Source organism: Crocodylus porosus, unplaced genomic scaffold (genome assembly GCF_001723895.1).
Source record: "Crocodylus porosus isolate Cpor-Errol unplaced genomic scaffold, CroPor_comp1, whole genome shotgun sequence".
NCBI classification, from domain to species: domain Eukaryota; kingdom Metazoa; phylum Chordata; order Crocodylia; family Crocodylidae; genus Crocodylus; species Crocodylus porosus.
In genome coordinates this window covers 45,223,875-45,284,928 of record NW_017728909.1, presented here as the reverse complement: position 1 = coordinate 45,284,928, position 61,054 = coordinate 45,223,875, and the positions used below count along the sequence as shown (strand labels likewise).

The following is a 61,054-nucleotide window of genomic DNA, read 5'->3' as shown; positions in this document are numbered from 1 at the left end:
CCAGGAGGGCTGCTGTGCCTTCTTGCTGCCTTTCCTCCATGTTGGAATAGATTTAGCTTGTGCATTGAGGATCGCTTCCTTGAGAAGCAACCGCTCTTCTTGAACTCCCATCTCCCTGGGGTCATGGTCCCTGAGGGCCTGACCGACAAGCCTCTTGAGCTTGAGCTCAAGACTTCAAAAGGCAGAAACTAGGATTATTTAGTCTGAAGAAGAAAAGATTGAGGGTGCTTTGATAATAGCCTTCTAATACCTGAGGGGCGATTAAGAGGATGGAGATGGGGTTTTCTCTGTGGCTGTAGGGGACAGGATGAGGAACAATGGCCTCAAGATGCAGTAGAGGAAATTTAAGTTGGATAGTCAAAAGAACTTTCTGACTATGAGGATGGTCAGTCATTGGAATAGGCTACCTAGAGATGTTGTAGAGCATCCATATGTGGAAATTTTCCAGAGCAGGTTAGACAGACACTTGGCTGAGATGGTTTAGTCAGGGATGATTCTGCCTTGAGCAAGCAGCTGGAATAGATGACCTCATGACATCTCTTTCAGCCCTACTTTCCTATAAAAAGAAAGCCTTAATTCAAGAGTGCTAAGAAAGAAATGAGAATCCTAACTTTCACACACTATCCAAAAAAAGAGCATCTTCAAAAGCCCTCCTTTAGACATTATGGGGAAGGGTTGTGGAGCAGTTACTCAAAAGCAGGAAGATCCTAGAGGGTAATTTGATCATGTCTGATAGAGCCGCTGAGGTGGCATACCGTGATTGTAATTGCATTGACCATCACAAAATATGTTTGTTCATTCCAAAGGCAGAACTTAAGCCTACACAAAAAGAGGGATATGATTTTTTTCTGTATATGGACAAAGACAAGAAGAAATAACCAGTGAGACGCTTTACTGTGGAGCTAATTAGCTCTGCACTGAAGCATCACTGTCTACATGGGCAGTGCTATTAGGCCACAGTTAGCTAATTAACTCCGCTGTAGGATAGTATTGCCCAACATAAGTACTACCCTATACTGACCCAGGTGCCAGAGCAGGCACAGCATTTGAGACTAACTTGGCACGGCAGGGGGCGCTAGGGGAGATCACGGCTGCCCTGTGCCATGACAGCTATAATTTAAAAAAAAGCATTTTTATATGTTATGGTACAGACAGACAAACAGAAGTGTGTATTACTAACAAATGTAAAACCTCATATAACATTTAAAAAATCTACTTGTACACATACATCTCAATAGGGGACCAGAATATATATATTTTTAAATTCAGAAGTCAAGATGCACTACATGAGATTAATGAAAAATAAATTTATTTTTTTGCTGCATGGTATATACATATTACTTTCTGCCAAATGTACAAATTAAACCAGTTTCATCCTTGAAACTGCACCTAAAAACAGTGTTTCATTGCATCTACCTGCATAGATATCAGATTACTACAAGAACACCAAAATACTTATAAAATATAATTCAATGGACTTAACTTTTCAAGCTACAAATAATTGCCTTTTATGTAATGCTTGATCTCACAGTGAAATATGCATTCTTTCATAAAATATATGAATTTGTGAAATTGACAATATGGGTTCTGCTTAATACATCTCTGACTTTGATGCTATGGGCTAGCATAATTAAAACACACTTAGCTGAGAAACTCAGTGCTTGTTAAGACTCAGGCTAACAAACAAGTTAGCAGGCCTTGTTATAGGTGACAAGTCTGTGTTACTTGATTGATTAACATGCCTTCTGATATCCTAGCATGTTCTAGGATTTGTCCTGATCAGGGTTTAAGGCATGAAACATACATCCAGAACACCTTAATGAACTTTGAGAGTGATTTTTTTTTCAGTCGTGTTGGATTTAGTTGAACTTACTTGACTGAAAAAATGCACCATTGGGTAACTGTTTCCTGTGCTACAATCTTGATCATGCTGTGTAAAAGGGGCCTGATATATGTGGTTTGAAAGACAGCTTGAATAGTCTGAAAACACAATATTCCTCCTAAAGCTAGGTTTATACAAAAGTCATGATCACAATGCTATAGCTCCTTCAATTAGACCCTTCCAAAAACTGAACAAGGCATATATTTCTAATGGAAAAAAAGCAAACAGGAAAGTCCTGTCCCTTTTGCAGATAGGAGTAAGAAAACATCCAATACTATCGATATCATGTAAAACTGAAACAGCCATTTTGTTACTATACAACTAGGAAAAAAAAAAAATCCAGAATACATCCAGAACTGTATTGGGTCCCCAGTACTATCAGGATCAAGATCTTGTGTATATTCAGTCGCGTTAAATTTATCTACTGGAGTCAGGTAGCATAATTTAAAAGGTTTTTCTGATCACAAGCACACCATATAAAAGCAGTTCGAGCCTGCAAAACTTAGTCTACTTCAGCGCTATTGAGACAAAAAGAAATGCCATGGAAATGGCATGAAACCCTTTTTTTTTAAAAATACATAAAATGGAAATTAATACAGAAGGCATAGTAAGCTGATTGCAAGATATGACATTTACCAAATGGGACTTTAAATGCTCTTTCCTCAATCTGAAGTTGCTGCAGTGTCATTGTGTGCTAAATTCCTCTGATACAAATTAACGTCTGTTAAACTCCAGATACTTTTTCCTCTGTGTTTAGAGAAGCTGACAGGCCAAAGTAAAGATACTGAAAATAATGCAGAAGGAACAACTCAGGTATATTAACTACTAAGCAACTACCAAATTTGAAAGGTGAATGTTAAGTGTTTTTACATAAGAAAATGAAAAGTGTAAGTATGGGATTGCAAAATTAACAGCTTGAAGGATGCCCATTTCAATTGCACAGGACCCCCAATACAATAGCTTTGTCTTCTATACCATGTATATGCACTTAAATGGCATTCTTCCCTCTAGCCCATTTTTAAATTGGTAAATCTCAAAGCACTTTCAGTTTCAGTATCTTAGGAATCTGCAAATTCCCATAATGGCTGTATGGGCCAGAGCCCTATCTTTCTTAGTACTGTACAGTGGTATACCCACATTTTCTTAAGTGAGTTAACAGGGATATACTCTCAAACTGGATTAACATATCACTATGATACACTTTTTTTAAACAACTAGATGACAGCTGTAGGATAGCACCACCCATAATGGCAAGCCTTTTTTTGGCTTGAAAAAGTGACTCTTTACATTAATATAAAAAGAGTTTGAGTTGAGCTAGTATTGCTGGTCCTGAATAATGAACTACTTTATTCTCTGCATTTAGATCGTGTCTAAGAGAAGCAAGCAGTTTATAGATGGTGAGCACTTTACTGACAGCTTATTCTGCTGTTTCTCCCATGCACTTTTCTTACACGCTGATTTCAATTATGTAATGTACCTTGGCACAATACCAAGATACTTTATCTCTCTATTTAATGCTATAAAAACACATACAAAGCATATATATGAATTACAGGCTCTTCCCCTCCTTCATAGGGTGGCTACTTATCTAATAGATCAAGTGAAATATTCTGCTTTTTGGAGAAAAACATCACTGGGGGAAGAAGTGGTTAGGTTATTTTTCAATGATGAAAAACTTTACATTTGGAACAAGACTTCCACTTGCAATTGTTCATAAACAAGCATAAAATATTTATTTTACGTAGTGGTTCAATTTGACTTTTCAGTCTCCCCAATAAGCAAGAACACAAAGTAGTATGGGAGTACTGGGCTTATTCCTTATAAAAATCAGATACTTTGATGTAAATTTAAAATGGTAGCATTTATTTGCTTTGATGTAGTAAAATTATGTTTAGAAATTAGTTTTATATACAGAGACTGAATAAATATAAAATTGTATATTTCTATCTGTACCTAACAAACCCTGGAAAAAGTAAGACTCCATATTCAGTTTAATTTGTATTTTTCATAATAATGTATACACTTTCACATACAAGAAGAGTCTTCAAAGATGTTTTAGGGGAAAAAAGTGCAGTTTGGAGTTGATCTGGCTTCTACTGCAACCTACATGATTCTCATTTCCTGTGGATTTTGACCTGGAAAAAAGAGGTCTTTGTGTTCCACTTTAAGAACATGTATGCAATATATCTGTGTTCATCCACACACATGTAGTAAGATTTCTGTTTAATAAACACCACAAAGTATTTCAGATTTCCATTATTTCCACATATACAGGAAGTGTTCTAGTCCATCTTAATTCCTTTAAAAAGAGCATCTTGATCCAATTTTAAAGATATTAAACCTTTAAAAAAATCATATATATATAGTACATTTGTTTCTGTACATGTATGTGCAAATTCCCCTGACAAAATAATACAAATATTGAATCCTACAGTTTAAATTCTTTACATCCCGTTAGTGAACATGATGCCATATCACATGATATAAGTGCCATCTTTGTAGTATTTCATGGATTCCATTTGTTGCGTCATTGCAAGGACATCATGAAACCCTGTACTGAGGCCAGACATGTGTTGAAAATAAGCTTCCTTCTCCACCTGCACAGTTAGATTGTTCACTCCAGCATCTTTCAGAATTGCTGTTACCTGAGTATTTAAAAAAATATCAGTATTAAATCTCTTGTCATTGCAATTCATTATTTTACTCTGGTACTAGACAATGGTTACCAATAGGACAAAAGATCATATCAATTTCTGTACAAACTTTTAATGTTCATATGATCACAGACACTTTCCACCTAGACAGTCAGGAACAGGTTCAAAGTGAACACCTTTTTGCTTTCAAATAAAACCCACTGGGTGCATCTATACGTGAGTTAATTCAGTGCAATAAACTCTGGCACACTGTATTAGAGTATGTTGTTCCTGGGTGTGCTGTTTGAATATGCACCGGGGTGCTTCAGTGTGGGGCTACCTGGCAGGCAGTCCCTGCAATGAGGCACCCTCATGCCCCAGCCAGCCCCGTCAATGTCTATACATGCGTTGCTGCACATGAAAAATCTCTGCAGCAGGATAGTACTTGTAAATACAAGTACTATCCTACAGTGGAGTTTATTAGTTTACTGCAGCCTAATAGGGCCACATGTGTAAGCATAGAGAGCTTCACTGCAGAGCTAATTAGGCAGCACCTCAGTAAGCATCTTGTGTAGACACATGCACTAAGAGCTACTTATGGTGTGTTTAAAGGTGTTGTTTTTTGTTTTTACCACAGAGAGGTGAATATTATCTCCATTTTATGGATGGGCAAACCTTGATAGACACACCAAATGATTCCTCTAGTATAGAGATACAAGGTACTGGTAAAGCCAGGACTAGACGTGGATCTCCTGATCTGTAAGTTAGTCTTACTCGCAGTTCTTATTTACTTAATACTTATTTACTGCCCTATTCTCTTCTCAGAGCAAGACATTTATTACAACCTTTAGCAAAGCCAGTGATCAAGGATTTTCTCACTAGAATTTCTGCAGATTTCAGCCAGCTCCCTAGGTAAATCACTTCCAGAATAAGGGTAACTGCACATTCAGAAGTCATTGGGTTTAATAAAGGAATAGTACAGGAGAACCATGACCACACAGGTCACCTATAAAGCAAGATAAAAGAACTGGCTGATCTATATTCAACGTTAAAAACCTACTTACAGGATAAGAGCAGAAAGAGGTGGGACAGAGTAATATTGACAAAGGCTGTCCTGACATATCAGTTATTAACTGTAAATCCAACTGCAAAACAGCCTCAAACTTAGGTTTATGATGAAATAGGGTTACCCAGTAAAGGGTGAAACAGAAACAGATGACAACTGATGTTGTGTGGTTACCTGCTGTATAATCCTCTGTTCCATCACATCTGACATCACCTGTACATGTATAGTACCTGCCACAACACTAGCAGAGTGACACCAAAAATGAGGATCTCTGTAAGATATGACACCATCTATTTTTTGGATCTGTGAAAAAAAGATTAGCAGTGAGAATTTCTTCCCTCAGCCCTATATACTTTAACTTTATGACTTTCTGCCAATTCAAAGAGCTGCTGGTAGCAATTATTTCATGCAGTAGACAAAATTATTATACAACAAAATAAATTTATTCATTTTAACCTATTTAGAGATTTGGAAATTTGACCCATAACTGGAAAAAGTTTGAGGACCACTGTATGAGGGTTAAAATATTGCTGATCCAGCTTTTACAAGAACAGTTATGTCTAATAATTAATTGTGTTCAGTATTATTTAGCTCTCCTTCATTATGTTGGACAGGTCCAGAGTTACCAGAAGTATTCTAGGATTGAGATATGTGCAAAAGCAAAAGGCACCACCTGGCTGTCACTGCAATTCAAACAGTTTTCACAAAATTAAATTACTCCAAACTTCCATGCATCTAAGCCAGCTGAGTCCAGACAAGCAATGTAGGATACTCAAGTGTGCAAGGTAGTGATGGAGAAGGATTACTTGAACACAATTACTAAATAAGATTTTCAAAAAAAAAAAATCATACACCTAGGATGTTGATGTCCATGTATAAGCACACGCCAACGCATAAGAAAAAGTTCCAGTTCTGACCTTTTCTAAAGCAATATGCAGATCCTTCTCATGTTCTGGAGGTAGCCTCAATAATAGTACTTGACAGGCATCTTTTAACAGTGGGATAACACTGAGAAAAATTAACGTAGCAATAAAAAGGGAGCAGAGTGGATCGGCAATCAGCCACCCAAACTGCTGAATAAATATTGTGGATACAATCACGCCAACACTACCAAGGGTGTCTGCCAACACATGTAGAAACACACCTGAAATCAAAGCAATATGTTAAGTGACATACATCCAGATACTTATCAGCAACACTTGGACTGCACAGCATTTGCATCCAAGATTTCCCCGGGATTTATGGTAGGCAGTCAAAGTAGTCATACTGCTGGTAGATACTGATATATCAGACTTATTTTTTTATATTTGTGATGTGATTTTACAAGCAGATCCCAAACTAAAGCTACTGTCATTAATATTTTGTTTCCTTTTAATTCAAACCGAGATAAATATCTATACCAGGACAAAGTCCAGGCCACAGGCTGAAATCGGGCCCGTGCTGGACTCCATTTTCCAGAAGCCCCTGCCCATGTCCCCGTGGCTGGTTTCCATGGAGACCCCAGCAGCAGTGGAGCCCTGATGGCAGGGGGTCAGGGTTTGCATGGAGACTGGCCCCAGCAGGACTGGCAGGGCACGTGGCTGAGCAGGGAGCTGCTCCAGGGCCAGGATTTTGCAGTGGTGACAGCATGATCTGGAGCTAGGACAGAACTGTGATCCACTGCCTGCATGCCGGGTAGGGGCATGCAGGCATCAGATCGTGGCTCTGTCCCATGCTGTCACTGCTGAAGATCTTAGCCCTGGCTTTGGAGCAGCTCCCTGCCAAGCTGTGTGCCAAGCCAGCGCTGCTGGGGCTGGTCTCCATGGAAAGCCTGGCCCCGTGCTGTTATGGCTCTGCCACTGCTGGGGTGTTCATGTAGTATTCTCAAATAGCTGTGATATTAATGGCAACTGAGAAATCAGGATTACCAATTGTGGAAGTAGTGACAGGGTGAGCAAGTGTTACAGAAAATTCAAAATTTATAAATACATTTTGAATGCTGTCAAATAAAGCAACTGTCTGTATTTAAACTTGCCATTAATTAAAATAACCAACTAAAAAGAATAAAAGTATTCTGATGCTTACTCTTGGGCCAGGAAAAACATTTTACATGTTAAAAAAAATTTCCCGCAAGACTTTTATTTGCCAAACATTTATAAAATACATTTTATATTGGATCACTTTCCTCAATTAACTGGAAGCTCTTGGTTACAGTGAGAGGTGAAGATACAGTCATATAATGTTCTTATTTTGAGCTAGTTTGTTCTTTAGTAGAACTGAAAAAGAAAACACTGCTACTCTAAGATTTTTTTCCAGGCTATAATTTTGAATCGTAATGAACCAGGGGCACATCCGAGTAAGAGTTTAAAATCAAGACAGTTAAAACACTGTTCTTCTACTCTCCATCCGTTTCCCATTGTTCTTATGCTGTTATATGCCAAATGAAAGTTGACAACAAGCTCTTTGTAGTAAGAACCTTGGATTTTATTTCTTCTAGAGAATACCTAGAAGAATTGTGGACACTATAAACAAAATTATTCATCAAATAATTTAAACAAGGAAGTGCCTTCAATATTGATACTATTATGAGCCTGGGAATTTTAAGTGCAAGAGTTGTGAGACTAGTGTCCCAACATATGGTTTATTTTAAAATTATTTTTGGCTTGAAGAAACTGTTTAAAAAGCTCCCTTTATACTGCATAAATATATGCCTAAAGAGAGATGTTTGGGGAGAAAGCAAAAACCGTGCACAGAAAATAATTTGACATAAATTGAGCAGGTCAAGGAGATAATTGGACTTAAATTGTACTTACCTCTCATATTCGCATTCATGCCTCCTCCATGGGTATGTCCGTGACTGTGACTGTGCCCATGGTCATTATGGGAATGACCATGTCCATGACTGTGACCATGTCCATGGCCATGGTGTGAATGGCTGTGATCATGTGACTGACAGCCTCCTCGAGAAGCCCCATGGCTGTGGGCGTGGCTAAAGGCACAGATACCAACGAGGTTTACAATCAGCCCTCCAACTGAGACTGGCTAGGAGAGGGAGGAAGGAAAATAACTTTAACTTTACTGTTTCTTCTGAAGCTCAACTGGCTTGTTCGGAAACAGAAATAGTTAAACAGAAAAAAAAGCCATAATGGTTTTGTGGTATTTCTACTGCAGTTAACACCAACAAAAGGACTTCCAATACTGCTGACTGCTCAGAAGTAAAATTTCTAAGTTTTTTTAAATTACTTTTCCTCTCAAAAATCTAGTACCAGCAAATCGGGGAAATAGTAGCCTCTTTGTTTTCAGCAAAGTGGAACCAAATTTCTCCTTTAAGAAAAAATGCTCTGGGAATAAAGTGCAAGTTTCTCCTCAACGCTCCAGAGTGATTTTACCAAAAAGTATGCAACAGAAATGCTTAGGACCAGCACACTCATCTTCATACTTTGAGGTAGGGTCTTTTTTCTTCAATTAGGTGTAAGAGGTGCTTAGCAGACTGGAATACAGATCTCTCTCTGCTATCGAATGAAGAGACTGGGAAACCAAGGAGAGAAAAAAATAGCTAGGAAGCAGACAGCAGAACTGTACCCATCCACCTCCTAGCAGAGGTCAGAACATTAGGTAGGTCTCTTTTGGAGCTTACAAACACAAAAGATGATCTTGTGAAGGAAGCAGTAAGTGGCGATGATGTTTTTTAAGATAAACCTTAATCCAGCAGTGTTTGTCTTTTATACTGCTTACATTCCACTAGCTAGAAGCTGTGTCCACGTTGTAGCCAGGGACGAGGGGAGGGGAGTGCTGGCAGTGATGCGGGCCCAGCTTCTGACTGTCCAGCCTCAGCACAGATGTGGGCAGAGGCAAAGCCTACCAGCTACACAGGCCAGGTCAGCAGCTCTGCAGGCTTTATGTTGCTGACCCATAGTCTATAAAGTACTGTTCTATCCAGACTTCTACCTGATCTCTTGAAACACCTCATGTTATGGTGGACTAAGGAAAAAGAGACTAGAAGCTAAAATTGCAAATTAACTCAATGGCAATTACAGATGCATAGATACAGTTGCCAAATTGATTCTAAAATCCAAGTTAAATTAAAAACAAGTTGTATTCACAATCGCATGACATTTTTCAACTGAATATTAAAGACAGCACTGAATGTTTCTCTATTCAAAACATTTGTGGTAGAAGGCAGGGTAGAGGTGCACCGTACATCTTTAAATTTATTAATGGTGTGTTTAATTGTTATATGCAATTTGATAATTTGCTTCAAAATGGCAGCCCAGCCTGAAAGATGCTACTTGTAAAATGCAGAATCTCTGCAGCTCATTTGTATCTTGCTTTCAATTTGAATGTGTGGCATATTACATAAGGTGATAGTGCTTGGCCAGGTCCTCCAGCATCCTAGGATGCTGGACTGCTCTTTTCCCTCCCCCACTTCCTGCAAGAGAACTCTGAGACCCATGCTTGACCCTGCTGCCTATGGGCACAGCAGCAAATGTCATAACTCACCAACCCTCCTCCCTTTCTCCAACCAGTCTTTATTAAGGTTGCTTAAGAAGCTATTTAGCACCTCTCTGTGATAGCCAGAGAATAAAGGAACACTCCGGTGACCTAACACTGGAAAGAGATGTGGGAGAGCATTTATTCTGAAACCTGCAGGCAGGACATGTACATACATAAATGCATTTCATAAGGACCCTGGACAGTTCAAGCCCCCTCCCCCTCCAGCAAGTTCTAACTGGTCTCAGGGATGTGCGCAGGTGTGGGGGGAACAACTCCTTCACCCAAGGTGAACCCAGTTGACTTCTCATTCCCAGCACAGCTGAAGGCATACATTATGGTTCCTGCCAACAGCATTTCAGCTTTCCGTGCTGGTGAGCACTGGTGAAGCAAGTTCTCAAGGGTGCTTCTCACCCCCCCACTCCCACCCAGTAACTTGCCCTGTGAATGTGATGCAGGTCAAATAGAGTGAATGTATATGACCTGTTGCTTGATGGAAAAAACATCTGTTAGGGGCCTCAAAGGTGCACCTGTACCCCATCTCATTTCATATTAACACTACATCTCAAAACATTTAAGACCTGATGTAAGACCAGGTAAACCATATACTTCTTATCAGCTATATTTATTCCCTACCCCTCCACCCCTCATCCTTTGACTACAGATACATTAATTCCCCTTCCCCCCACCTGCTGCCATTTCCCACTGCTAACCCACTGCTGCTCCTTTCTTCTTCCACCACTCACCACTGCCCCCCACTCCCCACCCCCCACCTGTTGACCAACCCAGTTTACATTTTAACTGACTGGCTGAGTTGGTCTAATAAAAGTTATCAGATTTACCTAAAGAACTTTGTCTACCTATGTCCTTAGACCAACACAGCTACAACCTACACCTCTTAAGAGCCGATTTGCATTTTGGCAGTCAGCAGTTAGTAACTGTCTACTGGCCTGCTTCTACTCTGCAGCATGTCAAGTGAAGATGCCAAGTTTTGCTTTGCTTATTGTATGCTTAGAGGTGGAAGACTGACAGTTACTACAGATCAGCTGCTCTGTGACAAGTCCTCTTAAAACTCACTGTAGTTTACTCATGCATTCATACCATGCCCAAAGTAATTTACTAAGAACAGAATTTAAGATGTAAAATGCACAGGAGGCAAAATTACATTTTTATCTTTAGATTAGATAGGACTTAACCTTTTAATTCTGTTGTATCCCAGAAAGCAAAGAAACATTTTAAAGTCAATAAAAACAAAACCTTAATGTTATGTAACCTAGATTCTATTATTTACTTAAATTAATTTTCATTTCAGTTGAAATAGTATTTAACAGTAGTATTTAAAAAAAAACAAAAACAGAATGAAATGCAAAACTTACAGTTAACATGTTTGTATCTATGTCTGGAGGATCTAACAGTCTGGTCACAGACTCCATGAACACGAAGAAAGCTATTACCATTAGAAAAAGGCCATTAATAAATCCAGAGAGAATTTCTACCCGGCCATACCTGAAAGTGAACAAGTGTACATTTTAAACTGAACAACTAACTTTATAAGAGATCTGAAAGTGTTTTAATCTATTTAGTCCTTCATGCATGAAATATTTTAAGAACAGTTCGATTGTGCACAGTGTTATACAGTTATTTTCTCATCTGTCCCGTAATTAGTTTCTGGTAGCAGTTGCGTTAGGCATTTTCCTATTGCAGCAGGTTACTCAGTAGAAGTTTACAGTGGGCACCTGTCTACATATGAAATTAATTCAACTGAATAAACTCTGGTGCAATTTGCACTGGAGTTTACTGCTCCTGGGTACCACGTTTACATGTGCACCTGGGACTGCAGAATGTTGAGCTGAGTTGGCAGCTCAGGGGGGGCCCAGGAGGTAGGCCTGCCAGGAAGGGGCTGCTCCGACCCAGTTCAACATGCTGTAGAGGAGCTGGCTAGGGAACAAGGATGCTGTAGTCCATGGTGAGCCACCAGGCAGCCCCCACACTGAAGCACCCCCATGCCCCAGCCAACCCCAGTGTGTATACATGCACTGCGGTGGAGCAAATAACACCACCACTGGGTAATACTCATGCTGACAAGTACTATCCTACGGTGGCATTTATTAGTTTACTGCAACCTAATAGAGCTACATATGTAGATGCTGAGACTTTACTGCAGAGCTAATTAGGCAATTCTGCAGTAAACATCATATATAGACATGTCCAAAGTCAAAATAAAGAGATGGTAGGTAGATAAGAAAGGACAAAAAGGTGACCAAGGGTTGACTATTTTCAGGATGAGGTTTAACATTTAGTGATAATATATACTTTAAAAAGTAACTGGATGTCCTACAATTCATATTCTCTAAACCAACCAATTGCAACCTTTTCAGGCTGTAGACTGGAATGACCCAACTTAGGTGGGAGGCAAGCATGTGCTAGGACACACCCACTATAGCAACAGGACAAGCTCCTGCTGCCTAAGTTCCACATCTGCAGGCTGGATGCCATGGCTCTGTGGGCCAGATCCAGCCCAGAAGCCACAGTGTGCCAACCCCTGATCTAAACTGCCTGTGCTAGGGGTGTCAATCATAACAGCCAGTGGGCTGACTGGCCTGTGGAGCTTCTCACCACAGGGAGGTGCAAGACAGACAGTTCTGTCCTGGGACCTCTGTGTGATCAGAAATCAGAACGTAGGCGTGGAGGTCTTAGGAACTCAAATCAGTTGGCAGGCCATATTCCCAAGAAGGGTTATTACCACTGCTGCACATATATCCCCAAATGTGTTGTTTTTGACTGCTGCTGAAAACTGACAGCAGCTGGCAACGGGGGTAAAAGGTGAACAGTGACAGCTCTAACCTGGCTGCTGGCAAGTTATATGGACAACCAATTCATTTGACACCCAGATATAGGCAATTTAGCCACAAACTTCCATTGACTTCAGAGACAGCTAAAATTTACTTATCAGTGGGCACATCTAAAAGATGCTTAACTGTGCCATAAGCGCATGTCTACAAGCATTCGCAGGTAGCAAATTTAAATCACAATTAGTTACTGCAGTAGAAATGCCAACCGGGAGCAGAATGTTTTGCAGCATACAGGCTGTGATGATGATCAGGAGATGTTGTCTTTGGCGAACTTGAGGCGGGCAGTGAGGGTGTGCCAGCATCCCTTGAGATGACCAACGGCACACTCCACCAGGGTGCGGATTTAGCCCAGGCACTAATTAAAGTGGGCCTGGTAGGGGTCCAGTTGGCTGATATGGGGCCACATGAGCCAGGACAGGAGTGGGTAGGCAGGGTCCCTGATGAGGAGGGGCGGGATTACCATGACACCCATCTGCAGGTCCGGCACCTCTCAGTGCAAACTGTCCACTCTGCAGCAGGCCTGGCAGGGCGGAGTTCTGAAACACATGGGCATCATGGTCACTGCCTGCCCTGTCAGCATTCACATGTGCAAAGGCACAGCAGCGGTCCATGACGGCCTGCAGCACCATGGCATGAAAGTCTGGCTGGCTATAGTAAGGCTGGTTGCCATGGGGAGGGCAGGTGATGGGGATGTGGGTCTCATCCAGGGCCCTGATGCACTGGGGGAAACAGGGCACAGAACTCCACCACTACTGCCAGGGGGTCATGCACATGGAGCACCGCATGCCCCAGCACATCCTGGAGGGCACCGCACAGCACGTCCAGGATGGCCATCCTGGCAGTGACCTTGCATACCCCAAAGAGATGGCCCATATAGTGGAGGTGGGTGGGAATTGGTCAGTTTGAGCAGGGTGAGGGCCAGCTGGGTGTCCACCGGGAGGGGCAGCTGCATGGTAGCATCCTGCCGCTTCAGGTGTGGCAAGAACTGTTCCAGGAGGAGGTTGCCTGGATTATCTGGAATGCCTCCAGCCACTGCTCAATATTCCAGGTCTGCTAGTTGATGTGCAGCCACCAGTCCTTGCTGCCTCAGCAGGCCCAGAGGCAGCAGGGCTGGAGACCCAGAAGAGCAAGAGTGGCCCTGGCAGCGGCATTCACCAGCCTGTCATTAGCATCCCTGCCTGGGTCCAGCCAGCTGGATGGGGTCCAGGTGGCAGCTGCGTGTTGGTGGCAGCCCTGGGATGGTAAGCTGTGGCTGGGCATGTGGTCACTATGTGTTGGGGAGCCAGACAGGCCCAGAAGGCTATGGGCTAGCTGGCAGTCAGCATAGCAGGCCAGCAAGGCCAACATAGTGGCCAGCAGGAGTCTGGGGTGCTGGCCATTGCTGCCAGGGGCAGGGGCTAGAGGAGCCAGAGCATAGGGAGGCAGCAAGAAGACAGCTGCTGCATACCAATCCTGCACTTTGCATACTGCTGCTGGCCAGGGTAGTGACCGGCCAGGGAACAGAGAGCAGGGTTGCCTTTTCAAAAGCCTGCAGCCAGAGCCTTGGGCTCTCTCTGGTGGCATCAGGGGCTAATTGTAGGTCTGCAAGAAGTAGCACCAATTTGGTGCTAAGAGCAGCAAATCTGCTGCCATGTCCCTGCATGTGTAGACACCTGCCAAGGAGTGTTTACTCACAAGTAGTTTACTTGCAAATAAACTGATCAGCTCAAATGCATGTGTAGATGCGCCCAGTGTTGATGATTTCAATGTACATTATACACAAACACGAAAACTTCCCAGTCTCTCCCATAATTGCAGTTTTCATATTTATCTTGTATCTGTCATTTTTATGGATAAATCTGACTGATCACTATTAGCACAATGGGCTCATTTTTGGGAGGGGGAAAAGAAGAAGAAATAACAGAATGTTGAAATAAGTGCCAGGAAAACATTCTGGATTAGAAACATACCCTAAGATTTTGCCTTAAATCTGAGGACCTACAACCAGTGTCTAGCATCCCTTCAAAATAATCTATAAAGACTGTACATACCCATAAGAAAATATACGGGTTGCTTTCCATCTAGTCATCAGAGCTGCAAAAAGCCCCATCACTAAAGCAGAACAATCAAAAAGCATATGAAAGCCATCTGAGATCAGTCCAAGGCTATTGGTCCACACTCCATAGAATAGCTCCACAAAAGTAAAAGCCTAAAATGAAAAGAAAAAAAATAATTCTTGGAATGTACGCTTAAATGAAACCGTGACTATTTTGTGTACGCATTTGGCAAGAAGTCTTTCCACTAGAGTGCTACCAGTTCTTTTAGAAGGTTTCAGGTATCTCTATGCCATTTAACTCTATCCCCCACAAAACAAAATAATACAACATCCACACTAAGTTTTGAAAGGTCAATTTAAATATAATAGTAGCTTTATAAACCCTCCTAAGCACACTTCATGCCTATGAAAGTAGAAGTCAAGAAAAAAGTTCTTGTACAAAGTAATCAAGATCAACAGAATTGAGAAAGGAAAGCTTCAGGCATACTGCTGTGCCACTAACTCAGCTCTGATCTAATCTCTTGGTTTGAAAGGACAATGCAGCCTGCAAGTCCATTTAGTACATACAGGGTGTACCTACATGGGTGCTTTACTGGGGAGTTGACCAATTAGCTTCACAGTGAAGTGTCACAGTCTACATGTGTGCTGGTATTAGGGCACAGTAAGCCAACTCTGCTATAAGATGGACAGTGGAGTAGTTAAGCGCAATGAAAAGCACATATAGACAGTGACAGGCTGGTTGGGGCTGTCAGCAGCAATGATCCCTCATGGTTAAGGATGATCATTCCCACGGGTGAAATAAAGGGTTGTAAATGAGTCTGCTGATGGCTAAGAAGGCCAATCCTAGAGTTGTAGACTCTCTGGCAAATGCCACAGGTGGTGGATAAAGGGAGGGTCAGACCACAGATTTCTTGGCCTTGTTCGCTTTCCTTCCATTTCTGTAATTTTTCTGCCACCAGGATGAGATGTTTTCCTCAAAGAAAGAAGCACCTTCTTTCATGAAGTTTCATCATGTAGCCCTGCCTAGGGCTAAGTTTTTCCCAATTTGTGGTGTCAATGCCACAACAGTTATTAATGTTTGCCTTGAGGTTGTCCTTGAAGCTCTTCCTCTGGCCCACATGTATCCTTTGTCTTTGGCCGAGTTGGGAGTATAGCAGTTGTTTTGGTAAACGTACATCAGGCACGAGCACACAGTGCCCCGTCTATCACAGTTGATCTTGAAAAATCAATGCTTCCATACTGTTAGCATCAGTGAGGACCACTGGCATGTATGATGATCCTCCCACTTTATGCCAAGGATCTTTCGCAGGTAGCGCTGGTGATGACATTCCAGGTTTTTCAGGTGGTCCCTGTAGGTCACCCAAGTTTCACAGCTATAGAGAAGAGTTGGGATTACCACATCCTTATTTAATAGGAGCTTTGTTCAAGTCCTGATGTTATGATCATTGAACACACAATGATACAGTCTTCTGAAGGCTATACTGGATTTCCTTGATGCTAGCTTTCTTTGGGAGATGGCTGCTGAGGTATACAAAATGTTCAATATTTTCCACCTCGTGTCCATCCACAAAGAACTTTGCTGGGGGAGTTGATTGACCTGGAGTGGGCTGGTGAAGCATCTTTGTTTTTCCGATGTTAAGGGTCAGTCCCACGCACTGGTATGCTTGAGAGAAACAGTTAAAGGCCGTTTGTAGGTCCTCCTCTGCATATGCAATGACAGCACAATCGTCTGTAATTGAGGTTGAAGTAACTTTGGTTTTGGCACAGAGTTGGAAGAGATTGAAAAAAGGTTCCTGTCCATTCTGTACCTGATGCTGATGCCATGTGACAGACAGTCATGGATAAACACCTTGATGACTGCAAGAAAGACAGAAAACAGACTTGTTGATATCATGCAGCTCTGCTTGACGCCAGTTTGAATGGAGCCACTACATAAGATGGAAGCAGTCATTTGGTCATGAAGGACTCTCAGGATGGCAATAAATTTCCTTGGGTAACCACATTTGATAAGAATCTTCCATAGAGCCTCAAGGTTAACAGAGCTGAAGCTTTTGGTTAAATCTACAAAGGCCAGTTCTTGGTGTCATTCTTGGCATTTTTCCTGGATCTGCCAGGCCACAAAAATCACGTCCATGAAGCCATGTTGAGACTTTGGAAGGATTTCCTTGGCAAGAAGGCGTAGTGTTCACACGCGTTATGGGAGGAGCTGATGACTGCTGGAGCGATCATCGCTTAGTGAAATCAATCATGTCCATTAGTGTTGCATTGAAATATTGAAAGCAACCCAAATCAATCTGAAGGCAGTACATCATAGGAGAAAAATTAGTGCTAATTACGATTACAGTGATAGTCTTATGGCATCTATATACAAGTGTGGAGGCTGCTCTGACATGCTGGAATTCTGAGCCACTCCAATTAAAGTGCCACCCCCCCTTGCAACCCCCAGAGCATGTGGTAAAAGTGACCTTGGACACCTGGCAACCAGAGTTCTCCTACTCATTCTGCAAAGGCCAATTTACAAAGATGACAATTACTGAGGGGGTGGAGAGGGTTTGGTTTCACTGAACTAGATGGACATTTTTTCTTCTCCATGGGCGCGTCTATACATTCATTAATGCACTTTTGCTACTGTGCATTAAATTTTGTGCTTCTCACGTGAGGTACTAAATAAATGCCCTAATGCACTGTAGCAAAAGTGAACTTTTTTGTAGTGATGCTAATTTTAGTGTAGCCTATTTTACTGCTCATTAGCATAGTTTTTGATGTGACATTCTAATGTGCGGTAAAATATGCTACTGCACATTAAAGCGCACGTGTAGATGCGTCTCATGTCTCTAAAACAGTACAAGATCCTATATCTCACCTTTTTTTTACTTTGATTTTTAAAAATCAGATTTATCTACCTTGCCAAGGTATAAACGCATTAAAAATGAGGAGCTGCTCTTTCTAAATTAAAGTGGTATGAATTCAAACCCCCTTCCTAGAGTGAAAATTACAGATTGGTATTTGTAAATGTCTATTATTACAAGCCACCTCGATCACAAATTTCAGCAAAAAATGACTCTCCAAGAATTCTTTGGATACAGGTACCCCTTAGTAATAAATACTCCAGCATTTATGAATCCACAGACAGTCAAGCAATATTTCCTATCAAAAAACCCCCCAAAACGATGAAAAACGATGATCAATTCCACTATGGATTATCATATACGGAGCAGGCTTCAAAGAACCATAGTATTAAGGTGCATTTGAATGCAAGTGGTTTATGGAAACTGCACACACGCTTGCTTTTATCTTGTAACTGAAAGCCATCCTGTGGCAGCTCAATCCTGAGGGTTAGCTTTCATTTACTTCAAGGTAACTTTTGTACATACTCTTACCAGAGTCACTGATGTGCAGTAAATCCCTATTTTCTCATTAGCTTGCTGCAATTTGTCCATATAATCATGACCTCAGATCCAAATCTTTGAAGTTATGTTCAACACTTCATTTATTCTCTTGAGCTACTCAAGCTCTCTCCTGAAATGTTAGTAAGATTTGCTAAGATCTTCATTTGGTCATTAACTGTTTCTCACTCAGTTACCAGAAACCTTCTTTTGCCTGCAGCCTTATTTCTTACCCATTCCTCCTGCTTATTCCAAAAGAATATCGCTAAATTAATCCCACTCTCCAAGGTATCATTCATTTTAATGCACACAAATTTTACCTGCAGTCACTCAAAGTTATGGTTTTATGGTTTTAGGATCTAGAAATCTCCAGTTTTCACTGGGGGCATCTACATGTGCACTTCACTGTGCAGTTGACTAATTAGCTGTACCATAAAACATCACCATCAACATGTGCAGGGCTATTAGGCTGGAGTAAACCAATTAACTCTGCTGTAGGACAGTACTACCTGACACAAGCACTATCCTACAGTGGAGTTATTTACCTTGCTGCAACACACATGTAGATGGTAACCAGGGCTCACTGAGGCACAATGATACTAGTACAGGGGCTGCCTGCTGGCTAACCCCACACTGTAGCACCCTCATGCCCCAGCCAACCCCTCTGCAGCATGTTTAGTTGGGGTTGGGCAGCTCTGGGCTGGCAGGCTGACTCCCCCGGCCCTCTGCCACCTGGGGTCCTCCACAACATGCTGCAGTCCCAGGCACACGTGTAAATGCTGAACCCAGAAGCAATAAACTCTGGTGCTAACTGCACTGGAGTTTACTGAGTTGCATTAATAACACATACCGATGCACCCACTAGGCCCCACTGTGCTAGTTGCCATATAAGATGTATATAAAAATATACCCCAATGTTAGCTAGTATTAGTCCAATAGTGCAGCAGACCTAAGAACATTTAAATCACGGGAATTAAGTTAATTTAATCCATGTCAAAAATAAATTAAATCTCATTTTCAGACTTAGTTTAAGTACAGAAAACTGACATTTTTTCTACTGTGGCATGACATCTGGGATACGAGGGAACACACTTACCAGATTTAGGCACAAGAAGTAGAAGATCTGTCTAGAATCAGACTCCTCCAGGATTTGTTTCAGTGATTCTTTAATAAAGCGTGGTAAAGACTGAGAGCTATGTTGCAACGCATCACCCATAAAATTGTACAGAGGAGTGCCTTCTGGAGAATAGCCAATAAGAGTGCCTTTCTGCCCTTTCCTGGAGGGGGAGGACAGGATATTGGCAGCTGCAAAGAAAGATATTCAGGTTTTGTAGTGGTTTCCAAGCTGGTTTACAGCTCTTTTGGAATGCAAGCATCCTATCAGTAATTGAAGTTCCCATAACTGTAGGAATTAGGAAGGCTAATGCCGCAGGGTATGGGATGTTTTATCATGGAGCAAGAGTAATTCCAGGAATCTATACTCTCTTGCCTGTTTTCAGTATGTGCATGCAAGAGCAAGTACACAAGCACCAAATTTAACAGGCAATTGCAAATGACAATGCTATTTATGGATGTACTAATCTACAAGTCAGAGTAATCCTTGAAGCTGTGATGGTCCAGAAATTATGCAAGAGGCAAGGATTTCTTAGGGTGATCCTCTTTTATTGGACCAACTGCATAGTTGGGATATAGAGTCAGACAAACTTTCAAATGCAAGGCATTCTTTTTTGGGTCTTAAGAGAAAAAAAGCAAGCACAGCAATAGTAAAAAGACAGTTGGTACAGCTATGAAATGCAAGGGGGAGAGAAATTCCTACTGGTAGCAGAGGAATAGTTAGCAGAAGAAAAATAAACTGATTACTGGGAGAGCAAGGATTATCAAAAAGTAGGAGGATCATTACCACCTTTCCTGCGTGGGAAGAATTCAGAAATAAGGTAGGTTGTGTGCCATAGAACCAATATCAGTGTTAAGTTCTTGGTTCCTAGTGTCCAGCCAGCTTAAGAAATTTTCCCCCAAAGTTTACCCTTTACAGGTGCTGCATAGATTCCCCTTGGGGTTAGTAAGGTCAGAGAAGGAGTGTAGTTGTTTTGTGAGAAATGTGATCCTGATGTGTCTATGTCTTTGTCCTTTACATTTTTCTGCGAGAGTATATTTTGGTATTTAGTTTCACCCATGTAGTTGCCCTGAGGGCTTCTGGTTCATTGGTGCAGATATATTACATTTTGGGAATATCTGTGAGGAAAGATGGGTACAATGGTATCAGCCTGACACACCAAACATTAACCTAGGGAGGTCTAGAGCAAATCTTATCAAGAAAAGGTAAAAGGAAGTTCCATTGTTTTGAGGGAAAGGCAAGATAAACAGGTATAAAGTTTCCAGCTAGGTCTAATCTCAGAAGAATGATGCAATGAGGACTCTAGAGGGATAAAACAGAGCAAGAAAGAGTTTTCTTTGCTAATGCCAAATGAAGCTGGGTTGGAGCCAGCTAGCATAAGCCTTCACTGATCCCTGGGTTTAACTTTATTGTAAGTACCTGATCAATGTTTAAGATAATCTTCGCGTGTGTTGGTTCAGGTCTTTACTAATTATTGTAACTCTGCTATCTAATATCAAGTTAGCATTTTAGAGCATTCATTTAAGATAATTATACACCTGCTATCAGTCTTTGGATTTATGAAGGCATTTAGCTGAATTGCTGGCATATTCAATCAAATTTCAACAATAACACACCACGGAAGTGAAGCAGTTATGAACTTTGCCTTCAATATTACTATTACACTAGCAAATCGCCCATCTAGAACGATGGTGGGGAGGGGACGGATCCCCATGCCTGCCCCACCCTCCTGCCACTCATCCACTACGTCGGGCCCGGACCTGCTCCTCCCTTCCCCTGCTGCACTGGGTCCAGGGCTGCTCCACCCCTACCTGCTGCTTGGGGTCTAGGCCCACTGCACCCACTGCTGCCTCCAAGAAGCAGGGTGGGGGTGAGGCCTGCAGTGCTGGCCTTGCTTCCCCGCTCCATCACCACTGTCTCTAGAAAGCAGGGCTGGGGAGGGGACAGGGGGTGCAAGGCCACCCCACCCCCTTTGTCCCTGTAGACATGGCAGTGTCCTGGCTGCCACCTCCTGTCCCGAATGCTCTTGAAGCAGTCTGATTGGTTGTTTCAGACTGTGAATAAAGCATTACAGACAGACAGACTAAGGCATATATAAAGCCATATTTTTGCAAGGGGACACAATTGCTGTTTTTTGTTTTTAAACAGGCAGTATGTGATGAGTGTAGCCATGGGCCCAATCCATCCCTCTACCCCTAACCTACTTGTAATCCACAAAAGATAGTCAAGTGAAATTTTGCAAGAAACTCTTTGGTCACCTTCCAGTGATACAGAATAACAACAATAACAAAAATGGCTCATCATTTGAAAGGTAATAAGGACTACGTACATAAAATGAAGAAAACAGCACTCACTACCACTCCTCCAGAGAGGACATGCTCTGTGTTTTGTCGGTGAGCCGGTCTGTTCATAGCTCGAAGCTGGTCTGTTATTGGATGTGTCCAAAAGTTGCCAAACAGTAGAGCACTAATCAAAATGAGAAAGGATCCATAACGTGCACACTTGGAAGCTTCCATCTTGACAGAACAGATGGACTCCACATAAAAGTCCAAGATCACAACAAAAAAGATAACCGTTATAAAAGGCATGATGAGAGAGGACCAGGATTCTACTTTGCTCTGTAAGAAGAAAAATAACATTATTATAACTAAGAAAAATTAATAACATTGGTCACAGTCCAACAGACAAGTAACCTATATGCAATGCAAGTCTGCATATGCAGTATTAAATCCTGTACACTTTTGCTAAGTGATACAATTAAATGTACTGGTAAAATAGTATTTCACAATATTTGTTTTTTCTTACAACACACCAGATATTTTAATATTATTACTATATTTACTTGCATACTACACATACCTTTCCCTAAAAATTAGCCTTCCAAGTAGTGTGTGTCTTGAGTATGGAAGCTGATTTCCCTTCCCCAGAACAGCAGCAGAGGCATTTCTATTAGGGCAGCTCTGAGGGAATCAATCATTATAATCCACTTGATTCCAGCAAATTGCTCTTCTCTCAAACACAAGTTTAATGACCCCCTCTTTTTTTTTTCCAGTGGTCCTGATGTTCCACTAATTAATTTACTTTCTTTTGGCAATTTTGTTGATGAATTTGCAATTTAGTCATTTCTGCCTGGTTTATCTCCTCCTATTTCACAGCCCTACAAACAGTTTTTAACTTTTTTCGAAATCACAGATCTGCCCATGGAGTCCAGTCTTCAAGAGCAGCTGCAGTTTTTCAGCTTTTGACTGTGCAGACAAGAACTACTGACAATTCAGCTGTGAAAACTGTACCTTTTGTCTAAGGATGAAACAAGCTGAAGATTAGGCTCTGCCCCTGCCAAATGCTGCTGTAACTCTAGAAAAATATTTTATTCATTGTCCTTCCCCAAGACAAGGTATGTCTTATGTGGGGGCTATGTAAGAAAATACAATATTTAATGCCTTAAATTTATAGCATAAATACCTGTGTGGTATAAAATATATTTTGAGTATTTATACTTTTCAAGTTATGAAAAAAATATTGGTTTTCTTTTCTCAATAGAAAGACCCTAGTATAAAACAGCTGAAAATCAGAGCATAAGTTATTCAAGGAAAACTAAAGCGACCTTAAACAATAATCGTTTTAGTGAAAAAGAAATCACATCACCTGCAATCCAAAATTCTGAGTTGTCAAAGAACAAGCACAAAAAACCCACATGATCAGAAATGCATAGAATTCTATTTTTCAAATCAGAATTTACTAAATGAAATATTTTTAAAGGAGATGTTTGTGTCACAGGCTGCAGATTCTTTGGACAGATGACGACCTACAAATTTCAGGGATAGGACTTGAAGGTCCAGGAAACCCTTTCCAGTCCTATGTTCCTAGAATGATTAGAAAAGCAGTCACTCATGTATTTAAATACTCGCTGTTACCTCAGTTGTCAGAGATAGGACTATGACCCATGGACACAATAGAACGACAGAAACAAGATGTGACAAAGCTTGAAGACGCTTGGCTCCTCCTACATCTACAGACAGCTTTCGGGAAGCCATGTGAAAGCCAACCTTACAGCACAATGCCAATACCAAAAGCAGCACTCCTCCCTGAAATCAGAGATAGATGTTAGCAGCAGAACTTGCAAGTCAAATTCTTCTCTCTGTTAGCAATATTTGCATTAATATTACATATTCTTTTTCCTGTTCCCCCCCTTACATATTAATAGGAAAGGTTAATCTGGTTAAAATATTATTACCAGGAAACTGGGTTTTCTGTTTGCTGTGCACACACCAAAAAAACCCAAACAACCCAAAACCACAGGTTTTCCCCTTTAAAGGAGATAAATGCAGAAAACCATGGGTTTCCCCTTGCAGGCTGGCAGGGTTCCAGCCTGCAAGGGGCTGCAGGGGGTAGGAGAAGGCCAATCAGACCTACATGGCCAGCAACACAGCTGCCAGACAGTATGGTGGAGAGCAGCTCTCCCAATTGCCTGCTAGTAAAACTATGGTGGGGGTGCATAAGCAACGTAACAGGGCTGGCGGGGTGGGGGACACGGACACACACAGATTGAGGTGGTGGTGACAGCTTGTACCCAGCCCCACAGAGGGAGTGGGTCACGGTTGGCAAGGGGCTGGAGGCACTGCCCAGCTGAAAAAGTGCGCGAGGCCCAGGGCTGGGGCAGGAATACGCAGCCACAGGGCCTGTCCCTCATCTGGTAGGGGAAAAGAGAGGAGGGCAGCTGGCAGGCATGCCAGCTTCTTCACTGCTTTATGCACCCCTGGGGAGGGGTTGGGAGCCAGAGGTGATTCACTGGAGGAGATGGGGAGCACATGCCTCCCCCCACCCCAATCTGTGTGCCCACACTGGGGCATGGGGCTGCAGCCCAGCTGGACAAGCACCTCCGGAGCCCAGTAGGTGGAACCCAGGGCAGAGCAGGGCAGTGAGACTCATTGCTGCTGCCAACACTGCTGCAACCCTGTGTCAGCTGCACTGCCACGGAGTAATGCTGCATGAGCTTTCTAGTAGTGGGAGAAATAACAGACTGGGGAAGGGGGCCACGCTGTCCTGGTCTCCTCCTGCCACCAGCCACTGGGCCTCAGTTCTATGCTGCCGCCGCTCCCCTCAGGCCACCTTTTTAGACTCAAGGCATCTCCCCAAACATTTTCAGAATTTAGTGGCACTATATAGTAGATGAAGTGTGATGAGTCATAGACATTACAGCTAGAAGATACAGTTGGTGGACAATAAGGAGGAGATTGATGGGCAAAGGAGGTGTCATGGAGATTTGGTGCCTCTCTAGACCTCCTGAGGCCAAAGTAAACAACACAAGAAAAAAGTTTTTTGCACCTGGAATAATTAGATAGGTAGGTGTGGAAGATTCAAGTTAGGTCTGATTAATTTCTAGAATCAGAACAAGGAGCCAATGAAAAATCTAGGGATGAAGTGGATCAAGAAAGAGGGATTTCTTTGCTAGTATGAGCTAACCTGCTGGAGCAAGTCAGCATAAGGCAGCTAGACTCTTCCTTGATAGTCCAGCTGCAAGCATTCTGATTAAATGCTTGTAACTGTAATTACTGTGCAAGTATAGTCATTAATAAGTATCTAATTTCATTAATAAGCTTCTAATTTATCTAAATGAATAAGTGTATAACACTATGTAATGTATAGCTAGTATATAGTTATATTTTATAGCATTAATTGAAAGTAACTATATAACTATTACTGGCCTCTGGATTTAATAAAGCCATTTTAGCTGAATTACTGATGTGGTCAATTGAATTCCAACAAAAGCCAAACATTTGCAGGATATTCTAGATTCACAAATAATTTCTCACATACTTTCATGCACACATTTTTCAGTCATTTAGAAAGTAGATTATATGAAGAAAAAGTTTACCTTGTGATCCGCAACTCCTAAGAAAGCAATGGTTGTATAAAGAACATGGGTAAGAGCACTGTCATGATGTCCTTCAGCTGAACAAGTTGAGTTAAGGAAAATTACATAAATATTAAAGTTCTACCCTCCAATCACAATTTGGTAAGAACAAATGGCATCTCAGAACCATAATGATCAACAACAATTTACCTATTTTTAAAAATATAAATAATGCAAACAGTTACAGAGGACTAGAAACTGAAATTCCACAGGAAATAAAGAGAAGGGTCAATGTGCATTTGATGACAGTAAAACACATAATCAAATCAAACTTTAAAATTGGTAGAAATTTTTCAATGCCAAATATGGAATGCTGGAAGCCTATCACTTTCCTAGAACAGAAAAGAGTTACAGAACTAAAGCAACAACAATTAAAGAAACTTTAAATAGATGCCCAAACTAGTTATACTGTGTGCGTTAATTCTAACAATTGGACTTACAAGGATAAAACAGATAGTAAAAGTAGATTTTATTGAAACCATTCTAAAAGTTAATCTTTGTCCAGCACCTAAAATTTTTTATGAACTGCTCCTGAATTCCCAAATATCTGAAACAGAGAAGATTAATATAACTGACTTTCTTTTTTCTTTTCTTTTTCATTTCCTTGTGATAAGGTATCTAGCAGAGTTTGCGGATTTGTTGGAATCTGACAAGCCATGCCATGAGCGCTTCTGCTATGGCCTCAAGCTAGTGATCTCTGGGCTGTCAACTGTACACCTTAGCAACTGCACCAACCCAGCCCTGGAAACTGACTTAAATGAGAAAACAACTAAAATGAAAGCAAACTGTTTACAACTCCAAAAACATTTTTTTTTAAATCTGCCGTTTAAAATTGATCAATTCCACTTCTTTGTAACAGAAAATGAAGGACAGACTAAAATTGGATGCAGACAAGAGAACTAAACAGATGAAGTATGCAGTCCAGAAGAGATTAAAGTGAGATGAGGAAAAACAATGGTGGCAAGGATATTAATCTAAAATTATTTTAGCTAATTCTGCAAGAATTTTAAGGGATCCTAAGCAGTTTCTGAATTTCCCAGTTATACCAATAACCATTACTCCTTTCACCTTTGCTTATGTTGCCACAACTTGCTATCAGATTTTAAACTTTAATCTTTAAACTTGATCCTTGTTTGTCACTTTTATCACAAGACTTAATTATAGTCTGTTCCAAATGGAGGTTTGATCTGAAAGCCTCCTGGAAACGTTACTTTATTGCGCACTTTATGCTTATTCAGTGGCTTTTCATAAAGTAAGCATTATTATCAATTTCCATTTCTAGTTGAAATACAAATATTCATTTTAACCTATACACATCTATATCATTCTTTGTCTTTATTCATTTATCTTTATCATGGTTTCCCAAGTATTCTTGAGGCTATGGTGCCTAAACAGCCTGAATTTGTGAAATGCTAAGCATCCACAATTCTTGTGATTTCTTTGGGAGGGTTGCAAACAGTGAGGTTTCTAATAAGCTCAAGTTAACTGTGTTACCAGATGTTTCTTTTCTGTCAGTTCAATTTAATTTGTAATTATATATAGCATATGTACAACTGAGATAATTAAAGTAACTAATGAATTCTTTTGAGTGTGAAGTAGCTGGTGAAAATAACATCTATAGAGATATAAAATATTACTGAACACAATCCTAAATAAGATTTAGCACAGAGTAAAAAAAAAAGTTACATTTAATTCAGTAAATAGAATATTAAAATTGTATTTTTCCCTTTTCTTTATAGTTGTGAGCATAGCGGATAGAAATGGACCGTTTAAAACAAGTATTTTTTATTTCACATTTATAGTATGAAAGGATACGATGTTCTGCAATTTTAGCCATGAGATCATCATTATCAAAAAGCAATAAGCAGACTACAGCAATGATGAAAAATACAGCACCTCTTGTCTAAAAAGCAAACAGAAGGGCATCGATAAAAATTACATAACTGTCTTAATTTGATAAACATTAACTGTTGCAGACAAATGTATGAATGCTTTCCTTCCCAGACACACTTATTCCAATATGGATTCTGTTGTAACCCGTATTTCTCCTAATGCCAAAATGACACCGGGGGAGCGGGGGAGGGAACTGATTTTAGGTCCTCCATATGTCATACAAAGATCCTACCACTGAACCACAACAGTAAGTTCTGCCAGAATGTATATGGAAGTCAAAAGAAAGCTGCTGAAGATGATATAATGACACAGGGAACAGCCTCAGGTATCCAGCTTCAAAGCAGTTAAAATAACAGCTGGGTCATCAATTGGGAACAGAATTTATCCGGGGGTGTGGACAGATGTAACACTTAGAAAATTCTAAATACACTTTAAAACCTGAGGCTGCCTATACATGTACTCAAGGGTGGGAGGAGGTATTAATTAGAGTGGTTCCCAGAGAGCTGCTCTAATTCAAATATCTCATTGTCATGTCTATTAAGCCCCTGAGCATTTAAAAATATGGTTGCAGGACCACTTTTGCAAAACCTCATTTGATGAGGCTTAGCTAAAGCATTCCCATGGCTGTTTTAAAAAGCACAGAGGCTTAGTAGAAGTGACAATGAGACGACACTAAAGCATTTCAATTAGTAAGCAGAGCAGACTTGATTAACTGAGTCTACTCCAACACGGTCTAAGTAAAATATGAATGAGCATATCTATAGGCAGCCTGAGATGTAGATAGCAGCAATGCAATCCCTAAAAGATCAGTGTTCCACTCAGAACCCTTAGCAATGTGTGTGTGGACACTTCTGTACAGGGACAATTGTGAAACAGTTCCCAGCCAGTTACATTCTTGGAATGGTTCAAGTGTTATGTCTGTCTACACTTTGGCTGACTTAATTCCAAGCTAGAATGGGGTACTTCTCCCAAAGCTAAGCTGGAGATCTGAGGAGACATCAGAGCCCAGAAACCTTAGAAAACAGTTGGGTGAAACACACGGAGTATACTACAAGCAACAAAGGCTACTGCCCTAACTCAGAGATGGTGAATAAACTAGGTGCTCCTGAACTAGACATAAAGCTTAAATTTAGATAAGGGAATATAAAGATAGGTCTCATGCTTTTTTAAAAATCACTTCTCTAACTGCAGCATATATTCTGACAAAATAAACATGTTTGGTTTGGAGAAGGTATTCCTGCATTACTGTAAGTGTACATGCTTGATTCCAGGAGAAAGTTGTTGTAGTCCAACCCTACTTGGCAATACCTACGGAGGCTGTAACCAAAGTCCTAGTCTAACTGTGGAATTCCAGCTCTGAAGATACCTTTGTAAGTGCTGTCAGCAAGACTTCCACAAATAACAAAGATGCAGTCAGTCCAGAATTTTTCCCCATTGGGGAAATGATAATGACATTTACAAAGGGTGAGGAGGATTGGACCTACTGTGCATATTCCAATAAGAGACATCATAAAGAACCCTTGCCTCTTCCATTTCCTGGACCACCACAGCTGAACCACAACAGCTGCAACCTTAACCCCACTAATGATATTTATCTCCTTCATAAGCCCACATCTATTAAAAAGATGTTTATAGTAATCATAATAATACACAGTAAGCTTTGCTACATAGTAAGTTTCTCTATAACAGCCTATAGAACACTCACCCAAGAAGTGTATTGCACCCAATGACTGTCAATACAAAGCATATAAAAAGCCATGGGCTGGTCAACATTGCTTTCTCTGGCACCATGACTCTGGAATTCTTTCTGAACAGTGGAGGAATGAAGTGTCCTCAACACAGCCTAGCTTGTACTGGTAAGAGTTAGACCTGAACTCCTCAGGCTGAGGAGGGCACTGAACCCATATTTCCTTTTTCCTGGGCAGGTGCTCCAACCTCTATACCAGAGTTGTCAACACACAGGCCAGATCCAGCTCAGAGAGCTGCATTATGTGGGCCTTGTAGTAGGACTGAGAATTTGGGGGATAGGCAAGCATGGATGGGGCCTGCCACCAAAATTTGGGGCACAGAGTGCCACTTGGGATGTGTGTTTGTGGTAGAGGGGAGACTAACACCCGTGTGAACCCCCTCAGACACCATCATGTCCCAATCTGCCCCACAAGGAAATCCATGGCTCAGATCCAGACCATACGGCAGAATGAGTTTGACACCACTGCACACCCCTTATAGATGGGCTCCTCTTCCAGCTGTTTTGACTTAGAGACTGCTACTGCTGTTTTTCTTTTTGGCTGAACTCACTCCTGGTCAGACATGTTAGGCATAGTAAAAGCAGGCCCACCAAATTAGATTTGTTACAGAACTTTCACCACAGAGACATCTTATTTGTGGGTCTCAAAGGATGTGATGAGATGCCTAAGATGGTGGCAGTTCTGATCAAGTACAGAAACAGAATGCTAGTTACACTAAAAACCTGACTAGCAAAAACTCAGGTGGCCTCCCAGAAGCCTAAAAAGTTGGGCCACGGTTGTAGTGAGTGGACCACTGACCACCGTTATGTTTAACTGGTTTTGACCCTATGATGCCTGAATGAAAGCGGCTTCTAAAATGCAAAATACTATAGGAGTTTTTCCTATATACACAAGATTAACTCCAAGCCTATCTTTATCACAGATCTCAGACAGCTCACACTATTTCTTCTTCTTTACCTGAATCAACTCCATATTTCTTTAAAAAGCAAATTTTAATTTCACCTATATTTCAAGCAATCATGCAGCTTGCCTAAGCCCACTATCAATCTGAGTTTGAAAAGCCCTTTACTTCTACTGTAGTGGGGAATATCTGTTACTTTGAGAACATGCTGCAGTATTATTTAACTCTTCAACAAAAATATCTGAATACCTTCGTTGGTCCGCCTCCTGAATTTGTGAACAGTACGCTAAGCAGTGAGAGCACAACGATGTCACTATGTTCAAACAGTAACAATGTCCTGCAGAACAAGAGAGAGTCATTTTTATCCTGTCCATTTACAAAGAATTTGCTCCCTAGTGCAACATAAAATTAAATAAAATTGTGTCCAGAATGTATCTTACAGCTTCAAGAGCAATATCATGCAATTCAGAGAATACTTAGGAGCCTGAAGTCTAATCCAGCTAAAAAATTATCATGACAAAAAAAAAAAAATCAATTGCTTGAGCAATAAAAGAAATATGTACAGTAGTTCAGTAATGGCAGTTAGGCAAGTACTTGAAACTGCAGTACACTTTTACTAGAGTATCAAGAAGTGAAACTGTGGCAGTTAATATTCTTATTGCAGTAATGTCCAAAATTCCCCACCTCCATCTGCTAGAATGGACACGGGCCTGTTCCTTCTCAGTCAACTCGTTAGTCAGAGTTGATCTCCACTAGGCTATCCTTCTGGGCTGAGGATGGGCAATTCTCACTTACTGCAGTTATGCATGGAGCAGGTGGCAAGGATGCAAGAAATAAGCCAAAGGCAGATGTCAAGTTTATCTCAGATCTGACCATCCTAGGAGTTGGATCCAACAAAACAAGCCAATCATTTATACACAATTTGAATGGCAATTATCTTGAACTAGCCCTCACAACCCCTCACTCTTACCTGACCTGCTCAGATTCAGTCTGCATTGTTCCTTAACTGACTAAGGGGGTTACCACCATGTGATGCAAGGGGCTGTGCTTACTGCCAAGTGCACTAAGACCTCCATAGCATTCCTAGCTCCTCCCCAGACAAGTGAGACTGCAGGGTAAATAAAAATGTCCCGCAACAAATCAGCATTGAATTGTCACTATTTGCAGGCTACTACCATTGTCTGATGATTTAAAGATGAACAGAAACGCATGTTTGTCTTCTGTGCTTTACTTAAAAGAAACTAAGTTTACAACAATGTCATTTCATATAGCTGGATATGGAGATTAAGCTGTCATAATTTTTGAAGTACTGGGGCAGCTAGGAGCCTCAGCCATTGACCAGGATTGCATTGTGCCAGATGCTGCTCAAGCAGAACTAAGAGACAGTCTCTGCCCTCAAGAAGCAGTGAGATCAGAGACAGCAGATGAATAGCTAGTGAAACGTAACAAAATGAAAGATAATATTAGTCACGATATCAAGTATTCTGTAGAAATCATGACAAGTAAGGAGCTTGAAGGAGAAAGAAGTAGCTTTGCAGATTTATGGATAATTCCAGCTAAGTATGAGGGAGAAAGTCCAACGACATGTTTAAAAAAAAATAGCGAGTAATGTCTGACATGCAGATTTCTTTTGAATGAGACATAAAAGCTGAAACAGGAGTAGGTCATGAAGATTAACTTAGTCAGATAAAACACACTTTCAAACATACACATTTACCTTAGTGGTCCACAGAGAGTGAGGCCAAAAAACCATAACAGTGAAATGATACAGCCAGCAACCGCATGTTTAACAATTCTGATCCACTATAAAAGAAAAATATTTTATTAATACAGAAATCAGCAAAATTCTTTTTAAGCACACCCTATTCTGCTTAGGTTTGGGGAAAATATGATATTGGGCAAAGTTCTTATTATTTTCTGTTACAGAAGTAGGCTCTCTGGTTGTGGTCCGAATACTTTAAAATATCTGAGATACAGTTTTGGGGCTATTAAAATTAGACTGAATGAGCTCAAATCTACTTGGTGGTTCAAAAATGATATTTTAAAATGTATTGCAAAATAAAATACCTCTTGGAAGCACATATAGTACCTAGATAAAACCAATCAAAATTAGGAGCCTAAACTCCACGTTTATGCATTTGCTTAATTTCATCCTAGTGGTTAATCTTACTGAAACCAACGTGGACTCAGACGGCAATCTGAGTCCTACTTGGACTGAAGCATATAGTCAAGTTCTAGGAGGACTGAAGCCTCAGTCCCTCAGTTAGAAGCAGGTCATTTTTATTAAAGAAAAATATTTAGATTTTTTTTGTCAATCTAAATATTAAAACAAGCTAAATTACTTGACAAGATTTGTTTTTCTAAACAAACCATTTCAGTTATTCATAACAACCCTCCCCCTTAAAAATCTAAAATGTAAGCATTAAAAGTTTTAACTGAAATCCTCAGATTCTCTGAGAATGATAAAAAGGACCAAAACCCCTCCAAATACAAAGTCTGTTCCTCCTCCTACCTTCTTTGACATATTGCCACGGGCTTTCAGACTAGAAGAAATTAACATTTTAAACACTTACGAAAAAATCATTCAGATTCTCACTGTAGAGCACATTCATAGTTACTAACAGGAACTGACTATACCACTAACAATCACTTTATACATTAGGCAGGGGTAGGTGTAGTGTAGTGATGAAATCCTCTCTCAGAGGCCTCATCTGCACTGTGGGTATGCCTAGCAGCAGTGGGTCCTGGCCAGACTGGCCTCTAGCATGCCCTGCCCATCCACTCCTGTGGACATGCTCCAAACACCCTTCTGGGTCGTCTCCAACAGCTGCTCTTGAGAACACCAGACAGAGGTCTTGAGAACAGCCAGAGAAGGATGCCCCTGGATGTCTTACTTGGGTATGGGACAGGCATGTGTTGGGGGTCTGTGAGTGGGGCATGGTCGAGACCTTCCTGGTCAGGTCATGTTGTCACTGTACTGTGGATGTGCCCTGGGAAAAAAATTGAACATAGGGCTAAAAAGATGACTGACTGTACCATTACCATCATGTGGCTAACATAAGATTAGCTTGGCCTCACACACTGCTCACTGCCACAGGAAATTTTGTATTCCACTGACACTACTTTAGGACGACAGGGAGAATAAAGTATAATGCAGTATATAGCAAGGGTGTCAAAAGATATAGCCCATGAGCCAGAACCAGCCCCCAGAGCTGCCCATGTGTCTTGGAGTTGACTCACATTCCACATGTGGGTTATTCTGGTTTGGCCCTACAGACAGCATCCACTTTAGCTGGTCCCAGCTGCATGCCACTCACTCCAGCCAGCCTGGGGCACATGCTGCATGAAGCACCTACTTCAGCATGTGCGCTGCACATGATGCACACATGGGGCCAGTCTGAGATGCACACCACAAGTGCCATCCACTCCAGCCAGTCTGGGATGGGCACATATTCAGCATGTGGAGCTGGTCTGTGGCCCTGATCCAACCTGCATGACCAACCCCACACTACTCATTTGGCCCAGAGCCCAGGGAAGCCCAATGAGTTTGATAATCCTAATCTACCAAAAATGAGTGCATCAGCATTATATCAACTCACCTGGTGCTTCGTTACAGTTTTTCCTATAGAAAACGGCTTTTGAAACAAAACCATAAAAACCGCGGACCTATTAAAAGGGGGGAAATTTCTCCATTAGAGCATTAGCTAAAATGCTGTTATAGTCACAAAGTTTAAACATAGCAATTTTAATTTTATATCTGTTCTAAACAATCACATCCCTCCCTCCCCATACAATACCCATCTTAAAGAATAATTATATTTGTGTTTTAAAATGAAATTCTGCTCCCCTTTCTCCAGAAGCAAAAAGTATTGTAAGCTACTCGATTTGCTTCTGTCCCCTGTACCCTATACTCCAAAAATTGAGTGTCAAAGGATTTAGGCCAGAGCTGAAATTTAGTTGCCTCAAATGCTTGCTTTGCCATTAAACACCTCCCCCCCGCCCAGAGCTGTCACAGGATACTCAACAGGTTACTCTGAATACACAAACAAATACAAAACTTCAGAGCTGCAGAGAAAATTAAGAGCAGCAAAACAGCAACTTTTTCGCTCATTTTTAAAAGCATTCATTGCTGAAAGGCTGCTGATAAGCCTGGATGCCCCTCTCTCTGCGGCAGGGGCTGAGCAGGAACTGAAACCCCTAAGCACCATCTTCCCCAGGTAGCAAACGAAAGCTAGCAGGCCTGTTCCCAAACACCATAACTAGGGGTCTACTAAAAGACAGTTTTGCAGATTTTGTGGAAACCATGAAATCCAGGATTGCCCATGAAATTGAGAACAAAAAACCCCCCAACTTATTAAAAGAATCTGCTGGCTCCTCAATGGGAGCCAAGAGTCCCTGCTGCTGTTGCAAACCAGTCCTGCAGCCTGCCTGGGAGGTGAGGCACCAGTTGGTATGGCAGCTCAAAGAGCAGCAACAAAGATGGCCACTGCCTCTTTGTCCCTCCTCCCCTCTCCCTGGGCCTCTGCCAATCCCCACAGTGCCACCAAAGGACATCTGCAAAATGTCTGCAGAATTTACTCTTTATGCCACGACCAATCTGCAAAAATTGCCAAGTCTAACCACGATTTAGGTAGACCCCCTAACTATAACCATTCCTGACTGATACCTCTGGAATTGTAAATACAAAGGCACTAGTAGGCTACATCTGCTGCAAGCAATGTCGCTCAGCTGGCTGACACACTGCCCTCCTGCCAAGTGGCCAACCAAGCTATTCAGGTGACAGCAGGTGGGCAAAGGGAGGGTCTCGAGCAGAGAGCAGCAGGCACAGCCCACCTGCCTCTCAAACAGGAGGGCAGCACTGTGGGCTTCTGGGCACTGCTACAAGGAAGGGTCCACACCCACCACTCTTGGGACGGTCCTGGTGGCAGTGCCATGCTCCAGCTGCCAGTGAGCACGACTCTGGTCACTGTAGCGCTGCACTGGAAGCAGCACCTACCAATCTTAAGTGAAGTGATCGCAGAGCCCATTGCAGCCTCGTGTTTCCCCAAGTCGCTGCTGCCACCCTGTACACCCCCTGCCCGTGATTCTTCTCCCAACTAGGACTGAGCCTGCCACCACCCCGTGCCTCGCCCGTGCTCACCCGAGCTGGACAACGAAGAGGAAGGGTCCGAGGTGCACTGCCTGCAGTAGGTCGTACGACTCAAACAGCCCCAGTGCCTTCAGGAACTTGGCGGCACAGAGCAGCACCATGTAGCGCGGGAGCCTGTGGGCAGAGGGGGCATGTAAGTCCAGGCATTGCCAGGCCGAGCCCCTGCCCCGGCCCTCCAGTGTCCGGTCCCGGCCCCTCCCATCGTCCCCCCGCGGTCAGTGGGTTCGTCCAATGTCCTGGGCCTACCCCTTTCCACCCCCCGCCGGCCAGTGGGTCCGTCCAGTCCCCACGGGTCCCCGATGCCCAGTGCTCTCATTACCGGGCGCTGGGCACGTCCACGGGCCCCAGGAGGCCGCCGCCCGCCAGCGCCTGCCCACTGTACTTCTCCTCCATGGCGCCGGGTCAGGAGCCACGGGGCCCGCCTCGCCCGCCGCGGCGCCTCCTCATCCTCCGCCACCGCGGGGCGGGCGCGGCGACAGCGCGCGAGGAGCCGAGCCGGCCACGTCCGCAACCACCGGAACGCCCGCGGCAGCGCGACCGGAACCCCCAATTCCGCGTCACGGCCCCGCCTCACCCGGCCAGGCCCGGCCCGGCTCGCGGCAGCGCCCCCTGGCGGCCGGCGGAACCCGCGATGGGCGCCCGGCCCGTGCAGCTGGCGGGGTGCGGGGCCGACGGGCGGGGGGTCGCAGATTCACCTCTCCTACCCTCACCCGGCGCCGCGCGCTGGGAACCGCCCTCGTGTCCATCCCCTGCGCTTGACCCTTTGTGCTGCTCTTGGCGGCTGCTGCTTCGCGGCCCGGCAGAGTGCTTTGAACTCACAGACTGATAGAAATGAGGGTTGGGAGGGACCTCAGATGTGTCTAGCCGAACCCCTGCTCACAGCAGGGCCAGCCCCCGCTAGACCATCCCAGCCAAGGCGTTGTCTGGCCGGGTTTTGAAAACCTCCAAGGATGGAGCGTGGTCCAGCAAAGTTCTGTTCGCTCCTGCTTCAACGGAGTAGTGTGGCCTGTGGCCACTAGCGTAGTAGTAAGGCTTCGATTTTAGTTGGAGAAAGATGCATGTTGTTTTAGATTTGGTGATGCACCACACCATTTGCACGCCCCTTTTCCAAATTCTGGATCTGCCTGTGTCTGTGTGTGCCCATTTCAGGTGATTTTCATAGTATTTTGCAAAACTCACTTTCACATGTAGCAGATTGCCTGTGTCCTTCATCTCGGGCTGGAATGAGCACTGAGCCTGCACTGACTAGTTCCTTGCTCTGTCCTGACATGCCCTCTGCTCCGTGTGCGCTTGATCACTAGTGTAACTAAACAGATTTTCTGCTCTTCATGGACTTAGTTACGTCAGTAACTCTGCCCACTGCAGCTTACACTCATGTGGCAGGACTGAAAACTGTCAGTGTAAGTGTAACCAAAGCAATTCTTTTCTACTGCAGTTTTGTATTGCAGAAATTTTATCCTGCTTTTTTGGGGGGGGGGGGGGGCAGGAGGAGGAGGAAAGCTTTCCTTTTCTCACTTAAAGGAGTCACCCAATCCTGTGTTTGTCCCTGTTGTCTTGTCTTCCTCCTCCCTGCTCAGTTTTCTACAGTGACCTGCAATGAATAAGAATTGACAAAAGTCACATAACCAGGACAGGGGTGTCAAAGGTATGGCCTGTGGACAAGATCCAGCACACACAGCCCTGTTATCTAGCCTGCAGTGCTTGCCCTGGGTCCAGAGTTGACATATGCTCTGCACACAGCACATGCAAGAGTGGCCCCATGCACAGGGCTCTGAACATGCACCACACGTGATGCCTGCTTCAGCTGGCCTAGGACCCATGCTGCAAGCTGCATCTACTCAGCTCAGGACCTGCTCAGGACATGTGCTGCACATGGAGGCGGGTCCAGGATATGTGCTGCATGCAGTGCCTCCTCTGACAGGCCTCAGGTATTACATGCATTGTGAGTCCCAGAGCAAGCACTGTATGCTGCTGTATCCTAGACCAACCCCACACAGGTGCCATGTGCAGCACAGTCCTGGACTGGCTAAAGCAGGTGCCATGTGTGCTGGATTTGGCATGTGAGGGAAGAGAGTCTGTGTGCTCAGCGTGGCCCAGGGGACAGCCCTGCACCATTCTTCTGGCCCATGGACCAGTCTGGTACAACTCATCCAGTCCACAGGGCCAGGTGAGTTCGACACACCTGCTCTGGGAAATGATACTTTGGAGAATTTTATTTTAGATATTTTCTGTTGTTGGGCTACTTCATCATGCTTAGTACTGCTCCATGACAATCGACCTGTATGAGAAACAGTCTGGGAGAAAGATCATTTGAGGTGTTGGGGGTAGTGTGTCTCCATTTCTTTAGAAACAGGAACAGCTCTTGGGAGAGAAGAAAAGCTGCCAAAAAATCTTCTGAGGAACTATGCATATTTCATCAGATAGCTTAATATAATGCTGGCCTGATAAAAGTAAATGTAAATGTATATGTATATGTAAAACTAATGATATGTGAAACCAAATATGTACAACATTAGATCATGAATTCTCCTTCGTCTCTAAGATTATCTGGTTTATTTTATCTCTTTTCTTTAATTGTTTTGCTCACTAGGATAGCATCATCACATACCATCTAATTTTCATGAGGAGCTTAATGAGGAGGAAGAAATACAGTCTGTTGTTATATCTCCGAGGATATCAAGCGAGAAGCCCAGTCAGAAATGGCAGCAAATACTGAAGTGTTACTTCTGTAATAAGTATGAATTATACTTATGTAAGCCTGAGATCAGTTTAAGGATTGAACAGTAAATTCTTTGGGAGCAGGGACTTTCTGTTCATAAGGCCTGTATGCTTAGCTGCCAATTGTCTTGCAGCAAAAAATGATTCTTTGATACTTGACAAATTATATCACAGTCACAGCTCTGGGTCATTTACAGGAGAGATGTCAAACATAACCTCTGCAGCTGCTCTGCATGGCATACTGGACTACCTGCACGACACTGAAAGTTGGGGCATGTGGCAGCAGCAGAGCATATGGTGGTGGTGGCAGTGATGGCTCCAGCCTTGCGACATATCTCCCTTCCTTCCTGTGCTGGAACTGGAGCTGCAGGGAACACAGTAGCAGCAGCTCCAGCTCTAACCCCGGGCACATGCCAGGGACTGGAGCTGGCCCTGTGTGCTCTGCCGCTACCTGCTCCACTGTATCCTTGAACCATGGGCTGGATCCAGCTCACAATGAGATCTGCAATCCAGATCCAGCCCAGAACGCAAGATGAGTTTGACACTCTTGACCCCCAAGAATTGCAACTTGTAAGTCAAAAACATGAGTTCTACTAAGATGTTTCAACCCTTAGGAAATTTACCATGTCTTTTAATGATAACATCTTTTTTTTTAGAAGAATTATCAACATTTCCTGTTACATCATTTTCTGTATAAGTCCATGTTGTATTCAGTGAATTGTAGTTTAAAAACTTATACTGTGTCTGACACTTTGTACATAGTAACATTCAACCAAGGATTTAAATTAACAACTGTTTTTGTAGTGTAATTGAATAAGAGTGGCACTGCATGATATACTTTAAAAATAGCAACAACAACAACAAAAAGGCAGTGCCTCTGATGCAAAGTTTTGTTACAGATTTTTGTGATTCTGTTGACTTGCTTTCACTTCCCCTTAATTAGATTTCCTGTTTCTGCAAAGAGAAGGGTGACTCGGTCAAGCACTAGGCTGGGACATGATCTTTGCCACAGAGCTCTGGATAAAAACAAGGAGAGCAAGATTGCATTTATCAAGGCCATAGAAAAGCAGGTTTTAATCATAATGTGAGATTATTACAGATGGACAGGAATTGCTGGATCTATGAGGTATCATGAAGAGTGTCTTCAGTATTTAGCCTGTATGGAAGGTTGAGACCAGCGGTTCTTAATGTTTCTACATTTGAGGCATCCCTTGTTTGAGCTGAGGCACCCTTCTGTGAACTGAGCAGTACCCATTTCAAAAAATTATTTATTACAGTGCTTACCTTCTTGCAGAGCAGCTGGGTAGTGAAGGCAGGGCAGTGGCCAGGCATGGACTCTCCTGAGCCTGCACTTATCTCCTCACACTTGCTTATTTCTTCACACTTTGCAACACACTTCCAAAGATCTTGTGACATCCCGGCTGAGAATCACTGGTTTAGAGTACGTGATATCCATGTGATGAAGTCAGAGATACAGGTCAGGAGTACAGAGGCAGGGCTGTGCATTAGCGGCATGGAGGTGGCAGTTGAATTTGTGTTTGCAAATGACTGGAAAGAATGCAGAGAGAAAAGGAGGGGTCTGAGGACCAAGCACTGTGAAACCTACATGGAAAGTTGCAATGGAGGCTGAGGAGTGCCCTCCATAGGTTCCATGCTGCAGGAGGGATTAGTGATGTAAGAGGAGAACAGAGAGAGGGTAGTGTCACAGAGACAAGGGCACTACCAAAATCTGTAGAAGATGAACCTAGTCTGTCATGTCACAGGGGGCTGAGATGTCAAGGTGGATAGAGAAGGAGAACTGGTTTGAGCTTTATTTAGGAAGAGATTAGATTTTAGTGAGAGCAGTTTCAATGCAGCGCAAGGGATAGCAACCAGACTGGAGATTGCCTAGGACAAAAAGGTGAGCTTTAGATCAATTGCCCCTGCCACCATTTTTAAATGTAGGAATGCTGATACATGAGATGCTTGGGCACTTTAATTAGAGTCACTCTAATTAAAGCTCCCCCCCACTCTCAGAGTCACTCTAATTAAAGCTCCTCACCCCCCACCCCTGCCTCCTGGAGCACATGTATAAATGACCCAGCGGTATCTAGACTTCATGCTTAAATTCTATAGTTCCAATTTTCACACCAAATTTTCATTTTTTGCAGTACAGTATAATTTTTTTTCCAGTTTGGTTTTGGATTCCATATTCACTAATCCTTCTGTCATCTTTGGACTAATAACTTGTCCTGTTTGAACCAGGCTAGTCCCATGTTTTTCACAGATACTGTTTTATACTCTCATTATTGCTTGTTAACTATCCAAGTCTAAATAACACTGTGGAACTAATCCTTGTAGTTGCAATCTTTGCCCCTTCATTTTGTTGTCCTCTTATTTCTTGAATTGGTGAGGGGTGAGGGGCTTTCACTAGATGGTTGGGATTAGAACATTTGAACATAAAAACTGCTATATTGGGTGAAACCAAAGGTCTACCTGCTGATATCCTGTCTCCTAAAATGCCAAATAGCCAGGCTGAAGACACCTGGTCTTTTCATTCTTTCCTCATATGGAAGCCATTCCATTCTCTTTGTTGCCCTTTTCTTTAGTGCCTTCTTTAGTTCCACTGGCTGCATCCACATGAACAGAGGTATGTGTTTAAAGCAGCACAAATAGTAGCCACACAAATTTGTGCCACTACTTTGTGCTGGAGTGTATGCCTCTGCTTGTGCAGTTTTCATTGGGACACATTATCCTGCTGCTCTGCACGGAGGGCTGGCTGGGACACAGGGTGCTTCAGTGAGGGACTAGGCAGCAGGCAGCCCCCACATTGAGGCATCCTGTGCCCTAGCCAGCTGAGGAGTGGCATGTGGAAATGACAAAGCAGGCAGCCCTGGGCCTAGGGGCTGCCTGCTCCCTCCATCTCTTTGCACTGCAGAGGCCCCCATCTCAAGGCACCTTGTGCCCCAGCCAGCCACTCCCCAGCTGGCTGGGGTGCAACGTGCCTCAAGACAAGGGAGCAGGCAGCTCCCTGGGCTGTGTGCTCTCTCATCTCGAACCACACTGCATCCCAGGCAGTGGCTTCACAGTGTGCCTCAAGATGGGGGGTTCATGTGCTTCAGCACAGGGGTTTCGCAGCAGAGTCCCTGCATTGAGGCATGTGGAGATGGGAGCAGTCAGGCCACAGAGCTGCCTGCTGCTCCATCTTGAGGCACCCTGCACCCCAGCCAGCTGCTTTGTGGCTGGCTGGGGTGCAAGGTACCTTGATACAGGGGCTTCATGAGCCTTAGCATGGGGGCTCTGCAGCGGAACTGCTTCCTCTTCCGCTGCACTACTTGGAAGTGTTCAAGTTCCTCAGCAGATCCCACAGTTTTCAGAGGGCATGTCTACATGAGCTGCTTTACTCAAGATTAGAGCAAATTACTGTGCATTAAGCATCACCGTCTACCATGAACACTGTGCGCCCCCAAAGACTGGAGGGGCACAGAGACCACCCACAAGTGGCTGTGGCAGTGATAGCAGGGGTGTGGCAGCGGCAAGTGGAGAGCTCCCACAGGCAGCCACAGAGGTGTCAGTGGTGCGGGTGGGGAGTGCCAACCAATGGTAGATGACCACCTGCAGACACTGCTGGCAGTGTTGGCAGTAGCCAGTGGTGATTGAGGACCACCCACAGACGTTGCTGGCAGCATTGGCAACGTTTTTTGGAGGAGGTGTACCGCCAAGCTCAGTGGGTGCATGTGCACCTGTGTGCAACCCCTACAGATCACCAATGCCATCTTATTGTGTAGACGTTTACTGGGTGCCTCTACACAAGATGCTAACTGCACAGTAGTCTAATAACACTGTACAGTAGTGTGTTGGGCAAAACTTAGTTAATATGCTACTACACAGTAGTATTAGGCTACTGTACAGTTAGTGTCTATAAAAACTTGTGTGCCAGTGCTACTGCGCAGTAGCACCAGTTACTGCACATTGATTTTGTACTTGGTTATGCCATTACTAAACTTAATGCGCAGTAACTACGGTGCATTATTGAATACATAGGCACACCCACTGTGCAGTAATTTGCTCTAATCATGAATAAATACTGCACAGTACAGCATGTGCAGATGGTGAACTGGGAGAAAATGTGCTCCCGGTCAGCCAGCAGGGGGCAGGAGATTGCTTCTTGCTCCTGGGAGCTACCGGGGGCAGGGTGGGCTCCACCACTGGAGACTTCATAGACATCAGGGCTGGAAGGGACCTTGCAAGATCATTGGGTCCAGCCCCCTGCCCAAAGGGCAGGCAGGCAGCAAGGATCAAATGATCCCAGCAAGACGGGCCTCCAGGTGTTTCTTAAAGGAATCCAGAGTAGGTGCCTGCACCACCTCTGGGGAGAGTCTATTCCAGGCCCTGAGGACTTGGACAGTAAAGAAGTTTTTCCTTATGTCCAGCCTAAAATGGTCTTTAAAGAGTTTGTGACCATTGGCCTTAGTCATAAGAGGTTCTTATCTCTCAGCTCTGTGATCACAGAGTAGTGGCTGGGACCTCTCTACTGGGGTAGAGGGACATTGTCCCAGCCCAGGTTCCCGTAGGAGAGCCCATCCTGGCAGCAGGCGGCTCTGGGGGGCCAGGGAGCCGTCTTCCAGCCCCTGACAGAAGACAGCTGTCTCCTGGCCCCATGCTCCCTGCCAGCCTCTGGGCTGGCACCAGGAAGAGCCTAGAACTCACTCTGGCTGCTTCAGGGGGCCAGTGCAGGGCCAGCAGGGGCCGAAGCAGATTGGTGCCCTGAGCAGCAAATCTGTTCCCACTTCCCTGCATGTGTAGACAGCTGCCTGGAGTGGGTTTGCTTTAGAGTAAATTAGAAGAAACCCACCCCAGAGCATTTGCACATGTAGATGTGCCCAGAGTGTCTTCGGCCTCATTTAACTGATTTTGATCTAATAATCAAAGTCCAGCTAGGCATCTATAAATCAGTCAATTGACTGTTTATACTGAAAGTCCTCACTAGTTCCTGGATAAACCAGGTAACCAAGTCTCAGGAGAGGAGATACCTATGATAGTGGATCAGCAAAAAATGGAACTGGAAATTATCCTTCAAATTCAGTTTGTGCCAAATTCCCTTTTAAGGAAGATCTGACAGAAGTGATTTGTCAGCAAGTTGTCTTGTCTCCAGGGGCAAAAACAGTACTAGCAACTACTGTGTTAGTTTTCCAGCACAGATGAGGAGTTTTTGAAACCTTTTTTAAGACCCTAGGTCTTGGCGTGGTATTTGCAGTTCAGGTAGATTTCCCTTTCTTTCTAGATTTCAGCTGTTCCCTGGCCTGCGTAGATTGGTAGCTGGCACCAAACCACATATCAAGGGCTTATAGCAGAAGAGCTGAATAACTCAGTTTCTTCTGTAGGAGTAAGCTGGGCCACTCAGAAAAGGTATCTCCCATCTGGTTTGTCTATCTGCTTCAGCAAGGCTTAACGCCCCCCCTCCCCCTAAGCGTAACACTACAATATATGCACAGGGATGACTTCATCCACTAACAAAATATGACAATAATGTGGATAAAGAACAAAACATGTAAGAGCAAGACTGCAAGAATATATGGGACAATGGTTATCCAACTGAGACTTCAGGGGGAATTCAGGCTGTAGAATGTTACTATTCAGACCATAAGCCAGCATAGTGTGACTAATAACTGTATCTCTTGCATACAAGATATGATATTTTTTAAAACTTAGTGGTGGTCAGGATCTTGGTTCTACCTCCTCCATATGTCACCTGCTGGAGCATGGGATTTTCTCACACCAGTTGGGGTATTGGTTTAATACTGACCAGGAAGAGTGCCCATATACAGATTTAAGATCAGTTGGGGGACATTGATTAAATCATTCTCAGGAGTCATCAGCACATGAGGAGCCTGGAAATGGTAGATAACCAAAGTCTGCTTTTCATGACCTGGTTCTTGCTTAAACCATTTCTTATGAGTGCCATCTACTGACTCATTCTCATCAGTACCCAGCTATTTCTTTCTAAGGAGCATCCAACACAGCAGTGCTTAACTTATAGAAATGAAGGGAACTGAGCACATAGTACTACAGCTGCTGGAAAACGAAAGCTGGAGGGTTTGAGAGCTCCACAGAAATAATAGCCTTAAAACTTGATCTTGTTGCATTCATAGACAGTGACACTATTAAAATATTTATTAACTTATGCAAGGTTCAACTCATATGTCATGTGTCCTATGCCCGGAAGGGGGAGATGTTGCCAAACAGCACAAAGCTGGGAATAGAGAACTCTGAACTGGACAGTTAGAAGATAGTAACTGGGAAGGAAGTTGACAAAAGTTGGTGACTGACTAGAGAGTTGAAGAGAGAAGGAAAGTGCTAAAGGAAGGTAATAGAAGGGAGAACAAAGAGGCTGTTTCAAAACTGAGTAAAGGGGAGAAGAAATTGCCTGGAAGTAGGCAGGTACAGGGAGTATTTTACCAAGAATTGGGAAAAAAAATCTACACAAATAATAAAGAGAGAAATACAGAAAATGAAAGAGTGAAATAAAAAAATATAAAGATACTGGAATATATTATAAAGGGCATGAATACAAGTTTCCATAAAGATTTCAGTACATGGTGTATTAATTTGGGGATCAATCCATGTATAGCCTGGCAGTACTGCAAACTCAGTTTTGAATGTGGGGCTCAATTACCTTCACTGTTGCTTTTACTTCTGCTTTTAGGTGAAACCCACAGGATGTTGATCAGGAGAGGTCGCAGATGATTGGAAAAGGGCAAACACAGTGCCCATATTTAAGAAAGGGAAAAAGGAGGATCCAGGGAACTACAGGCCAGTCAGCCTCACCTCAGTTCCTGGAAAAACCATGGAGCAGATCCTCAAGGAGTCCATTTCTAAGCACTTGGAGAAGAAAAAGGTGATTAGGAACAGTCAGCATGGATTCACCAGGGGCAAATCATGCTTGCCCAACCTGATTGCCTTCTGTGATGAGGTGACTTACTTTGTGGATGTGGGGAAACTGGTGGATGTGGTGTACCTTGATTTTAGCAAAGCTTTTGATAAGGTCTCCCACAACATTCTCACGGGCAAGCTAAGAAAGTGTGGGCTGGATGAATGGACTGTAAGGTGGATAGAAAACTGGCTGGAGTATCAATGTCAATGTTTTCATCAATGACCTGGAAGATGGCATAGAGTGCACCCTCAGCAAGTTTGCAGATGACACCACGCTGGGTGGAGTAGTAGATATGCTGGAGGATAGGGTTAGGATTCAGAGTGACCTAGACAAATTGAAGGATTGAGTCAAAAGGCATCTCATGATGTTCAACAAGGACAAGTGCAAAGTCCTACACTTAGGATGGAACAATCCCATGCACCAATACAGGCTGGGGGCTGACTGGCTGGGCAGCAGCTTTGTAGAAAAGGACCTGGGGGTTACACTGGACATGAAGTTGAATATGAGTGTGCCCTTGTTGCCAAGAAAGCCAATACCATATTGGGCTGCACTGTTATGTTTGTTGCCAAGGAAAGTGATTATTCCCCTCTATTTAGCATTGGTGAGGCCACATCTGGAGTGCGGTGTCGTTTTGAATGCCCCACTACAGAAAGGATGTGGACAAATTGGAAAGAGTCTAGTGGATGGCAACAAAAGTGGTGAGGGGCTGGGGAACATGACTTATGAGGACAGACTGAGGGAAATGGCTTATTTAGTCTAGAGAAGAGAAGATTGTGAGGGGATTTAATAGCAGCCTTCAACTATCTGAAATGGGGTGCAAAATAATATGGAGCTAGTGGTGGCAGATGGGAGAACAAGAAGCAACACTCTCAAGTTGCAGCAAAGGACGTTTAGGTTAGATATTAGGAAGAATTTTCTTACTAGGAGGGTAATAAAACTCTGGAACAGGTTACCCAGAGAGGTGGTGGAATCTCCATCTTTGAAGGTTTTCAAGACCCAGCTAGACAAAACTTTGGTTGGGATGATCTAATTGGGATGGTCTTGCTTTGAGCAGGGGGTTGGACTAGATGACCTCCTGAGGTTCCTTCTAACCCTAGTTTTCTATGATGCTATGATCCTATGAGGTGAAAGGAGAAATTATTGATCTTGACAAGGGGTAATCAAAGTTAATTTAGACAAAATAGAGAAGTATTCTTTCATAGCAATGGGATATCTTTTAACAGTGGGTCCAGCTAAAGAAGAAGAAGACTGGCTATGAGGAGGCAGAGAGAAAGCCTCTATTGTTGGAAGGAGGGATGGTGATTCTTGATCTAAGCCCAAAAGAACTCTTAGGAGTGGTAAGGAAATGGAGGTAGGAAAACCATATATGTATTTATGATTTCTTTTAGTTCTGTGTATCTCTTATGCTACCTAAAGTAAAATGTGGTTGATGTTTGAAACCCTCACAAAACCTATGTGCCTGCTTGCTTCAACTATCACATGTCCTTGAAGAGGGGAGTTGTAAACTCAAGAGTGCTTACAAGGAAACTATAGGAATGTATGCTTGAGGTGTCAGCACTGCTCCTGAGGACTAGTGCCAGCTGGGTTGCGAGGTCCAGTTTCCATGCAGGAGTTGCAGACTGAGGATCTCTACTTTACAAAGCAGAACTTTACTTTGGGGTAAAGTGTCCACACCTGAGGACAGGAGGGCAATCCAGGTTGACCTTGACAGACTCAAGAAATGGGCAGATGAGAACCTGATGACATTTAACACCAAAAAATGCAAGGTTCTCCACCTTGGGAGGAAAAACCTGCGCATCCTTATAGGCTCAGCAGTGCTATGCTGGCGGGCACTATGGATGAAAGGGACTTGGGGGTCATGATTGACCACAAGTTGAACATGAGCCTGCCATGTGATGCTATGGCTAGTAAAATGACCAAAACGCTGGCTTGCATCCATAGATGCTTCTCGAGCAAATCCCAGGACGTCATTCTCCTGTTGTACTCGGTCTTGGTGAGGCCGCAGCTGGAGTACTGCATCCAGCTTTGGACCCCACAATTCAAAAAGGATGTGGAGAAGCTTGAAAGAGTCCAGAGAAGTTTATCAGGGGTGACCACCAGTATCTGGGGGAACGTTTGTTCACCAAAGCACCCCAAGGGATGACGAGGTTGAATGGTGGTTATAAACTACTGCAAGACCGTTTCAGGGTGGACATAAGGAAAAATTTCTTTACTGTCCGAGCCCCCAAGGTCTGGAATAGCCTGCCACTAGAGGTGGTTCAAGCACCTACATTGAACACCTTCAAGAGAAAACTGGATGCTTATCTTGCTGGGATGCTATGACCCCAGCTGACTTCCTGCTCCGTGGGTGGCGGGGCTGGACTCAATGATCATCTGAGGTCCCTTCCAGCCCTAATGTCTATGAAATCTATGAAACTGCACTATAACCTCCTCAGACCAACAGAAGGTAAGATAAGAGCTGGGTGGAATTTAGTTTAGTCTCCAAAAATTATGTTTGGGGGCACCTAAAGGAAAATTGGGGGAAAAATCAGAGAAGACAAAATGTTTAGTTATGACAACTCCTAATAAATGCATTTACTTCTTTGTTTTGAAATGGCGATTTAAGACCAAGTTTAGGTATATTTATTATTTTTAAATACAAAAACACAATTATTTGTTCTGTATCAGAAGAGATGCTACATTTCACCGAAAATGATTTTTTCCCTGTTTTTTGTTTTGGCCAAAACTTTTCCCTTCTTCTTGGACCAAACCAGTTTTATTATTATTATTATTTCTTGGTCAACCATAAACTGTGCTTATTGAGTAGTGCTACTATACACATTCATCCCAGACAAAGCTTGCTGGGATTAACCAATTAAGCAGTGTGGCAGACTCTGTTTCTGTTTCTCTTCCCTCTAATTCAGCATTAGAGGACAACCTCTTTTCTAAATCTTCATTTCTTATTTATTTTTCTTATTTTAATGCAACCATTGCACTTGTCTGAAAGTAGTACTGAGTAGAATAAACCATTTCTGGAAAGCACATGGACAGGTGCAGTCCATGGATTTTGGTTCAATTCCTAATACCTGTCTTCAGGAATGAGATCCATAGCAAGCAGCAGAGACTTTTAGAGGATTATAATGTATTCTGGGGGTTTGATGCTTCTAATGTATGCTTGTATAAATCTCTTGACATCCATGGAGCTATACTGATAAAAGAAAAAGTAAAATCAAGCTTCATCTGCTGAAATGATTTAGATATAAGAAAATGTTTAGTAGACATCTTGACCATTACTTTTCAGTCGTTGATTTTTCCATATTGTAAAGTATTGATTAGAAGACAGTTTTACACTGTGAAGGCAAAAGTTTCTATGGAAAATCAGGAAAGGTCCTGAAAATCACGGTCACTTGAGAGGCTTTTGTGATTTCTTGGAATATGATATAACCAATCTATTGCGGTTTTACCAGGAAATCGCCAGTCGAGGTCAACGTAGCAGAAAATAAGAGTAGAAAAAACATGCATAAGCTCGCTGAGCCAGTGTCTGAGCCCTGCTCCTTACTGAATCAGCAGTAGAGGATTGTGCCAGATTAAATTTACATAAAACAAATCCTGCAGTGTGTATCATTTTAACGTGTGTTATTTTTTGTCAGTTTAATTTCATATGATCAGACAACTTTTGTTTAACGATAAACAGCTCTTGTTACTTGGTCACTTAAACACAGGCATGTAGCACCCATTTCCCTTCTCTATGTTGCCAGCTTGTATAGGGCCTAATGCTGAAAGGTACTAAGCAAGAAAGACACTTTTTGGCCCAAATCTTGCCTCCTTTGCGTAGGAAAGCTCTGACATTGAGTAGGCCTGGTAGAGAAGAACCTCAGCTGCTCTGCAGTTTGGACTTGTTGCAGCTCAGAAGGGGGACACATTTTCTTCCTGCCTTCTCCAGCTGCCCAGTGAAGATCCTACCTTTCTCTCCTTGCAGTGCTTCCACCTAGGAATACAAGGTGTTGGGATAGGCTCAGGCACAGTTTTTGCAAACACTGGATCTGCAGGAGGGGGTTTGGTGGTTCCCAGAAACTCTGCTGGGAACCCATCTAGCTGTAGTGTCCTGTGGCAGTGGGGGTCCCTTAGCCACAACGTGCCGTTGTTCCTGGCTGTTTTGGAATTGTTGGATACCTTCCCTGTGCTCTGTAGATATTTTCCGGAGTCACAGTCCTCTGGCACCCTTACCCCATACAGAGACACTGGAAGAACTACCTTTCCGTTAATTTGCTGCTTACTAACCTCCATGGCCATATAACAACAAAGGTAGAGTTGTAGACCCTAGGAGGAAGAGGAGGGGGTTGGGCTTCTATCAGTCAGCTTTGCTGTCCAGGGAACCTGCCACCTCAGGGTGAAATCTTGCTAATATGTGCAGTTCTGTCCAGTTGTTGCATTAGCTTAGAAACTGGTGCAGGTTCTAGCCCCATCAGGCAGACATGAATGAGCTTGCTGTACTAAGACATGGGGTTACTAGGTGACTTGCTAAAGGTTACAAAGGGAACCTACTGAGTTGGCAATAGATTTGGATCTCCAGGGCTTTGGTCCGGTGTTTTACCATAAGATCAGCCTTACACTGGGTCTGATCTTTTGTATTTAATATGTAAAACTAAATTTTACATCCCTTACAAAAATGGTAACTTTGCAACATAGGCTAACAAAACACCAGACCACCTGAAATGAATCACTAGTTTCTGCCCTTACAAGTTCAAATATACACAAGTTCTATAACACTCTTTTTGCTGACAGAGCAGAGTTTTGCTCTGGGGAACCTGTGAAACCAAGATGATGGTGCGTAGAGACAAGTGAATTATGTTAACTTTCCATATTAAGGGCGCAGCTTTGATTTGGTCATATCTTACATCATCTCCCCGCTGTGAGATTTATCATTCCCCATAACAAGGAGCATATGCTGCTTAGAAAATGAGCTACATTGGCCCCTGTACACTGGCATTTTACTCCAAATTTCCCGCATTTCTATTATTACTGGTATCAATGGCAAGTACAGGCATGTCAGCCTGTATACCACCTTCCCCAGACTTGCTCCACATAGGGGTATAAGACATGGGTAAAAGACTGGTGGTCAGCCTACAACAGGGGTGCTCAACTTCTGGCCTGCAGAGACATGGCCTCCAGCTTGCAGGACTTTTTAAAGGTCTGAATATTTGGCAGCAGGAAAGCAGTGGCAGTGTTAATTGCTACTCCCCTGCTGCCAGATTTTGGGACCCACAGTGAGCCCTATGGGCTGAACAATGTGGCCCTGTGTGGATGAAGCAGGATTAGGGTGCTCAGGGCCCAATCTGGGTGGTGTAAGGTGGGGTCCTGGTGTGTAGTGCTTGATCTGGATGGTGCAGACCCTGATCCAGGAGTTGACCCTGTGTATCTGACCTGTGGATGAGCCCCATGCCACTCATCTTGTCCATGGAGCCCACAAGTTGAGCACCTGGTCTACAGTATTGCTCCCACAGTTGCTACTCCTGGCAGAGTTTCACTAATGGTAGTGAAGTGGTAAGAAACTTGAAGAAAACTGATTATATAGCCATATTGGTTATTAAATATAGGGTTTGATTCCCAGGGGAAGGGAAACATATAATGAGGATGTGCTTCTATCTTTGTCAGAACATGTGATTGAATAAGGGTGTGAAAATGCCTGGTCTTAATTAATATGATTATGCAAGTAAAGGTGAGGAGAAGCTAAAGGAAGAAAAAAATATAGAGGTATTCAGAACAAGTGAACATTATTTCAAAGAAATAAATGTCTCTAGAGTAACTTTCCAGTCTTTGGTTGATTAATTAGTTCTTACTCCATGACTGTGAGAAAGGTAAGCTTATATATAAGAAATCTAAGGCAGACCCTTCTGTGGTAAACTGTGGGAGGTATTTAACAGTAAGCAGAGTCACTTTCTACATGGGAAGAAGTGAAGTACTAAGATATAATGCAGGTTCTGTTGGGCAAAGCTGGGTCTCAGTAAGGCCATCCCAACTCTTCTGAAAAGTGCCAGGGAAGACAAGCTGTCTCAATTCTGGCTAACAGCTCATTCAAGTAATGGCACCTCCAGCAGCAATGTACCCCCTAAAGTCAATTTGTTTTGGTTTGGTTTTGACTCAGAGGGAAGGTTGATGCACGTGAACTCACCAGCACTACTTTCTCCAGCAGGTAGGTGTTCCATAGAAGTCTTTTATTTAGTTGATGAGGACAAACATCCTTAACTTATAAGATTTAAGGGGATCAAAGCAAGATGGGTTAGGCATGATTGGCTTGTTTAAGAAAAGAGATTTGCTGAGGGACAGCTAATTGTAGAAAGAAATATTGGAAACAGGCCATTGCTGAAGGAGTAATAGAAATAGAATCTGAACGAAGAGATGCTGAAGGAGGAAAGGAAGAGAAGGGAAGGAACTGTTTAGTTGGACATGGATGTACAATGCTGTAACTCCTCACCTCTGCCATTCCTCTTGAAAGCGCTGCATAATCAAGTCCTGCTTACATGTCTGATGTTACATCTCTGATCTCATTTTCTTTGCCCACTAACTTGTTCCATATGCTCTCCCTCTCTCAGAGTCACTGCATTTGACAGTTATGGTTACGCTTGGCCTTGCAGAGTATCAGGACCTATGGCTTGGCAAGCTACAAATTCTATTCTCATTTGCCACCCAGGTTTGCTCCTTCCTGAAAGAGCACAGTCTCCCTGCAATGCTGCAGCATTATCTTCTCACCATCAACAAAAACCAGATCTTGTATAACGCAGTGCTTCTCTCTCAAATTTGCTAATAGGAGCTGTGTGGTAATGACGAGAAACAGCCCTTTTTCATATGATAAAAAAAATCTCTCCCAAGATAGTTTCTTTGTATTTCTGTTGTTAAAGTCTGATTGCTCTTTTGCACAACCATCTAAGGTTTCTATTTGCTATATGTTAAAAAAAACAAGACATAACATGATCAGTAAGACAATTTCCCAGATAACTGCAGAAAAGTGTTTAATCTTAGGTTGCTGTGAAGCACTTGTGTGTTTCTTTATGCTGGTAGTCAGGACATTTATCATTACTACTCTGAATTATCTCAACATGCCATGATGTCAGCTGCCTCACTTTGAAGTGGCCTTTCTTACAGTGAAAATACAATTTAGTCAAGGTCAGTGGAACAGCCCAAGATCGCTGAGTTCAGATTCACTGTATATATGACTATGTGAATGGTTACTTTTTTATAGAATTTGTGTGCAATGAGACAATTACAATGACCCAGGAATTTCTTTAATGGTTCAAATGGTGAAAGGCAAAATTTGCCACTAGCATAAGCATTTCTAACTCCATGGAAGTGAACAGTTATGGCATACCTGAATCTGGCTCAAAATGTGAAGAAAGGTGGGACAGGAGAGAAAACGGCTTGATAGAATTTAGAAAAAGCTGTATGAGCAAAGCCAGGCATTCTGAACTTCAGATAGGCTGTCCCTTTTCTTCCAATCTAGTTATAAACAATTACTGTGCAATAAGATGGTAACCAATAGAGGGCGCATCTACATGAGGCATTTACTGTGCAGTAAACTAATTAGCTGCACAGTAAACATTGCACAGTAAACATTGTACATCCTATTAGGCTGGAGTAAAATTAACTGTGCAGCAGGATAGTACTTGCAAATACATGTATTATTCTGTTGCAGAGTTCTTTACTCCACAGTAGCATACATGTAGACATTGCCCTAGCTGGCTGGGGCAAGAGGGTACTTCAGTGCAGGGGCTGCCTGAAGGCTCACCCCATGCTGAAGCACCATTATGCCCTAGCCAGTCCCTCTGCTGCATTTTGAGCCAGGGGAAGCAGCCCCGGGTTGGCAGGCCAAGCCCTCCAGGCTCCCTGCCAGCCAGGGCTGCTGCAACCTGGCTCAATGTGCTATGGTCCTGGGTGCACTGTTAAACAGCACACCCAGGAGCAATACACTCTAGAGCAATAGGCTCCAGAGTTTATTCATGTGCATTAATTGCATGTGTAGATGTACCCAGAGAGATGTATTGTATTTTAAAGATTTGTGTTGAACCTACTATGTTTGTTCTCTCATAATTGTAACTTTTGGATACCAACTCCAAAGCACTTAAAATGTGCAACACTGCACTTTAACATGACAGAAATAGCTTGAATCTCAGGTCTAGCAAACCTGTTTTGTGCAAAGCAGACTTCACCTGGCAGGTCCAGTCTCTGGATTTCTTCGATTTGCGTAAGGTTTTTAGGCAGTGAGGTCTTACATTGTCAGTTTTTGCCTGCAGACAGGGGCCTTGCCAAGGCACCCCTGTGCTCTGCTGATTCCTAAACCATGGAAAAGCCCATTGGAGCTATACCTGCCAAGCACAAAATAGAGCTGTAGAGAAGATACAAGGATAAGGCGGGCTACATTAAACCATAAAATATTCAAGGGCACTGTTATCAGCTGTACTTCCAGGTTGGGGTACTCATTTCAGCTGTGAAAGAAACCTCCTTCCTATGCTTTCATGAGCCTCTGTGATGGTGAATGGGCCTGTGCAATTAGTCACAATGGAGGTAAAGGCTTTGGGCATAGTTATGCCATTCTTCCTGACACTGAGTAATATCTCCCTAGGTAAAGAGTCCCTTGACACTTGACAGATTTGATAGCATCTAGCCACCCCCCTGTATCATGCTCCATTACTTGCTGTGACATTGAACACTCTCAGGTAAACACTTTAGCTGGATTTAGCTGTTACAAGGAGCAAAAGAGTTAACAATATTGATAGTTAAGTTGCTCTAGTTCAACTTCAGAGATAAATTCCCATATGTTTACGGAGCTGGTCATATCTTTCCTTCAGCTGCTATATTAGAGTATTTGCAGGATCAGGAAGGGAACATGATAGTTTGTACCAGAGTCCCTTGGGAAGATTAACAATTGCTAGAAACCATGTTTGTAATGAAAGGGCTGATTCTGGAGGGTAATGCTATGGTGGGAAGTAAAGTCTGGAGCCAACCTCCACCCATGGAGTCATGGAATGCACATGGTCCTGGATATTTGTGTTTAGCAATAGTTATTATTATTCTCTTTGCTGAAGCCCTGCCTGCAAAGGGGACTGGATTCTGACTACAAATGGTTAGTGGAAAATACCCATGACAAGAGGAAATCACTGTTGGCACAATACCAGCAGAGCCATGTTGCATATATGCTATTTTCCTTCCACCTAGAAGAGGTCATATATCACAGGAAATGTTAGGGGTGGTTTTGGGAAGAGCTACTTCTTTGGGAGGAGTGTATTCCCCTCTGGTGTAAGTTGGAGCAGCACATAATTGCTCTATAGCACTCTGGAATCAGGTCGGTGCCAAATCAGGGAACTGTAACCTGAGGGTCATCCCATCCCCACACCAACTAGTGGCAAAGACTGAGTTCTTAGGGCTTTAGAGGTGAAGTTACTTTTTTGGTGCCTAAAAAATAAGAATCACAACAGGTTTAGTATCATCTGTTTGACATGCTTACCCCTTCAGGGACACCCCTATAAAACAAGCTTGCTGAAGGGCATTGTCCTGTTTGCCTAAATGTTTTGACATTGTTATTTATTATCATTTTTTATTTATACTAATCAGTTTCATTGTTTTACAGGTCATAGCTCAGGGCTCATGACAAGGGGGATGAGCTAGAAAAACATGTCCCACACTGCAAGTCCCATTTCTTTACTGTAAACATGTGAAATTCTTTGCTAACAACATAATATGGGAAAAGGGAACGCTGACAAAACCAGGATGTGTGGGGACAGCTTATCCACTGCAGTTAAAATAAAAGCCAACAAGATACTCAAACTGGAAAAAAACCCAGAGCTTTCTTGGCTGTTTTGCAGGGGTTTGAGTACATTTAAACTACTATAGCTCCCTAATTTATTGAGGTTTGAAAAAAGTTTGGGTTAGCATTTTGTCTCTTGGTTCTCATTTCTTCATCCCTCTGTACTTCCCAGGTTTGGATGTTAAAGTAGAGCAGAGTATTCTGAGAGAGACTGGTGTTTTTAGCTCCTCTAAATCAAATATGTTTTGGAAATCTGAGAAAATCTGATAATATGAGATTCTCATTCTCATTCCTAGGCCAGCTAGATTTGGATAGTGCTTTAAATTGTGCCCTATGGCTGCTCTTTGAATCAGGCACTGTAGCTTCCATAGGGGAATAGCTAACATAGCTAACAGTTTTATTGAAGACATCTGTGCTATGTGGCTATCTACTTAGCAGTGAATTGCTAGTAACTCCTATGGCCAAATTTTCACTTACACTGAGGCCCTTTATACCATTCTGGCAGTCTACGGGAAGTTTAACAATGGGAATAGATTGCATTTATATAAATGCTGCATATATTACATGCAGGTTGGTGTGGTAAGTGCATCCAGTATTTCTGTCTTACACATGAGGATCATGATTTTCTATTGATATCTGAAAGTTTTGGGCATGCAAGGAATTCAGGACCTGGTACTGAACATTCTTTTTGTGATAACTATATTGTTAACCCAGGTGTAGGTCCAAATTCTGAATACATGGGAACAAGTGGTAGCTTTGTCACTGTCTCAGTGCAACAGTGATTCAGCCCCAAATCTCAATTTACGCTGTCTCTTTAATAGTTCTGTTTCCATATACATTTAAATTACCAGAGACTGTAAGATAAGCATTGGAGGTAAAAAAAAAAGCATAATGGGGCTAGTTTAATTTATTTCTAGGCCTATCAAACATTTGTGCTGATAGTATTTTTATGTTCTTAGTTTTCATTTTAAAATAAACAATAACACTGTGATGGGAGATCTCCTAATTTCCTGTTAATAGAGTTTAAATTGAAATGCATTTTTCAATGGGAATGATGCCCATTTAAATTATAGATGGCATTTTCTCCATTTTTAAGCTTTTCAGTTCTGGCTGGAGATCCTTGAGTCATAATGAGTTTATTGCATCTTTAACAATATATAACAGCCAGTTTTGTATCATATCAAATATATATATAACAGCATTAAAGTACGTTGTGGATAGAACAAAGACAGAAAAACTGAGGAGTTATGAATCATGGTTTACTCCATTCTCCCCTCCTGTCCCTAAAATAAAAAGCTTAATTACTTACTTTCTTGTACCTGATCTTATTGTGTTTTTATATCCACTTTGCAGGTGTGTGTTTGACTGTACCAGATGCAAAGCAATAGAGAAACTTGCCTGAAGTGTTTGAAAGAGCAATGAAAAATGGAAGATCTTACTTTGCATGTGCATTACCCACAACATGAGCTCATGTGGAGATGAAAGCCTGAAAGAACAACATTGCCATGGAAAACATTAAACATGTTTTATTTACATGTATATATTTTCATCTCTCCCACATATGGAATGACAGAATGATACATCCAGCAATCAGTGACGTGTAGGAGCTGCTCTCTCTTCATTCATCCTGGGTGACATCTGCACCCAAAGGAGTGGGAGGATCAGATTAGGCAGCAGGGCAGTTCAGTGTAGGCATTGCAACATCCTGATGGAGGGCTGTGCCTACCTCCAAGGCTTAATAAACTCTGAGTGTGAAATCCTGACCACCTTGAAGCCAATGGGAAAATTCCCATTGACTTCAACAGAAACCAGATCTCACACAGTATGAACAAGGCATGAAGAAGGAACTGATTAGAAAGAAAAAACCCTAGTAACCAGTGACCATGGAAAAGAAAACAGGAAAAGTATATGACAGCTTAATGAGGCTTTAGCTTAGTAACACATTTTTTTCTATAGTGAAGCAGTGATTCTCCAGCTCCAGATTTATGTTTTTTTAAAATCATTTTTCTATCAGTACAGTAATTTCACTGATTTTTTTTAACAGAAGTTCTGTAAAACATGAAAAATATAGCAGCTATGCAGTCATGAAACTCTGTGACTAGGGTTCCCATGCTTGAAGGTATGCTATGAGTTTTGCAGCAAATAAGTGCTCAGCTGATTATTTCTGCTTTCAGTTTATTTGTGGCATAAAGGACCTCTCAGATTTGGAAGTATTGACATAATGTGCTGTAATCACTCATCCAGAAGTGTGTATGCAGTAAATGACCTGCTTTTTAGGAAGCTATTAATCAGCAGATCATTGACAAGGTAGATCTTAATGTCTCTTCTTGTGTCTTTGGACATGAAGGGAAGGGGCTGGTTGTTACAGAGCTGTTATAATGAGAATAAACTAGTGTCACTGACTTCCTGAGGAGCTTTTGTACTCTTTCTATGATAGTGCCACATTTTCAGTGATAAATTAGGCTGTGAAGTTTAATGGGTACATAGAAAACAATGCTTTGCTGGCTGCAGGCGAGCTGTCAAAGAAATTCACAGGATGCACATTCTAGATTCTGCTGAAGGAAGGAAAAGCGTTTGAGGTAGCCTGAATGGAGCCTTGGACTGGAGTCTGAATGGAATATCGACCTTGCTTAAAGGCTCAGTGGTATTTACCAGGATCTGAGTGACTGCTACACTGTACACTGGATGGTGGAGGTGATTAAGAGTTAATATGTCTGATTTTCAAGACAAAATCAGTGTAAGACTTCATCTCTTTCATCAATTTAGGGCCAATTCTAGATTAGTCAATGAGGCACTTAAATGGGACTTAAATTGCCTAGGTCAGGGAACGGAGGTGACACCACCACCAACCAGGTAAACCTTCCCCTGGCTCTGTAGCCACCACCAAATTATGGGCTTTGTACTACTGTTTGGCATATAAAGCTGCAGCGCCTAGGGGGCCAAAGGAGGGTTATCCTGGCTCTTGGTGGCCACACCTAACCTTGCTGCAGCAGCAGCAGCAGCACCTCTGATGTGAGGAGGGAGAGGCTGACAAGGGGATTCCTGTCCCCACCCAATACAAGTGGAGCCTCAACCACACCCTGCCTTCTTTCATGCTGGCACTCCAGGGCATACATTCCACATCATATATCTCTGTTTCCAAGGGCACAAAGTCTACCAGTGATGCCTCTTGCCTGCTCTGCTTCTGGCTCCATGAGTCTTGCACTCTTGGATGCTCCATGCTCAGCTTCAATAGACAGGAAGAAGGGTACCCCTTCAGTGGCTGCTCCTGGTGATTAGGCCACTGTCTTGGGAGAAGTGGGTTGGGGAGGGCCCTAGAATCCCAGTCTCCCACTTCCTGGGTGACACTAGCAACTAGGCTACTAGGTACATGATGGCCATTGCCACCACCAAGCTCTGCTCAGTGAGGCAGCTACACGCAGCTGAGAACTTGGAATTCTGGGTCCCAAGCAGTGGTCCAGCAACCGGGGGCAGGGGAGAGGGGGAGCCATGGCCCCCAGGTGCCAGCCTGGGAAGAGGGGCGGGCTGGACGGGCTGGGCCGAGATGCTGCGGTGCCCCCCACATTTGGTGTGTGGCCCAACCTCCCACCTGGTGGGTTGCCCATTTCTTTACCTGTTACAGCCAGAAATTCCGGCTGCCACCCCTCCCCTGGCATGCTGTGATGTCAGGTTCCCCACGGAAGTGCTATGGGGTGGGAGAAGGGGCTCCGCACCCAGGTCGGATCATCTCCAGTGGGGAGGGGTGCAAATGCAGGCATTGGCCCCCGGGTGCCAAAGACCTATGGTACACCACTGATCCCAAGTGCAGGGAAGCACTTTATATGCAGCCCAGAGTCGGGAGCCTAAGTTATAGAGAGGGACAGAAGTTCAAACACACTTCTGTCCTTAGCACTTCTTATTGACTTGTTCTAGGTGGCTCCTTACTCAGCATCTGGGCTGTCTAAATTGCTCTTTCAAGGTGCCTAGCTTTCCCCAATGACTGTGTGGGGAGCCTATGTGCCTAAACTTGTTTCTCGGGATCACTTTTCTGGGCCCAGGCATTTAATGTTTAGGTATTGTGAACTGGACGTGCCTAAGGAATGAATCAAATTTTTGTTCATAGCTATCATTTATAATCCAACATAATTTTGCTACTACTGTCCAGGATGCCCTGCAGTGCTAGTTGTTTTTGCAGTTGCAAATATTTGAATTAGTGCAACTAATGCTCTGGGTCCTTTCACTTGCACCTATATATAATTCTGTGCTTCTCCAAATAACCAGCTTAATCTTTCCTATTAATGGAACTTGCACATAACATTTCCAAAAGGAATGTGATCACAAAGCACAAGGTATTTATTTTCAAAGTCTATATTGTAAATGGATTTTAAGTGCTGCACACAGAAGCAAATCACAAGTTGAATATCATGCTAAGGATGTGCACATCAAAACATAAGGAAGATTATTTTTCAGAGCTGGGTTTTTTTCATTGTTGTGTATCTGTACAGTGCTTTGTGGAGTGGGGCTGTGAACTCTGCATGCTACCACAATATTGTTATGTTTCTTGGTCTCTATGTACAGCAAAGCAAAGCTGGATCCAAAACAACCATATGTACTAAATGTATCTATGCAAGCTAGGCCTCTTTGGGCACATCTACATGTGATGCTAGATCGCTGTAGCAACATGCTACAGAGACGTTACATCTGCGGGCAAAAATCATAATGCTACCACTACTTCACTGTAGCAACATACTCCCTTGTTATAGCATATTGCTATGGTGATGTAGCAGCTAAAAATAACTGTGTGCCACCATAACATATGGGATGTTACTGCACCGTCATTTAGTACTTCCTTTTGGTAGTACTAAATGACAGTGCAGTAACAACGGCACATTAGGGGTATGTGTAGATGTGCCCTCTGTGTACATACTGCTGCTCTGGAACATATAAAACAGAACACAGAGAGCATCACTAGAGGTTTCACAGACTTTTAAAGAAATACTTCACTATTATTTTTGAAAATCAGTGGGTAAATAATCTAAGACAGTTGTTTTCAACCTTCGTAAAGTCACAGAATCTTTTCATATTGCTGCTTCTGCTGCAAAATCCTTACCCTATCCTAAAGAAAGACAGAGCCAGGCAACCTGGCCTAGCAATGGTGGCACACTGCCTCCCAGCCTGCTCAGTCATTACTCCCATCTCTTTGCTGAACCCAAGGGTTCTGTGGAGCACAGCTGGAAAAACACTACTCTGAGACAACAAAACCTTGACTGAGTGCTGCTGGGGTGTTCATTAAGGTGCTGAGTACCATTAATGTTCTGTTTTTAATAGGAAATGGGGGGGTCATTATCTCATCAGTAGCACCAAGATCTTGATCCTGCAAACATTTATGCATGCCCTTAGCTTCTAGAATGTGAGTAGCTGTATTGATATGAAAGAGCTTAAGGTTAAATGAATACTTATGGTCTTTCAGGTCGACGTCTAAGAACTTTGCAGTATGGGACTTTAAAAGAAGAAGGAAAATGTGCTTCATTTATCTGACAAATGTATTTTAACTTTAATTATTTATAACATTTCAGAATATGTTAGCAAACGTTCTGTAATCTCTTTGATAAAAGTAATGAAGTCTGAGCAATCTGAGACCAAATTACATCATTTTGCTATTAAATCTTGCTAAGAATCTGAGCAAGAAAGCACAGTTGTTGTGTGTGCACATAACAAAATATGACTTAGCATAGCTATGTTGGATGACCAAGATTTTCCACATTAGGTGCTGAAAGTTAGTCTTCTCAGTCTGCATTTAGGTACTGAAATATGGCCTGATTTTCTGTGTTGAGTGTTGAGTTGTAAGCATATCCGTTTGACTTAAATGGTAATAGCACCTACAGTCCCCCACCAAAATCAGAGCTCTGTCTGATTATAGATTGTATAAACAGATAGTAAAATATCCCTTCCTCAAAGGCTTCACTGGACAAGTTGCAGAAAAAAAAGTTTGATTATCGCCATATTACAAATGGGAAAGCAAAGCACAGAGGTATGATATAACAAGACTGCTGCCAAACAGAAGACTAAATAGCCCACAGGAAGGCACATCCTATAGTCTAACAGCACACAGGAAGACTTCATTATAGCTGGAAACTGAACCTAGTTCTTCTGAGACTGACCAATGTTTTAGTGACACGACCTTTTGTCCTCTTGACTTCAGATAACTTCTACAGAATTCAAATAAATTGAGTTACACCATTGTAAATGACAGCAGAATCAGGCTACTCTGCTGCTGTTTCCAATTTGGGTTTGAACTCTTGCAACACTTAGGGATCCAGAACAGGATATGGACTTTGGCACATAGCCTCACGTTTATATGCACCAAGAGAAACATGGTAGATAAGCCCTTGGGGGGTATGATGTATCTATAATGACTAGGTACAGATTCCTTCTTTCTTTCTCACAGGATACATGGAAGCACGTGTTTCTACATGGACATTGCAGTGGAAAAGGGGTGGTGGTCCTAAGTTTATGTATGACTTGTTTCTGTTCTAAGTACTTTTGAAACCTAATCCTTATCCACAAGTTGTGCCATTGGCTTGACTCCAGTGGATTCACATAAAGGCAGCAGGAGTGAAACA

At 42.8% G+C, this 61,054-nt stretch overlaps 1 protein-coding gene across 1 annotated transcript; it reads right to left on the bottom strand.

Annotated features, from left to right (window-relative positions):
* Nucleotides 1–3,094: 3,094 nt before the first annotated feature.
* Nucleotides 3,095–35,578, bottom strand: SLC30A5 (solute carrier family 30 member 5). Its single transcript, XM_019532178.1, has 16 exons — nt 35,363–35,578; nt 35,035–35,157; nt 33,494–33,560; nt 31,612–31,697; nt 30,144–30,231; nt 27,168–27,255; nt 25,314–25,390; nt 23,353–23,523; nt 21,768–22,056; nt 19,421–19,629; nt 14,934–15,091; nt 11,428–11,557; nt 8,374–8,602; nt 6,499–6,725; nt 5,756–5,884; nt 3,095–4,527 (listed from the first exon to the last, which is right to left on the bottom strand). Exons 1-16 carry the CDS (start codon nt 35,434–35,436, stop codon nt 4,357–4,359), a joined length of 2,316 nt encoding a protein of 771 aa, XP_019387723.1. The 5' UTR covers nt 35,437–35,578; the 3' UTR covers nt 3,095–4,356.
* Between the last annotated feature and the right edge of the window lie 25,476 nt (nt 35,579–61,054).

Bases quoted from the DNA above. Each gene is read 5' to 3' on its own strand.
- SLC30A5 (XM_019532178.1), bottom strand. From the start codon at position 35,436: ATGGAGGAGAAGTACAGTGGGCAGGCGCTGGCGGGCGGCGGCCTCCTG. The intron at 27,256-30,143 runs GTATTCAGATAT...TTTGCTTTTTAG, and splicing joins CAGGAGGCGGACCAACGAAG to ACAAGAGGTGCTGTATTTTT. The intron at 6,726-8,373 runs GTAAGTACAATT...CTTTGATTTCAG, and splicing joins CATGAATGCGAATATGAGAG to GTGTGTTTCTACATGTGTTG.